General features: G+C 35.3%; 1 pseudogene; it reads right to left on the bottom strand.

Annotated features, from left to right (window-relative positions):
* Window positions 1–10,719: 10,719 nt before the first annotated feature.
* Window positions 10,720–20,470, bottom strand: LOC143614517 (putative LRR receptor-like serine/threonine-protein kinase IRK; annotated as a pseudogene).
* Between the last annotated feature and the right edge of the window lie 51,619 nt (window positions 20,471–72,089).

A 72,089-nucleotide genomic window follows, 5' to 3' on the forward strand; every position in this document is an offset into this window, starting at 1 on the left:
ACTACTTAAATCAACTAATGGCATCATTGATCAGATCCCTGTTGCTCTGATACCACTTGATGGAGCTTAATACGATCTAGATCTGTAGATAACAACGATGCATTTTCTGATTATGATACGATTAGAGTTGTATACGTTAATATGTACGATGTATGTATTGAGAGGACAATTCAGCAGAGTAACGAGAGAGAAATCGTAAATATCAGAACTGCTTCTGATAAAATAGATTACAGGGGTATATATAGGAAGATGACCCTATTCGTTAAACTTAACTTAACGAATAGGTCATTTGTTACAAAAACTTTAACGAATAAACAAGCTTACTCGTTAATACATTAAGTGATAGCGAATGGCCAACATTCGTTATGTTCCATTCGTTAATCTAGGTTAACGAATGGGACGTACATTAGACGAATGTGACAAATTCGTTACAGGGTAGTGAATGTGCCATACATTTAGGCATATTTACATTAATAACCCCTATACGTTAATCTATTACATTAATAACCCTGATAAAGATCGAGACCTACAAAACATGTATTAACAAAGGCCTACCAATGCACCAATATAATTAAGCACACAGCTTTTTATACCTACTTTTTACTGGATTTTGAACCAAATTATCAATGTACTATCATCTTCCCTTTTTGCTTCGAAAACTCATTTTCAGAGGAACAACATTTTTAATGTTTTTGGTTTTCTGAAAATTTTTTTTAATTATTATTTTTTTTTTCTGAAATTTTCTCCCCCTAAAATCAAAAACTGTATGAGAAATTATGTACAAAAAAAAATTGACTCTGATGTTCAGGATCACTTGGTATCCAACACACCTGTAATCTCAGTAACCCACTTATCACCACCGCCAAAACTTTAAACCATTAAGTTTTAATAAGTATTGAAATCTTGACTTATCAAAAGTTTTGGTGAAAAGATCTGCTTTTTGTTCATCGGTGTGAATTTTGTCTACAGTAACAACTTCTTTTCATAGCAATCTCGAATGAAGGGATACCGTATCTCAATATGCTTAGTTTTAGAGTGGTTTATCGGATTCTTAGTAATGGAAATAGTTGCATTATTATCTACGAAGATAGGGGTAGTAAGAAAATTCAAACCGTAGTCCCGAATATGTTGTTGTATCCATAGAACCTGAGAACAGCAACTAGAAGCAGCTACATACTCAGCTTCACAAGTGGACAACGAAACTGTGGTTTGTTTCTTGCATTGCCAGGTGACAAGACGCTTGTCGAAGAACTGACACCCTGCTGTTGTAGATTTGGCATTCAACTTACAGCTTCCATAGTCTGAATCAGAATAAGCTTTCAACACAAACTCATCGTCTTTAGGATACCAGAGACTGACCCCTAGACATCCCTTGAGATAATGTATAATTCTTTTGATGATAATGAGATGTGAGATCTTTGGATTTTACTGATATCGGGCGCACAAACACGTAGCATACATTATGTCCAGCCGAGAAGCAGTGAGATACATTAATGAGCCAATCATGGATCGGTATAAAGTTTGGTCAACCTTCTCCCCGTTGGGATCAGGACCAATACCATGATTTAATGGTAGAGGAGAACTGATAGCCGATGCATCAGTCATATCATTGACATACTTGGTCTGATGTATGAAGATACCATCTGACAACTGTTCTACTTGAAGTCCAATAAAGAATTTCATCTCCCCCATTGCACTCATTTCGAATTTCTTCTTCATTACTTCTTCAAACTGCTTGCACAAAACATCGTTTGTCGACCCAAAGATGATATCAGTAGATGTTCATCAACACATTTGGTGAAGAGTATACAGTCGACGGTTCCTCTGATAAACCCGTTGTCCAAAAGATGTTGAGACAACGTCTCATACCAGGCTCTCGGGGCCTAATGGAGACCGTAAAGGGATTTATCAAGTAGATACACTTTGTCTTTGTGAATCGGATCAACAAACACCGATGGCTGTCCCACATAGACTTCTTCACTGATTTTTCCGTTAAGAAATGCAAACTTAACATCTAACTGATAAACCTTAAATCCTTTCCAAGAAGCAAATTCTAGAAAGATCCGAATAGCCTCTAGCCTTGCAACTGGTGCATAAACTTCATTATAATTGATACCTTCTCTTTGATTGAATCCCAAAACAACTAATCTTGCCTTGTTTCTTACAATAATTCCATGTTCATCCCTTTTGCACTTAAACACCCACTTGGTGTTTATCTGCCTTTTATCTTCAGGCAAATCTACCAATTTCCAGACTCCGAGCTTCTCAAACTACATAAGTTCTTCTTGCATTGCATTCACCCAACTTTCTTCTGTTATGGCCTCTTTGTACGTCTTTGGTTCTACCATAGAAATTAAACAATTTAATGAGAATTGATTTTGTAACGCATAAATATGGGTATAAAAACATTGAAGATTCTGATCAAGTTGTCGTCTTGTTCGTACTACAGCATTTAGATCTCCTATAATATTCTCCTCGGGATGATAAGAAACAGTTCTCAAGACCACCTCTAAAGGTACTGACGCTTCGGATTAAAGATTTGTAACATTTTCTTCAGTATGAGAAATGGATGGAGAGATTGCTTCAATTATCTCCTCATCTGTGTCATCATTGTCATCAAAAACTGGAAGAGTTTCTAGAACATCCTCGGACTGAACATTTTCAGGTACATTGTGAGAAACAGACACAGGTTCTTCAGGCACAAGTTCTTGATTTTCCGACTATTGTTGATTGTAGATCATCATCAAAGTTTCTTCGGATGAATCTACCTCCGGGAGTTGAAAAATTTCCCATAGACTCTCATAATCGAACAACCTTGAATCTCCTGGTCTTTGTATAGTAGGAGAGTATCGTTGACAGTTAACGTTTTGAACTTGTACGATCTTGTGGAGGCTAGGAATGTAAACACGTCTGAGTGGACTAGCATACCCCACAAAGAATCCTTCAATGGATTTAGGACCAAATTTCCCAGTTGGTTCAAGAACAGTACATTTCAAATTGGGTTTTCGATGATTCAGAAGCTCGCAACACGTCTTGCCAAATTTCTTGACTGTAAGCACCCGGTTAAGTGTATAACAAGCTGCAGCTACTACTTCAGACCAAAAGTTAACTGGTAATTTTGAATCAAAAAGCATAGTACGAGCCGTTTCAATCAAAGTCCGATTCTTTCGTTCAGCTACCCCATTTTGTTGTGGAGTGTACGGTGCGCTGAATTCATGAAGAATTCCCCGGTCAATACAGTATTCTAACATTTTGTTGTTCTTAAATTCCGTCCCATTATCACTTCTAATACGACAGATTGGCAGATTGTACGATGTCTCTAGTTTCTTGAACAAAACCATAAGGGAATCATATGTCTCATCTTTAGATTCCAAAAACATCACCCATGAAAATCTTGAGTAGTCGTCAATGACCACAAGACAATACAATTCGCCTGTGACACTTTTGACATTTACTGGACCAAATAGATCCATGTGAAGATGTTTAAAATGTAAGTTGATGGAGTTGACAAGTTTATTTGGATGAGGTTTCTTCGTTTGCTTTCCCTTCTTACAATCTAAACACTCTTCATTCAATTGAAAGTTTCTCAAGTTAAATCCTTCTACCAGATTCCTGTGAACCAGATGGTTCATTTTTCTCAAGCTTATATGACCCATCCTCCGATGCCATAATACAGATTCCCGTTCAGATGCTCTTGAGATAAAACACTGAGCAGACCCTGATGAAGTAGATGTTGTACTCATGTTCATGACATAAAGATCATTTACCAAAGGAGCACGCATAATGATCCATTCCTCAGGTATGCTGAACCCCGGTTTCAAAATCAAACATTCTCGATCAGTAGAGTGTGTAGAGAATTGTTTATCACAAATCTGTGATATACTTAGTAGATAATTCTCCAACTCAGAAATGTAGTTGACATTCTCGAATGTAACCTTTCCATTTGTTAAAGTTCCTTCACCCACAATCTGTCCACCTTGATTACCAGCAAACCCAACATACCCTCCTCTTATTGATTTAACATCATTTAGCAAGTAGAGAGTACCCATCATGTGCCTAGAGGCTCCACTATCCATTATCCAACGAGAATCATGGGATCTTGGAAGCCCCTGCACATACAGTTAATGGATTAGTGAAACAAGGAAACCCAAGCCTTCTTGGTCTTGGGCTGTTTAGTATGTTTAAACAATAACCTATCATCCTCAACTTCTGAATCACATGATAATGATTTTTCACATAATGTTGGTGACTCAGAAGTAGAATTCACTTTTTCATCACACTCAGGTATTTTAACAATAGATTTTGGTACCCAATTTTGACCAACAGATTGTTTCTTTTTATAAAATGATGTTTGAACTGTTTTTGAAATTGTTGATTTTAACACATCATTTTGAACAATCCTCTTAGCATTCACTGACTCATTTCTTTTTAAAATTTTCACATTGTCAATGACACAGCCTAGTTTCTTATCACACAAATTACCTAATCCAGGTCTTTTGTTCACAATCTTTTGAGATTTTTGACTAGACATGTGATCTTGTTTGTATCGATTAGGACAAGTGTAAAACACATGTCTAACCTCATTGCAACCAAAACAACGTCTCTTATCAGTAAACTTATTGATCTGAGATGTTGATTCAACATGATCATGTTCAGCTTTCAAACGATAAAATTCATCATTTGACTGTTTTCTAGAATTCAATTTCCTTTTCAGACTTTGAAGTTTTGCCAATTACAAACTTTATCTTTTTCTCTTGAAATTGATTAACACGTGAAGATTGCTTGTTATAGAAACTTGTTTTTGCAAATCTTGACTAGTTTTCATCTATTTTCTTTTGTTTATCCAAATCACTCTTATGATTACCCAACCCATGAGGTTTAACACCTTTCTCATTCAACACTTCTTCTGCCATTTTTATTCCAGTTGCAGAATCACAACCAGAACTCTCATGTTCAACAGATTTAGAACTATCATGCTGTGGCGTATTGATTTCCACATTGAGTGCCTTTTTCAAACCTTTTGGTTTCATTGGAACATAGTCATTCCACAAAGGTGGAGGCACAGCATGATAATTTTCTCTTAAGTTATCGGTCTCATTATCCTCACTATTTGATGATGCTTTGGGGATAATGTGATCAAGTACATGTGACGACGCAGCATAGCTTACCAGTTCCAGGTTAACTCGTTTAGTCTCAATCTTGAGTGTTTGAAGCTCAAGTTTGAGTGCTGCGTTTTCTTCAATGTGTCTGTTAATGGCAATTTGTTTGTCTTCAACCGTGTGTTTAAGCATTGAAATTGTCTTTTGGTTTTGTAAAATCTTTTCCCAAAGACCCTTTTCACACGATTGAAGCTTCATGTAGGCCTCATAAACAACATTTAAATCAAACAAAGATTTATCATAGTGTTTCTTTAATTTGATTTCTAGATTTTTAAAATCACATTCAAAGCAAGGTAATTCACATTTTTCACATAGATTTTGTAACACCCCGGATACAGCGGAAACGCCTGAGTGTGACGTACAGATTGCTCAAACACACGTGACACTATTAGGTGACCATAATAAAATTATTTCATTTAAATCTTCATGTAACACAAGTTTATCAAATAATACAAGTTGTAACAAATAAATAAACAAATGATAAGTTGTTCTTTGAATATCCTATAGGCATGCTATGTGTCTTCTAACTTTCATCCTCGTATCTTTACACCTGTAACATATGTATAAAATAAAGTCAACTATGAACATAGCTGGTGAGATTCTCACAGTTTGATAGAATATGTAAAAATCATAAAATTCATGGACAAGTGATAAACGAGCAAGTAAATTCCTTTCCAGTTGGTATCAACCAACGTACTCAGGTAATCGCGCAAGTAAGGTCCTCTCCAGTTGGTAACAACCAACGTACTCGGATAATGAGGCCCTTTTCCACTCGATACAATGGACCTGAGTGCAAAGGGGAGCGTATGAGCCTACCACGTGTAAGTAAATTCGAGCAAGTAATCAAGTAACACACAAATCCATATAGTGAATTGTAGTTTGTAAACGGATCGAAATTGAATTCAAAGGTTTTATTGCAATACTCTAATTAATTAAACTTTACAGTTTATGTTAAAAAACGAATTAAAGTTAGTGGGTTACGAAAATGAAAGTTTGATTTTTAAACGGAAAAATGATGAATTATAATTTATATTTATTTTATAAAAATTTTATTTGGTAATCATATCTCGAATAATATTTATGTTATCGAATTAAAGTTAAATAAATTGAAAGCTAACGAATCATAACGCTATCTTTATCGTCTTGATGAATTATAAACTAACGAATTACAGTTTAACGAATTACAGTTTAACGAATTAAAGTTTTAATATTACCGGATTAAAGTTTATCGAAATAAAAAAAAAGGACGAGTTAAAGTTTAACGAATGAGTTAACAAATTAAAGTTAACGAACTAATATTAACGAACTAAAGTTTATTGAAACTAATATTAATGAATTTAAAGTTTATTGAAACTAATATTAACGGTTTAAAAGCTTAATTAATTACTGTAAGGAAATGGAATTTGTAAAATAATTTCAACGGTGTGACGAATTATAAAGTTAGTAGAGTAATGGAATAATATAAATTAATTTTAATGTTTTAACAAGTTTAATGAAACTCGATGGGTTTTGAAAGATTGGTTTTTGGGTAAAAATGATAAATATAATTCTATATTTGATTTATATGATTTAAAATGATATTTATTTGTTAAAAAAATGAGTTGTAAAAGTATATATAGTTTATAATAATTACTTTAAAAGTATATATAGTTTATAATAATTACTTTAAAAGATTTAAATAAAGTAAAAATAAATATTGCATTGGCCCGGGTTTGAACCCAGGTCTATAGCATCACATCAAGGGAGACTAACCAGACAAGATAAGCATGATTGTTTATTTAATACTGAAACATAATTTATATATATTGTTTCCATATTCATCTTCTTCACATATAACCCTAGCTTTTCAATATGTCCAATCCATTAAATGTTTGTTTAAATTGTGTTAGGGGTTTTGATTCTTGGCTAAATGTGATTAATAACCATATATAGATTACCTTGTATTGTTTCCGTTTGATGGTTAACAAGGTCACGGGAAAAAAGAACTTTGACGGATTGATTATAAGCTTTAGAGAATATTTCAATGCGTTTAGATGTTAAGGACAAGTTTAGAAGAAGGTTTGCGACCTATTTATAGGATTTAATTGAGCGTATGACGATTAATTGCTGTTAATGGTGTTTAAACGGATTCCGGCGGTTGTTACAGGGTTTACGGGAATCAAACGCGCAATTAAGGTGATTGTTATACGTTATAGATGTTGGTTAACAATTACCATTAAGGTTTACGATTGTTACGCGATTTTAATCGGTTTTGGATTATTTACGCGTTTTAAGCGAGTTATCGATATGCCTCGTGATTTCATAAGAAATGGAATGTAGTAATAAATGAACAAACGTTTAAACATAAATGTCGGGAATTCTTTATTAATAATCATGACAAAATAATCAAATGACACAACGGATCGGGTTTACAAATACAAATACGGATCGAAAATTGACGAATGCCACAATGAGCTTCAAGTTTCTCAATAAAACTTACAAGGTTCAAACGAGAATATGCAATGGATTAGATTGTTGAATCACTATGAAAGTACCCCACTCTTCAGGTAAAGCATCTGCAAGTTTATCTATGTACTCATAATCAGGCTTGTCAATCTTTAGTCTCTTCATCTCATTCACTAGATAGCAGTATCTTTCAATCAATTAAGCTAATGATTCACCCTTAACTTGAGTGAATATATCAAATTCTTTTTTCAGCAAAGCAATTTTGCTCTTTCTCATGTCGGGATTTCCACGATCTTTATTCAACAATGCTTGCCAAATTGAGTAGCAAGAACCATTGTGTAGCAAAAGTTGAATGATCTCAGCTTTGATGGACTATTGAAATAGATTCAACATCTTCTTCTCTTTAAGGAATGAATCTTTATCTACATCAGCAATCTGAGATAATCTATAATTTTCTCCATTCTCATTCTTAGGGATAATGTATTCTTCTTCAATGGCAGTCCATGTTTCGTAGTTCAATGCCTGAACGTACGTCTCAAATTTGTCAGCACACGAAGGATAATCTTCCATCCTAAGAAGCTTAGGAGGCTTATTGGTTGTACTCATTTCATTTTCCAAATTAATGTTCTGAAGTAAAATAGACGGCTGTGATACGAAAGCACTTAGGTTTTCCATTTTGATCACAGTCAACGTATATCTTCTTTGGTCAATGGATATGTTTGAACTCCAAGAAAAATCAACGTATAAGTCTTGGTCAAATGTGGTCAACGTATATGTTTTGAAGAAAGGTCAACATGTATGTATGAGGTCAAACGTATAAGTGGTCACCTTATAACATATGCGGTGTATATGTTATACGCCGTATATGTTATACGTGAAGAACATATACCCAATCATGACATATACGGTGAAAATTTCCATGTTAATGATTTTGGAATTTGAGGATGCAAATGATGTAGGAATTGAATGATTTTGGTAGGGTTTGTCACGGATGTGTATAGAACGTACTGTGAGAGTTTGAAGAACTTTTGACGGTTGAAATTGTAGATAGAGACAAAAACCTTGAAAACTTGTGATGTTCAAGCTAGTAACGAGCCATTATGCTCTGATACCACTTGATATTGGGTTGACATGCTGATGTATTCAACAATTAAGATCTCTAGATATTACAGCTTATATCTCAAAGTGCGGAATTCATTGAGATTAAATAACACAAGTAAACATTAAGCATTCTCTTCATTGATAACTTCAAAGATTACAAGATATGACTTTGTAGCAACTTTCTCTCTCTACTCTCTCACTCTAACCTTTCACCAAAAGTCTACATAATAACGCATAAGTCTCCTATTTATAGGAAACATGAACAAGCTCATCAAGTCTGTATATGATATACGGCGTATATCATATACGCCGCATATGATATGCGTTGACTTGAAGACTTATGCGTTGACCTTTAAACTCAAACTATAAATTTGACATTTTAGCTCTACACAACCATATCTAATACATCTGAGGCCCTAGCAATAGACATTATGCTCTAACAATAATAATAATAATAATAATAATAATAATAATAATAATAATAACTTTATATCAACTATGTTGGCCATGCTTAACTACAAACCACTATTTAATACATCATGTTTGGCCACCATTTAACCATTACTAGTATGAATGACCCCAATTGACCATCATCACTTTTAGACAACCATTAATATCTCTAGTTGGCCCTCAAGCTATTCGCTATGGTGGGTGCTTCGAAAGCCCCTCAACAATGTCATGTCAACTCCACGTCATCGCCTTGTAGAAAACGGGGTATCGAACCCCGCCCCGCTATGGTTTAATGCCCCTTGGGCGCCCAATATATATATATATATATATATATATATATATATATATATATATATATATATATATATATATATATATATATGTGTGTGTGTGTGTGTGTGTGTGTGTGTGTGCCCACGCGATGCAATGAGAATGTGGTTGGTATGCGGTGCAAGTGTGATGCAATAAGGATTTAGTCGGTAATACCACAACTTGACTTTATTTAGTCAACTAAACCAATTGAGGTTTTATAATGAGTTCAGTCCATCAGTCAAAACGGTTTATGCAGGTCTAAGCTTAGGGTCGCTATAGGCTTAGGTTGACCAGCCTCCCAAATTGCTAACAAGAAACAATGTGTTTAATATGATTAACATAAAGTCTTATCTTTTTAGCTTATATTATCTGCAGGTTGTGGTGGATTCTATCGCTCATCACTTGAGCAGGTGGCTGTTTAATCGAAAGTTAAAATTTGGCTTCAATTGCGAATGAGCATGGATTCCATTGGTGATGCCACCAGTGACAGTGAATAATGGTTCAAAAATATAAACAAGTAGAAGTTCGTTGACCGCATAAGGGTGATCCATCTTAAAGATGAATTCCACAGTAACAAGAAATAGAAATTAATCGTTCGATGTCAGCTCATTCTCCTCTCTTCTATTCCCAATGAACAGCATAATCTTGACTATCATTTGTTCAATTTAGCCAATATAACACTTAGTTAATTCTTTTACCTTTATGTTCCCACTGTTTATTGATTTATAGACACCACTTTACTATCATTATTTATAAATTACTATCATCTAAAATAGTTAACAAAAATAAAATATGGATAGTAAGGTTTTATATTTTCCCTTTTTTATTTATTACTTATCTTATTTAAAGATTATGCATGACACTTTGCATAAACTTTTTCATTACAAAATTTAGCCTAAATGTTGCGCATAACACTTTCGAAAACCAATGTTTGTATGCATACTAATCTTAAATTTTAAGAAATTATCACTAACATTGTTTAAAATCTGCCTAAGAAGTAAAGTTGCAAAGCTGCACTTTAGCACACTCAATCTCTTGATTTTTTAAACACGGATCAACTGCAGAATAATAAACCTTTTATTTAGTGGACTTTGGTAGAAAATAAAATATTAAGAACTTTTATGGGCAGCAACATCAGTTAGAGGGCTTACGTCTACCATTATTTTTGATAAAAATTAGATCGCATTTACTTCTTATTTTAAGGTGAAGAACTCAAGATATATATATATGTATCAACTCACATAAATATTATTCACACTTGTAAGGCTGTATACACATCACATTTTTTGGTTATCTTAACCGTTTTGCAAGCGAACTCTAGCACCATGTAACCAAGAGCACTTTGTATTTCGTTGCCGAGAACATACCAATCCAGCATTGGTAAAAGCCTAGCTAGCCCGAAATCTGCTACCTTCGGCTCACCCAAACCGTCTATTAATATGTTGCTAGACTTTAGATTGTAATGTATGATACCAAGATTATGCAAATGAGCTAAACTTTTAGCTATGCCAATAATAATATTAAACCTTTCATTCGAAGCGAATGAGCCTTCAGTTTCATGCAAATGCTTGTAAAGATTGCCACCAGATACATACTCAGATATTAATAGTTGCAAAGATGGAGTCCAATAATACTCTTCAAGAGGTACCCAATTCGGGTGATGAATCTTGTCCAGTTTCTTAACCTCGTGTTCGAAGTCTTCTTGAGACTTCACCAAACTCGTAACAGTAAGCTTCTTAATCACTATAGACTGACAGTCACCAAGTACTGTCCTGTACACCACCCCGAACCCCCCACGACTGAGCTCACAATCCTTGTTCATGTGCACCAGTACTAAAATCGGGCTCGCCCGAAAACATAACGAGCTTTTCCAAAATTTGTGTCGGTGGTATGCGAGCTGCTGAAGTCACCTCCAGATAATATTACCCCAGCTGCTGACCTGGACATGGTGGACCAGACCCGAATGTTCAAAACCGTGATGAATGTTATGCCGATAACGATTACTACAGCCGCACCGATAGCAATAAAAGCTGAAATGCGGAGAAGTATCTTTTTATTGTAAGACCCCGAATCCCAGGAATCCTACAGTTGGTAATCACATCCACAAATTCACAAAAATTTAAAACCAAACGATTCTTTATATTTAAAACAAGTTCAGAGTAAATAACAGCGGAAAAGTTTAAGTATTAAAAATCCCAAACACGGGTGCAAGTGTGCAAAAATCAAATTTAAATAAAATATTCGTTTTATTTGAAATCTTCATCTCATTAAAATCGTTTCAGAGTAGTAAACAGCGGAATAGATAACATCAAAATTCCCAAAACCAGGAAAGTGACCAAAATTAAAATTTAAATACTTATGGTAATAATTTAAAAGAAACAGTTTGTGTTATTAATTCTTCGACTAGATGTGCCTTCAACCGTCCGAGTAGTCTCTAGCACGTCCAAGCGGAAATCTCTAACCCTCAACCTGAAAGTCAATCTAACATACACACAAAGTCAGCTTGAGCTGAGTGAGTTCAAGTTTTCATAAACAATAATTCATACTTTATTTCAAAGCTATAGTTATAAACAATAGAGAATGTATAAATAAAATAAATTATATATAATTCACCAATTAATACAATCATCGTCGAACACACGTACACGGGCCTCTCCACCACGAGTCAAGACTCGAGTAATATATTTGACCCGGACGCGGTAAGACCTAAGCATGTGACACGAGCCTCTCCACCACGAGTCAAACCCGAGTAATATATTTGACTCGGTCACAGCTTATACATCCGAGCACGAGATACGGGCCTCTCCACCACGGGTACAACCCGAGTAATATATTTGACCCGATCTCGGCTCATACATCCAAGCACGGGATACGGGCCTCTTCACCACGGGTGCAACCCGAGTAATATATTTGACCCGATCCCGGCTCATACATCCAAGCACGTAATACGGGCCTCTTCACCATTGGTACAACCCGAGTAATATATTTGACCCGATCACGGCTCAACATCCAACGGGCCTCTTCACCACGGGATTTTAAAACCCTAGTAATATATTTGACCCGCCAAAATGATGATCACGTCACACGGGCCTCTTCACCACGGGTACAACCCGAGTAATATATTTGACCCGGCCATGAATCACCATGCACACACACAACAATAAGCCTACATACATCATTCTTAGTCACGAGAAACTAAATATCATTACACAATCGTAGGCTATAAGGTACACATCCTCATACGTACATACATACCTCCATATATACATACATATATATATTCCTACATAAATATATATATATATATCATCCCATACGGGAACTAAGTAGATAGGTCTACTCATATTCAATTACTACCAAGTCTGCTAACGTCCTCGAGTCTAGACCATCAATAGTGTATGTAAAATAAGGACACAAGACCATGAACGAGTCTAAAATATCCTAAGCCATATAAAATAATTCAAATATAGCTTTCAAAATGCACCATCACGAGTGAGACCATGTAAAACTATTCAAATCATTGTAACGAGTAAAATCGTTTAAAATTGTATTTCGGTGTGTATGCTAGCCCAAAACGTAAAAGAGTAAAAAGGGCATCATGAACTCACCTGAATCAACCGAACACCTGCAATGAGCTAGGAAATCCCTAAGAGCACAATCACAAGCAAGGGCCTGTAAATTATACACAACGCGTTACTAAACTAGACTGTAACAACACTCTAGCCTAATGGGCCATTCAGGCCCAAGACCCAACAACTGGGCCCAAGGCCCAACACTTGGCTCCAGGCCCACCACTTGGCCCGAGGCCCAACCACTTGGCCCGAGGCCCAACCACTTGGCCCGAGGCCCAATCACTTGGCCCGAGGCCCAACCACTTGGCCCGAGGCCCAACACTTGGCCCAAGGCCCCTAAAACCTTTCAACTAACTAAAACCACTGGTTAAGCCTAAAACGAACTTGTTGATTAATAACGAGTAAAACGTGCAGATTTTAGCATGCGAAGATGCATTTAATTACATAGGATAACCTTTGAATTAAATTATTAAATTTTTACCAGACTTTAATAAATGTCTTAGGTTTATAAAAATATTTTTATTATATTTTTCTATTTGACACAAAAATCATAAAAATTCTTCCAACACAGAAAGGTATGTGCAGCTATTTCAGCGCGCAACAAATGGTTTTATTTTTATAAAATTCATTACCGAACCAAATTAAACAATTCCAATTGGGTTTGGTTCCTAACTCAAAACACTAACTTCCAGAAGTGGAACCAATTTGGACTTGTCGAAAAAAGGTTATGACGTCGGGAAGACAGACCAGAATCCGTCATCCCGCATCAGCTTTGACACTCGATTTTATAAATTCATAAAAACTATTCAAATCTCGTCCAAAAATTACGTATTATACCTTTCTGGAAACTAGACTCAAAGTAGAAAATCATGGAATCAAGAATCGATCAAAAACAGTGTATTAACATCGCGTTACAGACCCTACAATAAACGTATACGAATCTGTCAGCAAGCTGTTATCATCAAAACTCAATCTCAACGACCAATAAGCACGTTAATATGATCAATTAAGGTGTAAAAGACATGGGGAATCAAAAAACCGACCTTGAATTGAAGTTTTCACGGCTGAAACTTGGCTGGGCAGAAGAAAAACGAGCAGGGGGGGTCCAGGTCCGACGGCTGCAAATAGGTTTAGGGTTTGAATTTTCTTTTGTTTTATGATATAAAATAGTTACATCCAGGTCCTTCCAAATTGAAGTATGTAGCAACTTGGGTGGAAAGTTAAGTGAGAACGTTTACGAGGTTTGCAAGGAGCTCCCGGGAGAATGCCAGGTCAAGCCCGAAAGGTGTACATAACACTACAAGATTAAACCTTTTGTCGGAAATTAACGGGCGTTACATTTATGAGTTATGGTTTGAGGGACCGAGTCCGGGGTCTGATCCGGTTGAGTTTGGGTATAGGACAATCGGTTTGGGTAGGATGTCGCATAGCTTTTGTTAACAGCTGCACCGCAAAGACTTAGGTTGTTGGATACAGAATATGGTGATATGGTGTTAAAGAATGCACCTGCAGGCAGTTCAACCTTAAGTTGATTATGTGACACATTGAATGCTTTAAGATGTGCAAGGTTTGCTAAGGGTCTAGGTAAGGTTCCAATGAGTATATTAAAAGGCAAATCTACATAATCAAGAGCTGCAAGTTTTGACATTGCTGCAAGAACTTGACCCGATAGATAAACGATAATATTCTGCCAAAAGAGTAAATTAGAACAAGAAACAACAAGAAAATAAATAAAGAATGAAACTTGAAACATTGTTAAGAAATAAGAATCTTGCATAGACATTAAAGACTCCGATTGAGCTTGGAATGCTTCCATTAACTAGTTTTCACTCAAATCAAGACTCGTTAAAGCGTTTAACTTTCCAACAGTTTCTGGGATTTCACCAATTAGCAAGTTCCCAGACATCCAAAGCTATGTAACAAATTGTTCCTTTTTTTATATGTATAAATGTTTAATTATAAAAACATGAGCATAACCGGTCACTAACCATTAGCAAATGGATCAAAATGATCACACTTGACGGTGATCATGATGGCTTTCGGTTTACTCTAAACGGTTTCGGCTCAGCTTCTAATGGAACCCGAGAACACATTTAGCTTAACGAATCATGCTCATGGCAACCCAGCAGATTCGCAGGTTGACCCATATAACCAATTTGACCTTTGGATCACCACATTGATTCCTCTGTTTTATATAAAAAAATTACTAAATATATGAAAATAATATAGGAAAAATTAAAACCAAGAAATCCATCAAAAATAGTATTAAGTTAAAAACGCGTAAGTTTATACTCAATATCAAGGTAAAACATAATCCTAATTCTTAAATTTTATTTGAGGTCAGAATAATAAAATGTAAGCAATAATCACATAAAAGCATAAAATCTCATTTATAAAAATAACGTATGTACTTCGTGTGGTGCTTCAGTGTTTTTGTCCAAACCAAGGGTCTTGCAAAGGATGTGGCTATCAGGTCATGTACAAACTACCTTCAGTTTTGGAGAGTTTGTAGAACTTTTAAATGCCTGCAACATAATCAACTTCAGCCAACTCATTGTTGATGTTAGATTCGTCTATGTTAACCACTGGATCTTTAGGTTTTGATGTGATCCCACAAGTACATAAAACAAAGATTCTTCTAAACCAAACAAGGTAAAAGTAACAAAGACTTATCTAAACCAAGACAAGTGTAACCATAAACAGAAATACAACAAGACAAGGTTGTAATTCATATACACAAACACTATCAGGAAGACATAAGAAAAGAGAACCATCAAACAAAAACCAAGATTTCATTCAGACACATCATCAAACACTTAACGCGCACAAACCAGAACATTATATAACTGGATGTAATAAAAATTGAACAATCACTATGAAACTAAATTAAGAATTGTAAACACATAACGAAATCCATCTACCATACGTTTTGGAAAACAATGTAATCATTGATCGGCTGAAAGAATAGCGATGACCAGGGCAAAATCAGTGAACTGCAAAATTGAAGGGATAATGGATGTTAGCGACACAATACCTTCATATATTAAAGGGAATCATATAATAAAATTGAAGGAATAACGATATGATACCTTTTTGAAATCCATTGCCAATTCGCAAGTAATATAGAAGAACATTGAATGGATAAAAAACTAAAGGAATGTCGAAGATTTTTGAAATAATCCTGATACTGTAAGTTAAACGATGGAGATTGCAGGCGAAGAATCGCAGAGATGATTTTGAGAGCAAGAGAGAATGGACGTTTCAGTTGTGATGATATAAAAGATACTCAAAGATGGTTGACACGATGATTGGGACTTCAATTGAAACTGTTCATTGATTGAATAGCGTGATAATTCAAAATCGCAACCGTTAATTTCAAATCTATTAATGAGGGTGGTGAAGCTGTGAGTATGAATCAAAGGATGTAATGATAATAGTTGAAGGTGCAATCAATCTATTAATGAGGGTGGCGAAGCTGTGAGTATGAATCAAAGGATGTAACGGTGACAATTGAAGGACAATCAAACCTTGCCGAAGGAAGATCTGTAACGGTAGATGCTAAATTGTAAGTAGTCGGACTGGTGAGTGGTCATAAATACTAGGGTGTCTTATAGAGAGAGAAACATGAAGGTGCAAGTTTGTTCCAATTGAACCAATCTGTAAGAACTCACTTGAGTTGTGAAAACCCGTGAAAACCCTATTTAACATCAGTTTTTTTTTTGTTACATGTAATATATGTTGTAACATTTAATACAAAACATCGAAACATCAAAAAAAAATGTTTTGCTATTTTTTAACATTTTTTTACTAATTTTTATATATGTTTTCAGGAGAGAGAAAAATTACTAAAAAAATGTAAAAAAATAGCAAAACATTTTTTTTATGTTTTCGATGTTTTGTATTAAATGTAACAACATATATTACATGTAACAAAAAAAAACGATGTTATATAGGGTTTTCACGGGTTTTCTTAACTCAAGAGGGTTTTCAAACTATACTTCTCCTATATAAATATGTATATGTATATGTGTATATGGGTGGGTTCTAGTGAAAACTCTTTTTAAAGATAAAACTTAAAAACTCCTAAAAACTTCTAAAAAACTATTTTTAACTTTTTTTTAAATTTTTTTTTAAGTTTCTTTTTTTTCCATTATTCTTATATGTTGTTATTGGTTCAAAAAAAAAAACTTGTCGGTAACCTCGTCGGTATAGTGTGCATTGCATATATGCAAAAGTGTTTGTATTGCATAGAATACAACACTATTGCACATATTTGATACACACCAATGTATATATGCAATATAAGACTAATACACACATCAAATACACATTAGTACGTATGTGTAATACAACATTAACACACATGTGCACCACATCGACTTTTATTTTATTATTATTTTTTTTCCATATAATACAACACTACTACACATATACAATAAACAAATATTGAATATATGTAATAAAAAACTATTAAACTCAAAAATACATAGTAATACACATGTGTAATACAACGGTATCGCACAGTAATACATATGTGCATTATAGCAGTTTTTTTTTTAATTTTTTTATTTTTTTTATATTTTTCGAATTAAATATAAGAATAATGGCTAAAACAGAATTTTGAAAATATTTTTTTATTTTTAATTAAAAATAATTCTTTAGGAGTTTTTAAGTTTTCTCTCTAAAGATGAGTTTTCTCTTGATCCTCTCCTTATGTGTGTGTGTGTATAGGATATTGATCAAATACAAATAAGAAAACTGTACTAAACATGCGAACCAAGTGAAATCACGACGGCAAATTCGTAATTAACATACAAAACCTAAGAAGTGATGGAAACACAAAAATTAAGCGATGGAGAAACCTAGTTTGTAATCAATTGTTATTCTTCTGACGAAATCGATTAAATCACATTTGTTTAGGTAACTTAATCGATTAAATCGAATGAACTGACGTGCTTAATTAATGAATTGAAGCTTGCAAATTATATTCATTATTCAACTAAACCTTATAAATATGATTTAACAATCATTTTGTAGTTACAATGATTTTGAAGAAGACTAGTGCAAACCTAATTGATTAATTGGACTAACTAAAGCTTGTGAATTTGACTAATCGAACAATTAAAGCTTGTGAATCAAACTAATTGATCCATGGAAGCTTTGCGAATCGAATTACTTGATAACTAAAGCTTATAAATCGAAAAACCAAAAAAAAAATGGAATTACAGAGTGTTTGCGACTGTTTTATATGATAACCTGTGTTTTAGTAATTACTCTACTTATATACGATAATTACTCTATTTACAAAACAACCATAGAGTAAATGTTTTTCAATAATTACTCTATTTACAAAACATAATTACTCTACATATAAAACAACTATTATTACTAAGTGTAATTACTTGTATAAGCAAGTAATTACTTTATGGTGTGTAATCGGTTGCTTATTTTTTTTGTAGCGTAATAAATTTTATAACAGAGTAGTTATTCTTATATTCGATTAGTCAACAATAGTTACATAATTATTCTACTTGTATATATAATCACTCTATTTTATAACTAGACTATTTATTTTGTTTAATAACCGTATTTGTTGATAGAAGTTGATTTTTATAACTAGAGTAATTTTTCTAATAACTAGAGTAATTATATTGTTTAACAAGAATAATTCCAAGTATCCTTCCAAATGTTAAATATGCAATCTATTCAACTTAAATTTGTTTATCTAGGTTCACAAATGAATAGACTTCAACAATATGATAATGATCTAACAAGCAACACCAATATTAAATTTGGCTTTAAACCTACTACAGGTTGTTTTTAGTCAAAAGAATTTATAAACATCAATTTACAGTTTTGGGTTTTAATTGGATTCTTTTGTAAACTACTATAAGTGAACAATGATCTACAATTTATAATTTATAAGTACACAATATTCAAATACAATTTTGATTTTGGTTCAAACAATTTATAAGTGAGTAAAAATCTGCAATCTCAAATCCAATCATTAATTGCAAATTCAATCCACTTCTTTGGCTTCAAGTAATACTTTTATTGTCTCAATGATGTCGCACGAGTCACAACACAATTTCAGCGTATTGCGTTTGAATTCTCTAATTGGCTTCTTAGGGATTGACTCGGCAAATGTATATAATTATCTCTTTGCAGGTCAGGTGAGTCTGCCAATTGTTTCCATTTCCAATCCTTTTCATTACATCGATCTCTATTTTTAAGCTTGATTTTGTATCGATGGTTCTCTTTTAGTCCTTTTCACTTTGTCAACAGCTTCTTATCCATCGTCACCTAACACAATACGTAATGATTCATCATTTGAGTATCTCAAGCCCTTATAATTGCTATCCTTTCACTTTTCCTCCTTCTCACCATTAAATTGGCATTACAAACAACCAGCTTGAAACAAAATAATAATTACTCTATTTATACATATTAATTACAATACATACAAAATAACTATTATAGCTATGATAATTACTTTAGTTATTTAATGTAATTACACTATAACCATATAACATAGTTACAAAAGCTACATACAAATTAATTACATAACATATAAAGCAGCTTCTTCCCCACATCCTTCTTCACCATATTTGATCTTTGCTTCTTTTCTTTATCACCACATCCTTTTTATCATCCTTTTCTTTATCAACAACCTTTTTTTGGTTTTCTAGAATAAACACTTTTCTTAGCCTACTTTTCTTCATCACCACATCTTTCTTCACCATCAAACAACTAATTATAAACATATTAATAATTACTCTACTTATACTGACTAATTACACTATGTACGAAACAACTACTATACCTTGGATAATACTCTAGTTGTGAAAAATAATTACACTACAACCTTAGAACAAATTACAAAAGCTATAAACAAAAAAAATAACATTACAAACAACTAGTTATAAACATATTATTAATTACTCTACTTATACAGTCTAATTATACTATGCATGAAACAAAAACTATAACTTTGATAATTACTCTAATTGTCAAAATAATTACACTACAACCTTATAACAGATTACAAAAGTAATAAATAGATAGATTACACACATACAAAGTTAGTTACTCTATTTAATTACACTATAACCAGTAAACAAAGTAACCAAGAAAATAAGCAGACTCGTTGCATACAACTATGATAATTACACTACTTGGCAAAGTAATAAAAACAATAAACAAACTAGTTACCTGTTTGGTTCGAAGTGAGGGTCTTTCATGGTTATTTTTGCTTCTTTGTTCACTATAAACTGGTGTTTCATCATCTGCAATTGTATATATGTGTAGAAATTACATTAAACATGAGAGATTTGAAATCATTTTTTCTCAATCCAAACCCTAGTTATACGAGTATAACAAACAACACGCACACAAATGATTAGAATAATGAAATTTACCTTTAATCGCCATTCTTAGCATATGATTTAGCTTATAAATAGTGAAATTGATCGATGATTATAGGTTTTGAGAGAATCATTTGGGGTTTTGATGAAATGAAGTTGGGTTTAGATGATCAATTTGGGATTTATGTGAAAAAAAGAGATTTCAACTTATTTACAGAATTGCCATCGCCAAATTCTTTTATTCACATGTTTAGTATGTATTTTTTATTTTTATATTAACTCACCCCTATATATATACACACACACACACACACATAGGGAGAGGATAAAGAGAAAACTGACCTTTAGAGAGAAAACTTAAAAACTCATAAAGAATTATTTTTAATTAAAAATAAAAAAATATTTTCAAAATTCTGTTTTAGCCATTATTCTTATATCTTCTTATATTTCACTCGATAAATATAAAAAAATAAAAAAAAACCGTTGTAATGCACATATGTATTACTGTGCGATACCGTTGTATTACACATGTGTATTACTATGTATTTTTGAGTTTAATAGTGTTTTATTGCATATATTCAATATTTGTGTATTGTATATGTGTAGTAGTGTTGTATTATATGGAAAAAAAATAATAAAATAAAAGTCGATGTGGTGCACATGTGCGTTAATGTTGTATTACACATACGTACTAATGTGTATTCGATGTGTGTATTAGTCTTATATTGCATATATAGAATGGTGTGTATCAAATATGTGCAATAGTGTTGTATTCTATGCAATACAAACACTTTTGCATATATGCAATGCACACTATTACACATGCGCACTATACCGACGAGGTTACCGACAAGGTTTTTTTTTTTTTTTGGAACCAATAAAAACATATAAGAATATTGGAAAAAAAAGAAACTCCAAAAAAAATTAAAAAAAAAGTTAAAAATAGTTTTTTAAAAGTTTTTAGTAGTTTTTAAGTTTTCTCTTTAAGAAGAGTTTTCACTAGAACCCACCCCTATACACATATACATATACATATTTATATAGGAGAAGTATAGTTTGAAAACCCTTTTGAGTTGAGAAAACCTGTGAAAACCCTATGTACCATCATTTTTTTTTGTTACATGTAATATATGTTGTTACATTTAATACAAAACATCGAAAACATAAAAAAAATGTTTTGCTATTTTTTTACATTTTTTTAGTAATTTTTATATATGTTTTTAGGAGAGAGAAAATGTAAATAAACTTTTACATTTGTTATTAATTTTAATTGTGGAGCACAAGATTTAATCTTTAAGTAAAAACATATAGTTGAGAATGGGTTTCTAGAGTTTTTACAACTCAAGTGGGTTTTTATTCTAACCTAACCCTATATATATATATGTGTGTGTGTGTGTATGTGTGCGTGTGTGTGTGTGTTTTTGAGAGAGAGAGAGAGAGAGAGAGAGAGAGAGAGTTCTTCCAACGCGCCGGTCATCACAACGGCCGTCCCTCTTTCCGCGCCCCTCCGCAGTGTTCCGCGCCCTCCGCGCCCCATCCATCGCGCCTATAGCGGACAGTCTCAATGATTCTAACCAGCTAACATTGACCCTAATCGGTCATTAATGACCTATTATTGACAGATTTTTAAAATAAAATGAACATAGTAAACTTCAAACGGGCTATATGTTAAAATATAACAAATAAAAAAAACAAATATGAAAATTTGTGGGTGTGATGATTTTCATATCTATATAATTAGAGGTGCACAAAAAACCGCTCGGCGGTTCCTACCCAGAACCGAACTCGATCCTACCCTATCCGCGAGTACGGACCTGGGTTTCTCACCCTAACTGTACCCGGGACCGGAACCGACTGAGGCCTGGTGGAACCGCTTCCACCAATACCCGGTCAAAACCTGACACATTCCTATCCTAAATCTGGAAAAAAAAACGGAAAAACCGGTCAAATACCCGACTATACCCATGACCACTTCTTACCCGTACCAAGTTTTGATTTTTGTTGACCATACCTGAAACTGGTTTTGGTTCCTGAAAATATTCGGTTTGTGCACTTCTATATACAATTATTTCTTATTTAAGAAATATATATTTTTAACAATTATTTCTTTTAACTGATTATTTTATTATTATTTTTTTATGTTTAATTCTTTTTTATTCAAAATTTTAGTTAACTGTCAATGCTATAAATGTTTACCAAACTATTTGGCTTCTTTGTCTATATTAACTGATCAATCATATCAACCAATCATACCTTGTGGAAAATCTAACCGATAGCAAAGCTATAAGTTGGATCTGGAAAGAGTAGGATGTAGGCACACCGTACATTTATCTAATAGAATAGAAATGTCTGTGATCCCTTAACTCTAAAATCATATACATGAGATTGATGGGTATTGAGATAGTTTAGTGGAGCACCTCTCTACTCTTAATATATATATATATATATATATATATATATAATATATATATATATATATATATATATATATATAGGGTTTGGATCAAATACAAATAAAATTAACGTGCTAAACGTGAGAATCAAATAGAGTAATTATGTAATTACATCATAGAGTAATTACGTAATTAATCAAATAGAGTAATTATGTAATTACATCATGTTTAGCACGTTAATTTCATTTGTACGTTAACCCTCCTCTATATATATACATATATATATATACATATATATATATACATATATATATATATATATATATTATGAGTAGAGAGGTGCTCCACTAAACTATTTCAATACCCATCAATCTCATAATGTCACCTCATTTATTGTTTATCTCATATAAATAAAGAATAAAGAAAAGGGCATCACGAGTAGGGGCATTAATCGGGTCAACCCGACCAGGCTTCAGGTTAATCAAGTCGGGCTAGTAATTTTTTCGAAAAAAATCTAACCCGCAACCCAACCCTATTAAGGTTTAGTTAGATAGGTTTGGGTTATTCGGGTTTTGGTTAGTCGAGTCGGGTTAATAGATTTAACCATGTTACTCGATATTTTAAGTTGGAAATTTGTGTTTGTAACTTGTAAGTTTAATATATCTAGTTCCGCTCAATTTTTAATTTCTTTTTTTAAGTAATTAATACGTACAATTACTATACATATTGTTTTAATATATAATAAGTTCCCTCTTCGGTAGATCAATTTAAAAAAATTAAAATCGTTCCCTCTCTTCTTGCTTCCCCTACTAATTCATATTCCCGCTCACAGCCTTAAACCTAAATTCGTTTGCAGTGATTGGCTGAATGGAAACTTCGACTCGATCCTCGCATCGTCCCATGAATTTCTTCGGCTGTAGACATCTCCAATCGGTATCACATATTGATCCGAATCTTCTGTAAGCAATTATACGAGATAATTAAGTTTCTATTGGGTACTTACATGGTCCAAATTGCATAAACTTTGTTTTTGTGGTTCGTGTATAAGTTTGCATTCAGCCATAGTTTTTGCTGTTATGTTATATTTGATAATAAATTTTTCGTCTTTCAAAGTTGAATGTATGGAGAATAATATTGTGTGTTTCTCAAATCAGAGTGAGCACTTAATCTTGTTACTTTTATATCTGTACATTCACAAGTTCCATACTCCTAACCAACAACCTATGCTATTATACTTAACATATACTGTTGTATGTGTATTCTTAGGACCAATCATAAGTATATAATGGATGTTGTATGCACATGTATTAGGTTTTCGTTTATGTTATGTTGTTTAAAAGTTAAAATGTTTGAAGATGCACCTAAACTGCTCGATGAAATGCTTCAATCAAACGAACTTATATTTCACATGTTTTTTACAAGATAAGTGTTAAAATTTTCGAATACTTCTAATTTTCATAGTCATTGATACTGTCATCCGCTATTATGCTCATATTGTAATCTTCGATTTTCCGGTTTAGGAGATGCAACTTGAGCCTAGGTGAATGTGATTCACTATGGAACAGCAAAGGCAAGTTCATGTCTTGAGAGGCACCTAAGTATTTGTTTTTTCAACTAAGGCTACTCGTATATCGAAGCGACTTTATAGGCCAACAACTATATATCCGTTTTTGTTTATCTTAATTTCGGCGAGATGTATCCTAGAAAACTATAATCATGTGAGATACCAGTTATACCCTTCGAGGTTTGTTTTTAATAATCAAAAGATCTGTTAAACTGACGGGTATAACTGATATTTTAATTTATTGTACTATTTAAATTATTCTGTTTGCTTGATGTTTGAGGGTACTTTAGTCATTTTACAATTTTCGAGCATACATTTAGCTGGAATTTGTTTAAATCAAAACGAACACATATTTGGTGACCCATAAAGTAATCTTTTAAACTTTCCTTTGTAGTATATTCATATGTTAGTTGACTTTTTATAATGGTGTGCATGCATTTTTGTTTCAATTGCAGCAGGTGTGTTCAATTTAATAGATGCAGTATACGTTTCTTGCTCAGATAGATGGGTAGTGTGTTTTGTTTCTTCATAGTTTTGTTGCATCACAGTGTTGTTTTGTATAATATTTGCATAACATACTTAGCATACCCTATAATGTTTTTTGTTGATCACATTTTCAAATTTCACTTATTTATAAGTTATACACTCATTTATGTTGTATAATAAGGTTTCATTTTTGAACCGATCAGTTATACAGTTAGAATTCTGAGCAGCTCAATCAAGATAATGCTAATCAACACTTTAAAAAAAAATTCAATATTTTTTGTCATGAACCATAATGCAACTAATAACACATTAACGTTCACTGACTTTTCTTTTAGTGACACAGTTTTTCCCTGATTTTTAAGTCCACTATTAAATTCATTGCATTTTCATTTCCATAATCTCATAAGTTCTTTGTATTTCATTGCCATTCATATGTAAGAATACACTCATTTATTCTGATATGTATATTTCTTTTTATTTATTTTATTGTGTATTTTTCTTAATGTGAGTGGGTAGTCTTTTTTAATAACATGTTGGTTCTTATTGAAAATAAAGATTTATAATTTTGGCTCGTGTTGAATCCAGTAGTTACTTTATTTTTCAACTTTAACTCATATTTCTTGTTCTTCTACTTACCGTTATGTACTTACCACAAAACTATGTCAATTACAATCATGAGCTTTTGCTTGGAGAAGGCCCAAAAATGTTGTCTCCCTTTAGGCCTGTAAAGAGGTTGAGCCGGCCCTGTAACCTGCTATGAATTCTGGTATAGTTTTCATATAAGATTTCACATCAGACAACTATAAACCTGTGTGACCCGTTTACTTTTTTATTTCTAACATTTAATCTATTAGAGATAAAAAAAATTAACCCAAATCAGCTGCTTTTTCTATAGTTTCCTGTTCTGACAAAGTTTATAATACATAAGAACAACGCTTTCTTCAATTAACGGGTATGACTATTTTCGCCCTCGTTAGTAGATTGTGGTTTTATTTATGATCTGCATGGTGTAGATAGGTAATTTAACTTTTTTCCAACTTTGTATTTTTAAGCATATATGGTGACGAAGTCCTCATCACGTAATCGTAATGAGCTAAATCAACTCGTGTATGGACAAATATGGGTATGTGAAAGTCATTTCTATTTTCTCATTGAATTTTTTTTTTCCGGATCATGTTTAGTTTCTTTTGTTTTGTTTGATGTACAGGAGTACAGGACTACTTAAAATTTATATATTCACTCAAGGCAAGTTTTATTTAGTTATTAAATCAAGGGCATTATAGTCATTTTTACATAGTTTGCATACAACTTGCACACTACGTATAGCCTAATATGATTTTAGAATTATAAAATGTGCTTTTGGTATTCAGAAAGATTTTTAACTTTTCGCTTTTGCCATTTGGAGTTTTTTATTTACTGTTTATAGATACAATTCGTTTATAGATACAATTCGTACACAATGATGGATGTAGCGCAAAGTTCCTATAACCTACAGTACACGGTCATATTTACACCCGCCGCGAAGCGCGGGATCTCTGATAGTGTATATATATCTATGAATTGAAAGTTGGTTAACGGACGTAAGACTTGTCATCTTTATATAATGAAGTTTGAAGTATTTTTTAGAATGCAATTTTTACTAAATGTGTTAAGAATATGCACTTATGTGCTATTAGTTTCAATAGATGTACACACAATTTGGATTGCTATGGAGTATGGAATATGCACTTCGAGTATGGGAACTTATTTGATTTTTGTTCTTCAATGGAGCTTATCTTCAAAATGCTAAAAAAGAGTTACCACGAGGATCATTTTACTTGTTTGAAGATTGGAAAATAGGTTTACCCAAAAGACCATTTAGGTGTAAAACTTGGAATATGTTATTACACAATGTTTTGCTAACTATATTTAACTTATTATTGAAGTTATAATATTATAATTTCTACATTTATATTTTTATCCAATTTTTATTTTATATTGTAAATCATGCTTATTTTTTTTAAAAAAATATGTACCATTAAAAATAGTCTATATGTATAAATAGAATTAGTTTTTACTGGCATAAATTGGTGTCACAAAATGTATATTTACATTGTGGCAAAAAATGAAGTGTCACCGAAGATAGTATGGGTAAGTGACTAAGATTTCTTTTTAAAGGCACAAAAATGTGTCACTAAAAGCCTTAAAACTTTGTGTGGCACATAAAAAAGGTGTCACTAAAAGGCTTTAGCGTCACCGCTTCTAGTGACACTTTTTGTGTGCCACACATTCTTAAAGGGGCCTTTATTGGCGTTTTTTGGCATTTTAGTGTCACTTTTTGTATGTCACTAAATGGCTTTTTTTTGTAGTGTGGGTTCCTAATGCTTGTTGGAAACTATTCCAGAAATGAGACGTGAATCTACTATCTAGATCGGATATGATAGATAATGGCACACCATGTAATGATATGATTTTGGTCACGTATATTCGTGCCAATCTATCCATATAATAAGATTCATTGATAGGTAAGAAATGAGCAGATTTAGTAACCTATCAATGATGGCCCAAATAACATTATGCTGTCGGGTAGTCTTAGGGAGTTTCGTAATGAAATCCATTGTTATTATCTTCCATTTCCACACAAGAAGTTTAGGTTGTTGAAGAAAACCTGAAGGTTTTTGTTGCTCTACCTTGATTTGTAAACAATTTAAACATTTAGCTACATTTAGAGCAATATCTCTTTTCATTCCATTCCACCAGTAGTTTGATTTAAGATTTTGATACATCTTATTACTACTGGGATGAATTATATACTTTGATTTATGAGCTTCACTCATGATCTTTTCACGTAAATCACCAACAAACGGTACTCAGATTCTATTTTCAAGTCTAAGTATATCATCATCTCCTTTGATTAAAGAGTCAATTGTACCATATTGCTTTTCTTCGGAGATTTGGTTTTCTTCGATTGCTTGCTTCTGAGCCTTCTTGATTTGATCTATTAGATCTATTTGTAGCTCTAATCTTAAGGTTCGAACTCTCTTGGGTTTTTCATGTTCCTTTCGACTCAATGCATCAGCTACTACATTTGCTTTATCTTCATGATAAATGATTTCGCAATCAAAATCATTCAAGGTTTCCATCCATCTTATTAGACGCATGTTAAGTTCTTTTTGATCAAATATGTGCTATTATAGTTGGAATTACTGCCTGCAACTGCCGAGCTATCATCTCGGCTACATCCGCCTCAGTAAGTGTGTTTGCTTCCTATAGGGCCATTCTATAATGATAATCAATTATATCTCAAATTATATTAATTTTATCTCATAACACATTGTAATGGTAATTAGAGTAATCATTGTACAAGTAAACTGTTACATTCGTGACAAAACTGGATACACCTTAGTACTTACAAACTCGATTAAGTGTTTAACCGCTTATTACGTAACGAACAAACGAATAACCGAACGGGTCAGGTTATGACCCGGATATCCTGAGGGGGCCATCTATAAGTGATATATGTCTATTATAAGCCAACATATTGATATTAAGGCCTTAGTATGATTGCAAACTAGTTAAACGAAAACATACTCGTTTAACTACCCGCTATGGATTTAAACGCGAAAGATAGTTCCGAAACAAGTATGGTATCATCCGTTAATCCGAAAAAGATTTACCAAACACTTGTTGGGGATGTTTTAAACGATCCGTGAAAATATTTTTGATTTTTACAAAAAATAGTATGTTTTTCAAAATTTACAATAAATTAGCCGAAAAACACTTGTTTTCGCACTGTTTGTCGTACCGATAAAATTTTCGTGCCAAAAACCGAACCTGAAAAAAATTTGGAACAAATATTTCGCTTAAGGCAACGAAAACGAGGTAGTATGGTCCAAAAAGGTGGGCCCAAGAAAGCCCTTTAAGGGCGGCCGCAAGTGAGGGGACCCCCCCTTGATATTTATGCATAAAAATCTTTAATCTCATCCAAATTCAAAAGATCCAACTCCTTAGCAGCTGCTTGTATCTTTGTTCTTCATTTTCCAGCAAGTTTTCAAGGTAAACACCCAAAACTTTGATGATTTAATCTTGATTAAAGGTTTAACCATAAAAATGATGGTTTGATTAGTAAAAATCCTAGTTAACCATGTAAAACCTTTTAAAATCATCCAAAAATATACATTGATGCTAATCGTGGTTGGAAATCATAATCATGATTTTTTGGCCTTAAACACGGATTGAGGGTTTAAATGACGTTTTTACGATTCAAAAGTTCGGTTTAGAACCCTAACCGAAACCCTAACTTTCATGGATGGTCTCTTGATGATACATGCTTTGTTTGTGATATAGGACATATACCTAGCTTATATAGATGCACGAGAACCCATAAATTGGATTAGGAAAGCAAAAACGAGCGAAAACCGCAAAGGTAATGCCGAAATGTTCGATTACGAACTGTTTAGGTTAAGTTTGTGATGTGCATATTGGTAGGTTATGAAATTTTTCAGGGACATCAGGGACCATATCATTGAGTCCCTGTCCAAATTTGGTAATTTTTCGACCATCCAAGAATATTTGGCGAATTTATTATCGATTTTGGGCGTTTTTTTGGGAAAAATAGTTAAAATGCTTGAAACATTAGGAAATTTTCTGACCTATATGCAATGCACACTATTACACATCACAATCTAAGCCTATTGACACTTTCTGGGCGTGACAACTATACCCAGACTAGATTTACAGCCTAGTCTAGATGAAGATTATAATAATATTAAAATATTAATATTATTATAATATTGACTATAGGGACTAAGAGATAGCAAAGGAAACGAATCCCGAGCTGACCTCGCACTAAGTGCCTACAGAACCGTAAGTTTCATGACCCCTCTTTTCAACTGTTCACGAAAGTTTGGAGTGAAAAGCATATTTATAAACGTTATCTATCTGGAAACGGTTCAGTATATATACTATCTGAACGTTTACATACAAAAAGTCCCTACAAACATAACGAATGAATACGTGCGAATGAATGGTGAATAGTATTCTTGAATAACAAATTAAGTGGATATTGTACGAATACCAAAACATAACGAAATTACACGTAACGACACGTTTATATAAACACACTATGTACTGTTAAACATGACAAGTTGGGTGAATAACGTGGTTTGTAATGGCCATGGGTGAATAACGTGGTTTGTAACGGCCACGAGGAACAAAGTGGTCTGTAACGGCCATGGGGTGAACAATTTGGTCTGTAACGGCCATGGGTGAATAACGTGGTCTGTAACGGCTATGGGTGATGAACATGGTCTGTAACCGCCATGGGGATGACGTAGTCTATAACGGCCACGGGGATAATGTGGGCAGTGGAGGCCATGAGGATATTGTGGGCGAAAGGGGGGCCACGTTGTTTGGTGATACATGATAAATACTATGTATGTGCACATATATATATATATATATATATATATATATATATATATATATATATATATAAATATATATGGGTGTCTATATACATGCTATGTGAATAGGGGTAGAAAATACTAATTATTTGTGTAAGTGGAACTGTTGTGGGCAAAAAGGGAGCCATAGTGGTTGCTTTTACGTGGGACTATTGTGGGCGGAAGAGGGTCATAGTGGTTGATTAAACATTAAAAATGGAAGCACGCGATATGAACAAATAGTCACGATTTTATCGTAATTTCGAACTTATATTATAAACTTACCTGCGTGCATCTGTACACACAAAGATACGACTGTACATATATACAAATATAAATACATTTTTTATATACGCGTGTACATGCAAACTATGACAATGTGGTATGCAAAACTGATTTCGTTAAAACTTATGAAACTCACCAACTATTCGTAGTTGACCTGTTTTTAACATGCTTTTCAGGTAATCAGAAAGGTGGAGTAGATTGCTTATGTGTTACATGTTTGGATTGTGATCGATGCTATGAGCATTTGAGTTAGAATTAAAGTAGTTGAAGAGCTAGTTTTGATAGTATCACCTAGTTTGTAAAAGATGTTAGAACAATGTAATATATTGTAAATTAGTTATGTTTCTTTATGAACAATGTATATGAACCAGTTGTATCTATTACATTTCCGTTTTACGCTTCCACAATTCGCTTAACGGGGTGTGACATAAACCAAACAACATTTTGTATTTCACATGCTGTACTATATATCGCTATCAAATATGGCAGATAGACTTAGCCTGATAAAGGCCAGCGCTTGCATGTGCGTGTCAAAATCTGTCACCATGTGAATGGTAGACTTAACCCTGTAAGGGCCAGTGCTTGTAATAATATATCAAAATCACACTCCATATCAGCATAACATACTACTATATGCATGCATAGATTATCAAAAGACTACGTACAACAGTCCCATACTATACTGCATCATCTATCTATACAAACAATGCACTAACCACAAACACAAAAAGAACAACGATGTGATCGTCCAGATACAACCCTGTAGTTGGGATGTCACCATATCCAAACATCAGCAGTGGTAGGAGTTTGACTGCTGTAGGTTCAATATTATCTGCTGTAGCATCAGTATACACTCAGTCGCGTCCCTCATCCGCTGATTAACGTTAGCTATGGCTATCGAATGTTCTATCACACGATCGCTCAGAACGGCTAACCAAGAGTTGTTCTCTATGTCTGGAATTTTGGGGTCGGATGTAGGTATGCTTGGTGAATGAGGTTTAACACCGGTTCTAGGGCGTGATGGTTCTCCTCGATGATAGGTTGACCTAGGTGGGGACAAAGTAGGGTCAATCGGGGATACCCTAATACGAACAGTCTAACGCGATCGTCGGTTGGATGAGGTGACGGGTGAATAGGTGGTGTGGGTGATCTAGCTGCTCTAGTAGATGAACGGTACTCGCTAGTGACCTCGGCCTGATCTCAAGGTGGTGACCTAGACGGGTAGGTGTCACATCTATAGCCGGATAGGTCAAGCTCTTCGCTAGGTAACTCCCGATGAACTCTCACATCCTCTTAGTCCTCCTCAATCTCCTCCTCTTCCTCTTTCGGATCCTCCTCCTGGTCATCTTCCTCCATTTACGGATCCTCCTTCGGATCTTCCTTTTCGACTAATATCGTTGGTTCTTCCTGAGGCACATTCTCGCTAATTCTTGCCATCTCTCTGCACAATGGTTAGTCATAAGTATAATATTTATTACAATAAGATATAATATTATCAAAAGTACAGTACGTACACATTATTCCAGATAAGCAGGTGTGCATGTTATATATATATAAATAGGGGTGGGATCTAGTGAAAACTCCTCTTAAGAAAACTTAAAAACTGCTAAAAACTCCTAAAAACTATTTTTAACTTTAATTTTTTTTGGAAGTTACTTTTTTTCCATTATTCTTATATGTTGTTATTGGTTTAAAAAAAATATATGTTGTTATTGGTTTCAAAAAAAAAAAAAAAACCTTGTCGGTAACCTCGTCGGTATAGTGCGCATGTGTAATAGTGTGCATTGCATATATGCAAAAGTGTTTGTATTGCATAGAATACAACACTATTGCACATATTTGATACACACCATTCTATATATGCAATATAAGACTAATACACACATCGAATACACATTAGTACGTATGTGTAATACAACATTAACGCACAAGTGCACCACATCGACTTTTATTTTATTATTATTTTTTTCCATATAATACAACACTACTACACATATACAATACACAAATATTGGATATATGCAACAAAACACTATTAAACTCAAAAATACATAGTAATACACATGTGTAATACAACGGTATCGCACAGTAATACGTATGTGCATTACAGCGTTTTTTTTATTTTTTTTTATTTTTTTCGAGTGAAATATAAGAAAATATAAGAATAATGGCTAAAACATATTTTTGAAAATATTTTTTTAGTTTTAATTAAAAATAATTCTTTAGGAGTTTTTAAGTTTTCTCTCTAAAGGTGAGTTTTCTCTTGATCCTCCCCCTATATGTGTGTGTGTGTGTATATATATAATTAACATTACATTTTATACACACATGTTACCATTTTTACCTATCAGTATGTTCCATGACTTTTCCCCGAATTCCCTCGTACAAGCAAGTCTATTATTATGTTCCAGACCCTAATAACTCATTTGCCCTTCAAGTTCATCACGGTATCTATCAATATTGAGAGAGCACTAAGGATCTAGATCGATGATGACATCATGATACTCATAGTGAGATCGATACAGTTAGGATGACTATGATTAGTGTATGTATTTGATTGTGGCCAGAGGATATTTCGGCAGAGTAACGTGGCAGGAATTCAATAATAATAGATCTGATCATTACTGATAATGTTTACAGATATATATAGATGATGACACATTCGTTAACTTAGCCCTTAACGAATGTGTCATTCGTTACATTAGATCTAACGAATGAACAGACTCATTCGTATCACATTATACTTTAACGAATGCCATTCATTCGTTGTCACATTTTTTAAGCTGGATTAATGAATGTGACTTACATTTATAACGAATGTAGCTTATTCGTTATAGGGTAACGAATAGCTTTACATTAGAGCGAATGGGGATATTTACCAAAATACCCCTTACATTATCAAGTAATATAATAATACTATAATAAAGACCGAGACGCCCAAGTCGTGTATCAACAAGTATATATCATTATTTATTATTTATTTTCCCAGAGATAATCGAGCCTATGCTTAGATGTTAGGTATCCTAAGGGATAACCTAATCCTTTATAACCAATGGCTCTGATACCAACTTCTGTTACACCCCGACTAGTAAATGTGGAAGCGTAAAATGAGAATATAACAGACACCTCTGGTATCAACCATATTGTTTATAAATAAATATTACAAACTAATTTACAATATATTAGATTGTTCTAACATTGTTTACAAACTAGGTGATACAATCAAAATTAATCTGCTAAACTATTTACTTCTAACCAATACCCTTACATCTATTTACTCAGCGTCAACCATAGTCCAAAACAGGTAGTACATCATCAATCAAATTCCAATTTTGGTACACCTGAAAAGTATGTTAAAAAAGGTCAACTACAAATAGCTGGTGAGTTTCACGAGTTTTAGCAAATCAATTTGAGTACAACAATCATAGTTTGTATATACATATGTATATATGTATGTAAGTGTTGGAATACCGTATGCCCGAGACACATAATTAGGTTAATGTGGCTAGCTGTGTTTGATCCAAGTCGGGTCATACCCAATAACGAGTTAGACACACACCAATTATGTATTTGTTAAGATAAGATCTATAAGACAAATACAGAACACGACGGATTCAGAAAATCGGGTTTCTGAATACTTACTTGAAAGTGTTAAATAAATTAATTGGTTAATTTATTTATTCAAATAATTATTATTGGAATGATTATTTAAATATGTGTTCTTTTATAAAATGGTTTATAAAAGATGGGGTGTTTATCTATATTTTATAAAGTATAAAATAAATAAAAAAAATATAAATAAATAATAATTATTGGGGCCGGTTTTAGGGTGGGCCCCACACCCCAATGTCTTGGTCAAATTTTGTCATGTATTTGGTGGAAGTTGAGTAAACATTACTTGACTAAAAACTAACATCATGGATGAAATGATTTGAAAAAGGTTGAGTGTGAATATATAGATATTCTTTCAAGTAACAACATATACTTTCAAGTAACAAAAGTACAATAACTCTTTCCCTTTCTTGGTTCTTGTTTTTCGGCCAAGATCAAAAGAAGAGGCTCGGGTCTCGGTTATTCGTGTTCAAGCTCCCTAACATAGCTCGGTGTGTGTTGGAGGCTCGGGGTATATTCTGTTTGAGGATTTTCCCTTTGAAAGTCTAGCATTAACATCATCATCTTCTTCAACATCAACTACACTCTTAAAAGGTTAAGAATGTAATTGTTTATGGCTTTGATAGTTTAATTTTCCCGTATCATTTGATCCTTGCTTCGGGTTTCTAATATATAGATTATTGGTAATCTTATAACATGAATAAATTAGGTTGTTCATGTACACATTTCCTATAAACTTGTAATATATATACATATATATACACATGGATACATATGTTTAGTTTGTTTATATCACGCTTCCGCCTTAATTGTGACTAGTTAAATGGTTAACTAAGTTTAAAATATCCATAGAAACCCAACAGTAAGAACGTTTATGAACTCATGTATGTATGTATATATGTATGTAATTACGCTAAGATATAGTGAAGCCTTGACTGTTCATTTATGCTACGTGCCTCCATTTCCCACGTAATATCTACCACTATGGCCCCCTTCTACCCACAACATGCCCCGTGTAGCTATGTCTAACACTGCATAGCGTGTTCGTTTGATTATGGTCATGTGCAAACGGTGTTATATTTGTCACGGTATCCATGCCGATTCCATTTGGGTTTGTCAAACCAATAGTACCATTCACAAGCCACCGGCTCGAAGTTAATCACTTTGATTGTGGGGACTTTTGTGTGTGTTAGCACTTAAACAATTCACATCAACAAACATAAGGCATTTTCTAGAAATACAGGTACAAACATGCTTTTCACCCCAAAAATTCGTAAAACAGTTTAGAAAAAGGGGTCATGAAACTCACTGTATAGTATGTACTTAACACGGTATCAGTTTGTGGTTCGTTTCATTTGTTATCCCTCAGTTCCTATAATAACTATTATAATCATATTAATATTTTAATATTATTATAATCTCCATACTAAACTGGGCTGTATATCTAGTCCGTGTCTAGCTGTCACGCCCAGAACATGTCAGTTGTCTTAGATTGTGACGGTGTTCAATGTCTAATGTTTAAAATCGAACTTGGCTCAGTTTCAAAGTTTCACGTGCTGGGAAAGTTTACGCGTTTAGAAAGCAGGTATGACCACATAAACTCGGGTAAACATGTCGGTTGATAAAATGATCAAATTTATAAAGAATATTCATAGTTTAGATAACTGGATTCGTCACAGGGCTCATTTCCGTTTACTCAGTCTGGTTTGAAGAAAAATGCGCACAATTTATCCGAATTGTCCGGATTTCTCACAAAATGTTCGTTTTTATTCAATTAACCCAAAAGTATGTTATTTGACCACTCTTGATGTTCTGACATTCCAGCAGGTTCATTAATCTCAAACCTGTTGTTTTTTTATCAGAATTGAATTTGTTTAACTTTGAAATTATCGCAACAAATTATCTGTTTAGCGTTAAATTACAAATATTTAATAACTTATTAATTAATATATTTAGATTTTTATAAAACTATTTATGGAAATATTTACCTATTTATTAATTTATAAACGTTCATTTTATATGCTATTTTTAACCGGTAAATTGTCCGTTTATACCAAACGATTTCCAAAAAATCCGATAAATTTTTTGAGTGATTTAAAGAACTTCCAAATTACCCTGTAAAATTTACAACACCTAACAGTTTTTCAAATTTACCTTTTTTGAGACAAAAACGACTGTTAAAACTCGAATAAACGCGAATCCAGAAACCATAGCTAGGTTCTCCAATTGACCCTAAATTTTATATGTGATCATTTGGTGCATTACCTGAGTTCTCCATAAAATTTAATAATTTTTCAAGCAATTTAAGTGTTTTTTCCAAAATGAACGCTAACAAACGATAATAAATTCTCAAAATATTATCGGATTATCAAAAAATTAACAAAATTTGGACAGGGACTCATTCATATGGTCCCTGACATCCATGAAAATTTCACAAGCTAACAACAAGCACGTCACAATCTAATCCTAAACAGCTCCTAGACAAGGGTTTCAATAATACCTTTGTGGTTTTCGACTGTTTCGATCCTTTACTCACTTGTTCGAGTTCTTGGTGTTTTAGCTAGGGTAACTACATGTCCTATATCACCAAACTAAGAATGTATCATCAATAATTCAGCCTTGAAACAAAGGGTTTCGGTTAGGGTTTCAAACCGAGTTTTGAACCGTAAAAACGCGATTTAAACCTCCTAATCCGTGTTTATGACCAAAAAGTGTTTGATTTTGATTTCTAACCATGTTTAAGATCAAAACATGTTTTTGGATCATTTGGAAGGTTTACATGGTTAGATGTAATTTTCGATAATCAAACTTTAATTTCCATGTTATAATCATGTTATAACCAAGCTTAAATGATAAAGAAAATGTGTATTTACCTTTAGGTTTAGGTGTGTAAGAAAGGGAAGAGGTTACTTCTACATATTTTGCACGAAAATAATGCGGAAATATCTAATAGCTTTCTTGAAAGTGAAGAAAGATTAAAGAGGAGGGGGGTTTCCCCATGCCTTGCGGCCGCCCGCTATGTGGGGTCCCTTGGGCCCCACTTTGTTCCAATTGCCTCGTTTTTCATGCCTGAACGTGAAATCCCGAGTCTAAGTTTATTTCGGGTTCAGTTTTTGGCATGAAAAATATATCAGGTACGACAAACAGCGCAAAAGCGAGTGTTTTTGGCCTAATTTTTGTAAATTTAGAAAAACATGTCATTTGGTTGTAAAAATATAAAATATTTTCATGGATTGCTTAAAGCATCTCAAATAAATGTTTTTTTAAGTCTTTTTCGGCTTAACGGATGATTCAATGCTTGTTTGGAACTAACCTTCGCGCTTAAAGTGATAGCGGGTAGTTAAACGAGTATCTTTTCATTTAACTGATATGCTATTGTACTAAGGCCATAATATCAATATGTTAGCTTCTAATACATGCATATCACTTATAGATGCCCCCGGGATATCCGGGTCATAACTAGACTCGTTTGGTTATTTGTTTGATCGTTATGTAATAAACGGTTAATCGTTTATTCGATATGTAAATACTAAGGTGTACCTGATTTTGTCATAAATGTCACTGAAGTGATTCATGGAGCTAATGAACCCGTTGAACTTTCCCAGGACAGAATTTGTGGATAGAGACCAAGCCTTTCAAGCTCTGCATTAGGAGTTAACCAAGACACTCCTGACACTCCCGAGGTACATGCACATCTTTGCTCTCAAGCATGCATTGATAAAGTAGAAAGTTATAAAACTCATAATGCCGCTCTAATTGAAGAAAAACTAGGCATTAAACATCAAATTGGTGGATACAAGAAAGCTGACAAGATGTATACTAGTAGAATTAAAACTCATGATGACGACATGGCAAAATTGAATCTAAAAATTGTTTCAGTCTAATTTGTTAGTTGAGTTTCATTAAAATCGAATAGTTGAATAAAATGCTAAAATTGAGACTCTAGAATTAGATCTTTCACAAAGAAAAATAACTGTTGACAAGTTTGAGATGGCGTCTGATAATTTAAACGGTTTAATTGGAGCACAGATGGGTGTAAAACAAAAGACAGGTTTGGGATATGAACATGTAGTGATTCCACCTCCTTTCAACGATATTTATGCTTTTGTACCCCACTTTAGTTATAACAGCCCACCTGAAGACTAAATGGTCTATGGTATTGGTCATGTTCCAAAACCCAAGATCTTCGTTCTTGAGGATCCAAAAATAGTTGATCCAATTTATTTGCATGTTAGTTCTAATAGTGATTCGTCTTGTCCGACAGGTCGTGTAGAAGAAACTGGGTTTATGGAAATTGAGATGGGTGTGACAAAAATTCACCTTTTGTTTCTAATGTGAATTTGAAATCATCATTTGACAATTCTGTCTGTAATAGTAACAATTTTATTTCCTGAATGAGCATGTGAATGTTCATGATAATGATACGGTTAGATCTAGTTCTTAGATATGAGATACTGATTCGGTGATGGATATGGTTATGGAAGAATACGTTTAGATCTGGAGTGAATTGGACAAAGTAACAGTACGGATTCTATAATAATACTTCGTTTATTTGGAAATGAAACATACAAGGGTATTTATAGGAGATGAGATTCATTCGTTAGACAGGCCTAACAAATTGACACTCATTCATTACATTATACTTTATCATCTAACGAAAGGACCCATTCTTCTTCTCATTTGTTATAAGTGACTAACGAATGAGGCAATACATTAGCGAATGGTCACATTCTTTATAGGCATATAACGAATGTGCCCAACAAGCTAACGAATGAGTCACATTCGTGACTTATAATTACCAAAATGCCCCTATACATGATTTCTAATAAAATAATACATTACACAAAGACCGAGATGTAAAACCGTGTACTAAAATTTCCGAACAAAATATATTCTTCATCTTTGGATAATGATGTAGGTTGTGAGAGTGTTGATGCTGGCAGTTCTGATATTATTTTGAATGAAATGTTGATGTTATTTCAGATAGCGATTGTAAAACTGTTTATGATGAAACACTTGCTGAAAATTGTATGAATTTAAAAATGTCTTTAGATGTGAACAAAGCTAGTTGTTCCTCATCAGGTTGTAAGACTGAGGTTAATTCAAGTGAAAGTAGAGTTTTTGAAAATGAAAAACCTATTACTTCACGTTAAAATATTCCACAAAGCAAAAGATCTGTTTCACAAACATCCAAACATGTAAAGCATCCTCAGTCATACAATTTTTGTGATAACAACTACTATGATCATCATCAACAGAATCGTTTTAACTCACTTCATACCAATGTTTTTGATAATCAAGGTCACAAGACAAATTGTGTTCATAGTCATGTTCCTTTCCAAGGATCACCTTTCCCACCAAAACAACCATATTATAGTTCTAATGATTATTATAATGTTTATCATAGAAAATGCTGCTATGTGTATGGTAACCCGTCTCATCTTGCAAGACATTGCAAGAACTGGTATAGACGACAAAAAGATATGAAGACAGTTTAATCAGTCCCGATCTCATGTTGCCAGCAGCTTGGGATCAAGGACTGATCAACCTGTCAGTGATGCCAGCAAAATGAATGTGAGATCTTGCAATACTCAGATAACAAAGAAACCTTTTTGGATAACCAAAAAGGAAAGAGATAAAAAATGGATTAAAGACTAAAAGTCCAAAAACCCACCAAAAACAAGTGAGAAAAGGGATCCCAAGGTCGAAATACACGAGGATTTTATTTTGAAACCAAAGAGAAGACGGTCCAGAAGATCTTCTAAATCCCAGAAACATGCTTTTGCATGGATTCCTAAGGACTATTCTTCTGACTCAGATTCAACACATTACTTCATATTTGCAGAAAATAAAATTAAATTTGGTGAATTTCTTGTTAACCTTCCCGAGATAACTAAGTCTCAGGAAACCATATCTAATTAGTTGTTCGTTTGTGTAGGGTAAGTCAAGAAGGCCTGTCAATAGTATTTGGTACTTAGATAGTGGCTGCACCCAACTGATAACAGGAGACGAGTCGTTACAATTTAACATTCAACCGCTCGATGGTGGACATGTTTCCTTTGCTGGAGATATGGGAGGAAATAAAACCAAAAGAGGGAAGATTTCAAATGGCACCATAACCTTCGATGATGTCAATATAGTGGAGCAACTCAATCGAAACTTGCTCAGTGTGTCTCAAATCTGTGCTAAGAAGTTCTCCACTATGTTCACGGAAAATGAATGCTTGATCTTGAAACTAGGTTTCAAAGTCCCTGAAGAATGGACATTTATGCATAATCCGAGGCATAATGACAGATACATATTAGATATGAGAAGCTCATACTCACTAAGAACTGCTTCATGTCTAATATCAAAAGCCTCGGAGAAATATTCATCACTTTGGCATCGACGTCTGGGTCATGTCAACTTCAAGAATTTGAACAAATTGGTAAAAGGTGAGAATGTGAGGAGCTTTTTTGTTAAAAGTTTCTCTTGCATAGAAAAATTTTATGCTGAAAATGTAAGAAGCATAAGCTCCCTCACAGGCCCAAAACTGTCAATTATGTTGATTCTATTTTTCAGCCGCTACATATGGATTTGTTTGGTCTAATTCAATCTCAAGCAATAGGCCGAAAAGGCTGTCCTGTTGTTACTGATGACTTTTGGAGTTTCAGCTAGACTTTCCTTTCAGAGCACAAGGATGAAACCGAGCAGTTCCTGATCAGATTCATGACACTTATTGAGAAATAAACTGATAAATAAGTTAAGTGTATTAGAAGTAACAACGGAACCGAATTCTGCAACAAAGCTGTAGATGAATTCTGTCATTCAAAGGAGATTGATCGTCAATTCAGTGCTCCAGACACTCCACAACAGAATGGATTTGCTAAATGAAGCAACCAAACAATGTTCGAGGCTACCAGAACAATGCTTTTATACTCGAAGCTTCCATTGTTTTTCAGGGGTGAAGCAATTAGCGCTGCTTATGTCACACCCCAACCTATGGCACTAACTATTGGTTCGCAGCTCACAAGGCACTAACATACAATAATATAGACAATATCTAATTATTTTATTAAAATTCAACCAAGCTAAGACTTATGTATTCTCACCAACATTCTTGTTAACAAACTCTATTTTTATACATGTTACAGGTTCAAGTATTTGATAGATTCAAGATCGAAGATAGTTAGTTGACCTTAGGATATTTATTCAAATTACAAGTTATGATGTATTTACTTATTGAATTTGTGTACTTGTTTAATGTTAATGAAGTTAAATAGTTATTATCGCTTTAATTAGTGTTTTTTGAGCTACTGTCCAATCAATACATTACGCCTCGGCATGTTCCGCCTTTGCTCGAGGTGTGACATCAGGGACGTCCACTCCATTCACGGTTGGTAGCGCAACTATGTAAATGTGAATGCTTATTTTCATTTTGTGTTTGTGTACTAACGTTCTGCGATAAAACGTTAGAGCTAACAGGCCCTAAAAGGCGTTAGCGGGGGCAGAGATGTAACACCCGGTATAAGCGAAATGCCCTAGTGTGAAATACAGATTGTTCAAAACACATGTGACACTATTAAGTGACAATATTATCATTAATTAATTTACAATAAAAAGTACACAAGTTTGCAATAAGGAATACAAGGAAAATATAAATACAATAATCACTTTGTCCGATTGTTTAAGTAACCTAAGTCGAGTGTCTTCTCCGTGTGTCATCTTCTAATAATGATACCTGTAGCATATATATAAAATACAGTAAACTAATTGAATAGTTGGTGATTTCACACAAGTTTTGTATAAGTACGTAAAAACCATGCAATTCCACGAAACTTGTGAAAATTATAACTACTTCGCATGCAATGTCCTTTTCAGTTGGTTACAACCAACGTACTCGGATCGGGGGTCCCTTTTCCACGCATAACAAAATGGTCATGAGTCTAAAGGGGAGCGTATGATCATACTTATTGAGGCAACCATGAGCTGAGCAAATAATCAAGTAAGCACGTAAACACACAAGTCCATGATATGAATTGCAGTTTTGTAATAGAATATAATAAACAGTTGGGTTGGGATATATATGCTACCCCCAAAATGTAAAACCGTTTAAAAACGGGGTGTGAGAAACTCACCTCGAAATCGACGATAACTTGAAATATAAACCGAAAGCACGTTAAATAACTTGAAACGATGGGACTTCATAAACTATAATCGAAACAAAAACAAAATCTAACTAACGGGATTTGTAAAAGTTAAATAATTTAGTTAAAGGGATTTTCATAAGTTAACGAAAAATATCGTTTAACAAAAGAAAATTTAATGAAACAAAAGTTTAATGATTTTAAGGTTAATTAATTAAATTTTGTGCAACGGAAATTATAAACTCCCTTTTATCAATTTAACGAATTTTAAAGTTAATAAAGTAACAAAAATAAATGAGTTGCAATGGTTTAACGAACATGAAGGTTGGGTTTTAGTTGAAAAAGATAAATTATTTTTTATAAAAGTTTTTATTTGATTTATAGATAATTTTATTTGAGTTAAAATAATTTTAATTGATTTATAATAATTTTTAAATAACTTATAATATGTTCAAATGGGTTAATATAGTTAAAGAAAATAGTTTTAAAAAAACCAAAACAAAATAAAACCTTAAAATGGCATGACCCGGATTTGAACCCGGGTCTCACATACATACACCAAAGGCTCGACCACTGGACTAGTGGCTCACTTTGGTTATAATACAGAAAACATATATGTATTTCTTTATGTTCATCCTTTTACTCAAGAACCCTAGGTTTCAATTCATTGTTTCTTCTCCAGATTTGATTAAATTAGGTTAGGGTTTTTATTTAGTGAAGAAAAATGATCATAATGGATATAGGTGTTACCTGTAATTATTTTAGGTTGACGGCGAACGGCGGGTGGCCGGAGAACGGCCTGTGAAAAATCAATTGTGAATTATAAAGTGTTTGTTAGATAAATTGGAGGTTGTGAATGAGTTTAGTCAAAGGTTTAGATGTTATTTATAGGCTCAATTGGAGCGTTAATCGATTAATGATCATTATTAGTTTCAAGTTAATGGCCGGCGGATTTGTGAGATTAATAGGCCATTAAGAGTTGTTATAACTTAATAAAAACGATGATTAAGCATTTTTGTTATGGACTAAAGTTGTTACGGACTGTTGATTGGTTCAAAGAGGCAATTTTGAGGAGATTTGGGGGCGGCCGGAATAGCGCGGCTTCGCCGGCGGCAATCTCGCCAGAAAACCGAGGAGGACCGGGGGGGGGGGGGGGGGGCTGGGTTATATTTAATTAATATTAATATAATTTAAATGAATTTTTAGTTTTCACCCTTGAAGTTTCCATTGTTAATAAACTGATATTGAACTTTATTTACTATTTAACCCTTGAACTTTGTTATTGTTTTAAGGCTAGAAATTTAGAAGGTAATTTAAGAATTTAAATATGAACTTTGAAATATATCGTATAAGAATATTTATAACTTGGGTATTTAACGTATTATTGCGGCTCGTTTTAATAGAAACTTTAAATCCCGTAAATTCGCCGATTGTTTAAAACAAATAGAAAATGACATAAATTCTCAAGAATATTATATTAAAGATTAGCGTTTAAATAAAATAAAACGACGAAACGGTTCGTTTAACAAATGCGAATAAAAATGACGAATAAATAAATAAAGTACATGAAATGAAACTTCAATATATAATAATATAACAAAACTGAAAATATAAAATGGGTCGGGTTTCTGGGTTTGAAAAGTAACAATTGTTACAGGATTCACAACTTTTAGAAATTTCGTCCTGAAATTAAGTTAAAAAAAACATTTTAAAAAGAAAACAACTAATACAAGGAGTCGTTAAAGTTTTAACAATTTTATATATACATAGTTAAATAAAAACAATAACGCCGATCTTTGAATGGCCCGAAAGACGCCACAAATGATAATATGGCAAGGAAACTTACATATAGGATGTACCAGTGGCGTATCCACCATGCCCTTATCTTACTGCATTTGTCCCGTCTTTTAAAACCATTCCAGGTTTCGAGTTATTGCACACAACCAGACTTATTATGTCTTCCATACGAGGACTTGGATAATTACGTGTTGACCCATAATTACATTTATCGTCGGATGGTACACATAATCCGTCCCATTGTGTGGGTTTAAAAACATATACAATAAATACAATAAATAAAAATTTGGAAACCAAGGACGATGAATTATAAAACTCAAAATTAACAAAATGTATAAACAAATCCTTGACATCAAGGATTAGTGAAAATATTATGTCCAAATAATGAAATCATTGAAGTTTTAAAGGATATAAACAATGTTATCAAACTTACAAGGAATGAGTGGAACTCTTGAGTAACACCAAATAATTAGAATAACAAATGAAAGCAATTGAAGTCATGAACATCTCAATAAATGAAATAATGAGGTTGAGAATAACATGGTAAATAAACGTAGCATTGAACTAACAAAATATAAACACGTAAGTCGATAAAGCATTGGGTCCGAGAATAAGATGAACGAAACTTTAATAACAGCATAGAGTAAATTCTTGGAGTCAATAATGACTCGTTAAACAATTCAAAATTTCAATAAAATCTCAATGTGAATGAAGGTCACATTGAGTTTAAGAATCACAAAAATAAACAATTGAAACTTCGAGATCAAAGTGAAACATCGTCTCAAATTGATAAAACATTGAAATTAAGATTAAATAATTGAAACTTCAAGATCAAAATAAAGCATTGATCAACTTGATGAAATATTGAAAAGCAAGAATAACAAAATAACTCGAATAAAACATTGAGCGGAAATATAACTAATCAAACAATCAAAATGATTCGTGTAACAATAATAAACTCAACATCTATGTGGTCCCAATTTCCACTAAACGATTGTGCTTATGGGAAATCGGTTATAGACCATGAGATTAAAATAACAAAGTAAACCGATTCAAAATGCACTATGCATGAAAATAGTTCACTAATTAATGAATAACCAAACTCGTTATTAACTTCGTAAACAACCTTCGAAAGAAATCGATACGTAAAATTATTTCGATAATATCCAAACAGAATAATATATGTAACAATATATCTGTATGAAGAAGAAAGAAAGGAAAACTAAAGACGGCTTGCGATGCTTGTCTTCTCGGAGACGGTTTTTGCGGTATGAAGGTTATTATGGGGGCGGTAGTACGATTTCTTAACCTGAAACTCGTTGGCGTTGGCAAAGAAAGGAGAAGAAATGATCGTTTGAGATTCGTTTAAGTTTGTGAAGATCGGTTGTAAAAACGTGATGCTTTTGTAAATTAAAGAAAATAAAATAATAATTTGCATGATAAAAAATATATATCCTTAGCAAGTGTTTAAGCTTAGAACTTTGTAATTTTTTTTGTGTAAAAGATTTTCTGTTGGGCGATGTTTTAGAAAAATAGAGGTCACTAGATAAAATAACTCGTTGATGATAATATAATAACCACTCGGCTTAGGAATTATTTAAAGCAATATATTTATTTTATTTTGTTTATAGGGTTTTATTGGAATAATAATAATAATAATAATAATAATAATAATAATAATAAAGGTATAGATAGTAATAATAATAATAATAATATGGGTAATAACTCCTTTCGTTAAAATAAAATTTCTTTAGAAAACTATCTTGATTATACTTCGTGTAACGAAATAATTTTTGTGAATATATATGAATATATATATATATATATACATATTTGTTAATTGACTATTTAAAATAATCGAAATATGAAATACTTCGTAAAAGGTGTTTATAAACATGGAAAAGTATGCATGGGAAATGCATGATTAATGAGTTTGAAAAGGTCCAGCATTGATGCCAGAATACGAATAAAATTTTAAGTGGACAAAGAAAAGGCGGGATAACGTATTGTGTGGCGGAAACGAGTTAGGCCTGCCTAAGTATTGTAGGGTGCTTGGGTTGTTTTAATGGTTACAGGTTTGAATTGCGAGCAATATGGCAAGGTAAATGGTTAGGAAACATGTTGTGGGAATAGATGGGTGGTGTTGAATATGTATAGGTTCTCGTGTATGCATCTTTGTTAGGTTGAGTTTGAGTGTCCAAGAGTTGTGTTGGGTCTGGATTGGTTCGGGCATAGCATTGTATTGTTGCGGTTAGTGATGAATCTTGGTTTGTCATGGTCGGGATTACGATGGTCATTTGCTTGATGATTTAGGTTGTCGTTTTATAGGTTGAGTTTCGAAGGAAACGCCAAGGAAATCGAGAAGACATGTCGCGAAGCGTGAAGAATTCACGTGATACGGAACATAAATATGAAATTCGTATATCAAAAGAAACTATATATGAAAGATTCTTATAATCGGAATCCATCTACATAATTCATAAAATAAGTAAAGAAATAAAATCGTATGAAACAAAATTTGAAATTGAAATGCTTATGAGTCAATATGAGTTTTCGCGTTTCAATAATAATCTTGTAAATCTTTGAATAAACAGATGGAAAATACATTGATGTGCCTAAAAGTGGTATATAAAAATATTGCAATTAATCAACCTAGCACAACGAATAATAAAAACCTAGAATACCCTAAACCAAACCACTAGCAACAGGCAAGTGAACCTATCGAGTGTAGAATAGCTATGGGAAGTCCGGGAATATCGAACCCTAGAGACACTCATTAAATTAACGAAAGTAGATTCTAAAAGCTATAGCCCTGCTTGCGGTGCGCACATATGATGTATATATGTGTGAACCCTCGGGTGGGCAAAAGTGAAATTGCACTAATTTTGACGTTATTTTACTAATCTCGTGAAAATAACGTTAAAAGTGACGGACGGTTAATCAGGCATCATGTAGTGGCGTTGATAGCCGAAAGACAAGGGTACATGCACCGATCAGCCGGTGTCCCGATGATTGAGTGCTATGTGCCTTATGTCCAAGGCTTGATGCAAAACTACTATCGAGCCGGGGGTCTCACCGGAAGCAGCCTCTCTATCCTTATTGGGTAGAGGTAAGGCTGTCTACATCTTACCCTCCTCAGACCCTACTATAGGTTTGCTATTGGTGGGATATACTGAATACGATGATGATGATGATGAGATTCTAAAAGCTAATTAAATTATTAATTAAGAAAAGATTATTTTTTTGGGATCTTATTTATTTTAATTTTAAAACTAATAATTAATTACTGTTTACTTGATTAAGCTAAATTAAACTAGAAAATTAAATTAATTACAGTAATTACTTGATTAAGCTAAATTAAACTAGAAAATTAAATTACCGAATAAGACTTTAGCAAATTCAAATGAGATCAAAGGTTACCTAAGCAAGGAATCCGAATTATGATGACTCGGGCTTTTATCGGTTACGGGAAAATGCTACTGGAACCGGGAATCTAAAAATATGAACCCTAGGAAACCTAATGGATCCCTAATCACTCTCAAGGTGTCACCTAAGAGGAAATCATAAGGATCATGTCAAAGCACCGGCTTATTGGCTCACCTGTCAGTTCACTAGTTATGATTAATTACCCAAGAAAATAGCTAACCCGTCGGTTTCACTATTTCAATGCACCTAAGTACACCAGGTGGTATAGAAGAGATCTAAAGGACACGAGTAAGCAGTAAAACTAAGGAAAACTAGGCAAACTTCTTGTCAGACAGTTTTCCTGTCAAACAGTTTAACCTAAAACCCTAATAATAAAGACAAACCCGATAGCTTATCACCCGTCGGATATCTAAGCAAGTACGAATATAAATCAGTTTCTATGGTGAATGAGCTCAATAAACCATAAACAAGTTGCAAACACACAGTAAACAACCCTAATATGCACCTATAATCGAAAGACTTTCAATCAAGCGACATGTGAAACATTCATTCAAGCACAAATCAGAAGTAAATATGCATAAATAACATCCAATAAATCTGATCAAAACTTTTAATTAACCAAAAATCCAATAAACAATTCCCGAAAACCATTTAAACCCTTAATCAATCAACAAAACATCAATCCAAGCCTAGATAACATAAGGTTTAGCCAAGAATCAAGTCTAATAGTAAAAATACAATGAAATCAGTAGCAAACATTCAACCAAATCACACGAATATGCAAAAGAAAACGTTAAACCAAACCCGGGACTCGCTTAAACTTCAAACTCAAGCTCCGGTCTTCAATCTTTCAACCTAGAAGCTCCTCCTTCTTCAAAATCACCCTAGACAGAAGGTATGACGACTGGAAGACTTGTTATCTCATCTAGGGTTGTGTAATGATGTTTAAATACTTGAAAATACCCTAAAATCGCCGACACACGTCCCCCGAGCTGCGCGTAGGACCTTTTCCAACTCTCCGAGGGGTCTAATAAGACAAAATAGTCGATTTCCTTTTCTGGGTGCCTCGAGACGCGCGTAGCATTAAGCCCAATCCTCCGCGCCGCACGGAGGATAAATCTGATATTCTTTTTTTATTATTTTTTTTGTTTTGTCCGTAGAATCTTCGTTATAGCTCCGTTTTCTTCCCCGTTTTTTCCTACGTCTTTGTATGATAACCCTATATCATATTCTCTTCTAATATCTCCACTTCCAATCCATTTGTATTTTCTAGTTTTATTCTTTCACTCTCGTGCATCCTCCCGTGTGCTTGTTTCTTAATGATTTTGCTTCGTTTTTGTTCCTTCCATGCACGGGTACCTATAAACACGAGAAACCGTAAATACATGCCATTTATATATAAAACCAATGTAATTAAGCATGATTTATTCATAAAATGAGTATTAAATCAGATGTGTTTTGCAACACATCAAACATCCCCACACTTAATCTTTTTTCGTCCTCGAAAAATATTTAATGCAATGGAATCATAATTCAAAATCAATCTGTAAAACATGTAGGTTAACTTTTTTAAGCACAGATAAACGCAAAAACCGCGATTCCCAATATTGTTGTCCACTTAAACCCAGCGACCAGCCTATCAAGCCCCCCCATCATATTTAACGATTAAGTTCAAGTGATATCAATAAACCTATGGGTCTCACACCTAAAGAGCTAGAGATCTGCTTACCCCCATCTCAAGCATAATCAGACAATTTAAAACCGGGTTGAAGCAGATTGGTTTAACCTATCACCGTAAGCTAAAAATCCTTTAATGGTAAGAGGAAAATGCACTTAGGTGGAATTTAGATGGATGAAAGGTCAAATGAGGTCGTACGAGCAATTCCTAAACCTAAAACTATATTAGCGGATTTCGGCCCAACATTGTTTCATCCGAGCTGCAACCTAGTATATGACGGTCTCAGGCCTCCACCCTTAGAATTTCCTAAAAATATTTATTGACTAAGAACCTTGAGCCCCAATAGTGTATCCTCAGAGTCACCATCCCCTTTGGTAACACGTAAGCTCTCAGCCCCGTGTAGTATGTTCCTTTTGGCCTCGTTTTCTATTACTTTGGATTTTTTTAATGCTTCTTTGGCATTTGCATAACTTTCTCGTTCACTTTAATTTCAAAATACTTGCACATCTTTGATGTTCGTGCAACAAACTTTTGTGCTTTTAGGCATCTTTTACCTAAATATATAACTATTTTTCTAATTCTCGTAAAAATTTGGACATGGCGGGGCACCACCACTAATTATTTACTTTCATAAAACAAAGTAGCGTGCTAAATTTTAAGTGCATGTAATTCTCACCACATCAAAGTAGTTAGATTATGGTAATACTCGCTATGCCTTATTGAATTTTCAGCTTCACTACCCCCTCTCAAGATGAGAACCCACAAGGTTTATAACTATTAGGTTTATTAATAATAATCAAGGGAAACCTTTCAAAGCTAGTTGGGCCTACCGACACATCCCAAGCTAAATGCGCTATCTGTTTTTATAATCTCATATATAATAGTAGTTTTAAAAGATCAACCTTAAATAATAATATCATCTTTCATTATTCGCAAAAGAAATTTTCAGGACATTTTTTTAAAAATTTTTCAATTTTTTTTCTTTTTTTTATGTATTTTTTTTATACACCTAAAAACGTCAGTTTCCCATCCCCACGCTTAAAATTCATATTGTCCTCAATGTGAGGAAAAAAAGACAACAATAAAGAGAAATAAAGAAGAATGAAAAATGGAACAGACTCCCCTAGTAAATGTATCTGTGAAGATGGTCGGTGAATCATTTTCCGCGCCCTCCAATTCAAACGAAATACTAACACTCAACTGCTCTTTCCAAGCTGTTACTCACGAACAAACGCGACTCTCACTAATAAACCACTCAAGCAGCAACATTAGATAAAAGCATGCATATATAATAAACCAACCTAACCAGTTACCCCCCTCAAATTCAGTTTAAACATATACATCCATGATCATAAAAACAAAAATAGGGAAAAAGTAAACAAAATAACCCAAATAAACCGACTGAATGGCACTGTGACATATCACTTGTCACCATCTCCAACACCTTCTCCACTGCTACCTGCGACATCACCAGCTAATGTCAGCACCTGAAAGAAATCTGGGATCGGGATGCCCAAATGTGTCAAAAGAATACGAAGTACCGCGTCCAGCCGATCCATACACTCACAAAGCTCCTCAATAGTTAACGGCCCGGGTGGCCGTTCACGTATCGGATATGAAGGATGAATACGCTCGTGTCGAGGCACAACACGCTGTCGAATAGTGGGCAAAACAGACTGCATAACCTGGCCTGCTGGAGTATCAGTGGGTGGGAGAACCTGTGGACCCTGCTGAATAGCCTCCCAACGAGGAGGATCGTCCAATGGACAGAGATGGGCATTCCTCATATCAATTAAACTATATAACTCGGTCTTTGGCCCCAAAGTAAGTGATTGCCTCGGATAACGAGTAAAAACACGCAAAGAATCAGCAATACGGGAAATGTACGGCCCCAAATCCAACACAGCGTCCGCCCCACTTCGTCGACCCCTCAATAGTGATGAAAGCAGTACAGTGGCCAGGTTGGCCTCACGCTTCGTAACGATATTGTACAAACAAAAGAGATCCAACAGACTGCACTTATCACCACTGCGGCAATTGTTAATAGTGCAAGTGATGATGTGGTGAATATTACGGATAATCGGGTCCCGAATAGATGATGCAACCAATGCAGTAGAATATGCCTCATGAGCAATAGTTCCCCAAAATTCTGCCAACGTATCCTCCAAAACCCAATGCTCTCTCTCCTTCCTCGACCAACCCCTCAAACTCGTCAGAAAACCCGGCTCCCCAATCTCTGCCTCAGTATATAGCCCAGTGGCAACAGCAAAGACTGGAACTGTCATCTCATAAACCTGTCTGCCGATAGAGAACGAAACTGCATCCCTCTGTGCAAAGTGCCCCACAGTATGCCTAAAAGTCGAATGAAACTCAATAGCAAGCTCGGCATACTGAGATGCATCACACGCAAACAAACGAATCGAACGATCACCCAACATCTACTCAATAAACTGTCTCGATCCCAAAGAACCAATCAACTTCCAATCAAAGGACCGGTGCAAATATAACGGCATAGCTACAAATCTAGCGCACCGGGTCGCCTCATATGTGCGCTCCATGAACTATAATAATGTATGACCTGCTAAAGTCCGATGGAGGTCCAAGGCATCCCCCTCGCGAGGTTGCACCTCCGCACTAGAATAACTGATAAGTCTGACTGGTCGAGCAGGTAATGGTGGTGCCTGATCCCCGGAAGACTGAGTATCGGCACGCTGGTGCTTGGCCTGACGGCCCGTGCCAGAAGATCCCTTTCTCTGGTGAGACATACCTGCAATAATCAATTGAAACATTTTAGCTTGGTTACAGGTATTGGTTATGACCGTATAGCATTTCGGTCGCGGTCATAACCAAAAAAAAGAAAAAAAAAAAATAATAAAATACAGAAATAAAAATAATAAAATAATACTAATATTAATAATATAAATATATATATATATATATATACAAAAAAAACTAAAAAGAAAGAAAATAAAGACAACATGTCGGGATATTCGTTTAAGGTTTAAAAATGATAAACCAAATCCTCTCGCCCGAACGGAGATTGAGTACGGGCAGGCCGATTGGAGAAATTAAAGTAATGAAAAAGGAATAATTATCTCGACGACTCGATAAGCCTACAAACAAATCTAGACGCATATTACAAACTCTACACCGGGATACTTCAAAACTTATGACACGACGGCTCGTTTTATAAAAGTGTAGTGTAAAAGTTTGTAAAAGCCGACTATCAACTAATATTAAACTTAAAACCCGGAATCAAAACTTATACTTGCTACTAAAAACCCACAATCCGTCATAGTTCTAAGCTATATATAAATATCTTAAACTAAAAATCACCATTGACGATATAAAACTCCACATAACTAGTAAGTACCAACCCGAAATCGACTAATCCACTCATACTTTTAACAATCCAAATCCGGTAACTAACATAACAACTGACATCAAGAACCGATACTACCCGAGAAAAATTATTATCCAACTTAAACAACCAACACCCCCAAACTTTAACTTAGCTCAATTTTGACTTAATAATAACACCACTCAAAAATCCTAACGAACTTCACGTTTTCAAAACTAACCAACCAACCCGGCAACATATAACTCATACGACTAATAACCGACCAAACCGAAGCAATCTTTTAGACGAATTAATATTTTAAACGCCATAGTCCGAAAATTTTCAACACTAAACTTTTCGTACACCTATCATTCCAACCCAACAAAAATATCAACCCGACTGATCCTACAGAAACGAACCGACAGTACGACTCGTTTAAACCCGAACCTAAAAAAAACGACTCGATTACAACATAATATCTAAACTAAAACAGACTTAAAACGTAAAAAAAATCAGGGAATACGTACCTTTTTGACGATTACAGTTACAAAATCAGAACACGAGGTGAGATTTACATCTGAACCGAACCCGAATCAACCCAATTAAACCCTTTGAGGTATGACAGTGGTGTAAGGGAATGGCTACGGGCAGTGATGGTGACGGGGATTTGTGGCGGTGGCGGGCAGTGGTGACGGAAGCGGTAGGTGGTGGAGAATGTAGAGGAGACGGACGGTAGTGCAATGGCCGATTGTGGTAGGGGAGACGGTGACGGTGGAGGTTTGTGATAGTGGTGGCCGGAAGTGGTGACAGGTGGTGGCGACGGTGGTTTGGTAGAAGAGAAGTTTAGAGAGAGAGAGGGTTTAGTGTTATTATGGATGAATGAATGAAGGTGCACGAGGTCAAGGTTTAGATTTTTCTTTTTTTTTTTACCGGAAGTAGTTCATATTATTATTATTATTATTATTATTATTATTATTTTAAAAAAAAAATTGTTTTGTGTTACTAAATTTTCTTTTATTATATAGAAACATTATTATTAATAAAAATATACTAACATTTTGTTTAATTTAACCATTCGTCTACTTAACGAAAACCCGTCCCGAGACCATGTTTATGATTGCGTACCTGAAACGTGGTTTCATGCTCGACTATATCATGCCTCAAAGACATGAACCCCTGCACAAAACAAAACAAAACAAAACAGAACAAAACAAAACAAAACAAAACACACAAAACGAAAAATAGTACAAGTAATTAAATAAAATCTACACTCGGGAGTATCCCGAGGCCTATCCCTATCAAGCACTCACACTAGGGCCGTCGAGGAGAAATACCTCTTCCTCGACCGAATCAACTGGCCCTCCGATATAGTGTTTTAGTCTATGGCCATTTACTTTCCATGCTCTTCCCTCCTGATCAACTAACTCAACTGCACCGTGCGGGAATACCGCTTTCACCGTATAGGGACATACTCATCTCGATCTAAGCTTACCTGGAAATAACTTCAGATGGGAGTTATAAAGCAACACATGATCCCCACACTTGAACTCTTTTCCTTTTTTCAACTTTCGATAGTGCAACGCCTTTATACGCTCTTTATAACTCCACGATCTCGCATACGCCTCATCTCTCAGCTCTTCTACCTCATGAATTTGGAGATACCAGTTTTTCGCTGCTTGGGTTAGGTCAAGATTAATGGATCTCAACGCCCAATATGCTCGATGCTCTAACTCAACCGACAGATGACACACTTTCTCGTAAACCATCCTAAAGGGTGTGGTCCCAATAGGCGTTTTAAAAGCTGTGTGGAAAGCCCAACGCGCATCATCTAACTTGCCGGACCAGTCCTTGCGATTCTTGCCGACAGTTTCTCCAAAATACGTTTAACGCCTCGTGTAAGGCCCTATTCCCGGTAGCCTTACTTTGTTGTTGGATTTACTCATAAACATAGTTCAAAAACTAGAGTTAATTAAAACTTTCGCGGAATAATTTAAAACTTCAAACATCACATTACAAAACATTCGTTCTTGTCTCAAACATACAAATTGTCTTTTCAAAACATTAATATAAGACAGTCATAACAATTCTTCGTAGATGCCAGTGTTCTTAGCTCATGCCATGTACCTCTCCTCAAGCCAACTGCTTCAACCTATTTGTCTGCGTGCATACTAAAAGTCAGCTACGCTGAATAAGTTCAAGATAGATAATCAATTAACATACATTAAATTCGTATCCTTACTCATATGTGTCCGAAGATACGCATTCATACCTTACTTAATATTATATCTTTCATACATACTTTATATACATGCATAAATACTTACCTACTTTCTTTCATAAAACCCTATGGTATACCATAAGCTATTCTATCTTAAACATCACAGATATTGTAAGGGTCTGGTCCCTAACATCATAGATATTATAAGGGCCTGGTCCCTAACATCACAGATATTATAAGGGTCTGGTCCCTAACATCACAGATATTATAAGGGTCTGGTCCCTAACACCACAGATATTATAAGGGTTTGGTCCCTTCTGCCTCGAATAACCATATAACCACACCTGTCTCGTCACTCATCTACATTTTATCATGCGTGCATACCTTACCTGTCTTATGCATATAATATATATATATATATGTATATATATATATACATGCTCATTCGTGCTATCATCATATAGTTATAACATTCATTACATAGTCATACACATATCATGCACTTATCAATTAAGTAAATGTATTAACTATCATATAAAAGTATGCACATAGCCCCTGGCTGGGGTTGAGCTGCCAGGTCAGCTCGGAAAAATTTTATTTTCGTTAATAGGTCCTTTATCAAAACGCATCAGAAAATGAATCACGTGGAATTTCGCATGGAATTTCGCGTGGAATTTCTCATGGAATTTCGCATGGAAATTTCGCATGGAAATTTCACGTGGAATTTCGCATGGAAATTTCGCTTCGCATGGCCATTTCGCTTCGCATGCTTATTTCACTTCGCATGGTGTGCGATTCGAAATTCTTGGATTTCGCATGGCCTGCGATGCGAAGCCCTTTTTCATGCAATTAGGACCCGATTACCTTATTTTGTCATTTTAGAGCAATCTCACCCCGAGACCCTTCCTTAGAACCCGTCTGAACCCTTTTTATGGGTTTCGGGTCGTACCAACCCTGTGTTTTATGAGGTCTGAACTTCAACTTTTTGTTCTACAACACACCCGTGAGGTTATAACTCACCAAGTTTATGTTTTTCTTACATCTTACAACCCGATCTATCGTTCTATCAGTTTGCATGTCTAACTCAACCACAAAACTTAACCTTTTAAACCAAAACTCACTTTTTCGCTCTCGGTCGGGTTTGGATCTGGACAACTCGTAGATCTAGACGTGTTTTTGTTGTTTAAACGGTGTTTACACACGCGATTCTTCCTTCCTCTTAGCTCGGATTTGGACCCGGGTGTTAGAGAGAGTATGTGTGTGTGTGTGTGTGTGTGTGTGTGTGTGTGTGTGTGTTTGTATGATTAGAAAGAAAAGAGAAAGAGTGGGGAAGTGGTTGATATTTAAAGGGGGCTTTGGGCCCCACCATCCACTCTCAATTCTCAATCCAATATTATCCAAACACTATCACACAATTAAATAAACGACACACGGTTAATACAAATCCTTCTGTTATTTAATATTCTCAAAATACGGATGTTACACATCGGTTTGCGTTCTCCACTTGCCCGCTCGTCTGTGGGTGATAGGCGGTGGACAATCGATGGGTGACCCCATACCGTGCCAACACCTTCTCCATCTGGGCATTGCAAAAGTGCGTGCCCCTATCACTGATCAAGGCCTTGGGAGTACCAAACCGACAGAACAATCTCTTCAAGAATCCCACTACAACTCGGGCGTCATTAGTGGGCAAGGCTTGAGCCTCAACCCACTTATAAACGTAGCCGATAGCTACAAGAATGTATCGGTTCCCTCGAGACGAAGGGAACGGACCCATGAAATCAATGCCCCAAACATCGAAAACCTCACAAACCTGAATAGGGTTTTGGGGAATCTCATTACGGGATGAGATGTTACCAGTGCGCGGGCATGCATCACACTGCCTGACAAACACATGTGAGGCTTTAAAAATCGATGGCCAATAAAAGCCGGAATCTAGAACTTTCCTAGCGGTGGAAGAAGGACCATGGGGGCCTCCAGTCAAACCCTCATGAGAATGTCTAAGAATCTCACGGCCCTCTTCCCTACTCACACACCTCCTCAACACTCGATCGGCGCCTACACGAATCAAATACGGTGCATCCCATATGTAATGGCTGGCATCTGCGAAAAACTTTCCTCCTCTGCTGATAACTCATGCCCTTGACCACCACTCCTTCGGCCAGATAATTCGCAATATCGAAGAACCGCGGTAGACCCTCCTCTTCAACACTCACGTATAACACTGGCTCTCTCTCAAATCCAACTCACACCATCATCAACGACTCATGGGGAAACCTATCCCCGATGGCATCCTCTCTAATCTCCTCTCTCTTCGGATCCTCCAGACGTGATAAGTGATCCGCTGCTACATTCTCTGCTCCCTTTTTATCTCTGATCTCTATATCGAACTCGGAAAGCAAGAGAATCCATCGTATCAGACGAGGCTTGGCATCTTTCATGGAGAAAAGGTATCGCAATTGCGCATGATCAGTATAAATGATGGTTTTGGACAGAACGAGATAAGGACGGAATTTGTCGAACGCAAAGACCACTGCTAGAAGCTCCTTCTCGGTAGTCGTGTAATTCTCATAAGCATCATTAAGGGTCTTACTTGCGTAGTAAATATGGTGGAAGTGTGTGTTCATTCGCTGACCTAAAACAGCACCGACTGCAAAATCACTAGCGTCGCACATGAGCTCGAAGGGTAAGCTCCAGTCCGGTGCTACTAAGATAGGGGCATTAACCAACTGTCCCTTGAGAAACTTAAACGCCTTCAGACAATCAGCATCAAAGTCGAATGTGATGTCCTTCTCTAGAAGGCGAGTCATGGGTCGGGTGATCTTAGAAAAATATCTGATGAACCTACGATAAAAGCCCGCATGCCCGAGAAAGCTACGAACGGATTTCACACTAGTTGGCGGAGGAAGTCTACTGATGGTGTCGATCTTAGCTTTATCTACCTCAATACCGTCTCGTGAAATCTTGTGCCCAAGCACAATGCCTTCAGTCACCATGAAGTGGCACTTCTCCCAGTTCAGCATCAACTTCGTCTCTATGCACCGCTTCATCATCCTCTCAAGATTAGAAAGACATTGATCAAAAGAGTCCTCGTATACCGAAAAATCATCCATGAAGACCTCCATGGAACTCTCGATCATGTCCTAGAATATCGCTACCATGCAACGCTGGAAAGTAGCCAGAGCATTACATAACCTAAAAGGCATACGTTTGTACGTGAAGGAACCGTATGGGCATGTAAACGTGGTCTTTTCCTGATCCTCTTGCGCGACCTGGAATCTGGAAATAACATGAAAATCCATCAAGGAAACAGTAGAACTTTCGTCCCGATAGACGCTCCAACATCTAATCAATGAACAGAAGAGGAAAGTGATCTTTCCTGGTAGTGTCGTTAAGTTTCCTATAGTCAATGCAAACCTGCCAACCTGTGACTGTCCTAGTCGGAATAAGCTCGTTACGTTCGTTAGTGACAACTGTCATCCCTCCCTTCTTAGGGATGACCTGAACGGGACTCACCCATGAAAAATCGTTGATGGGATAGATCAGGCCAGCGTCAAGGAGTTTGATAACCTCCTTCTTGACCACCTCCGACATGTTAGGGTTGAGCCTCTTCTGAGGTTGGATTACAGGCTTGTAGTCATCCTCCATGAGTATCTTGTGAGTGAAAAAGTTCAGGCTGATGCCATGAATGTCCATGAGTGTCCACGTAATAACCTGTTTGTGTGCCTTGAGCACATCAACCAACCTCGACTTCTCATCATCCGTCAACTGAGAAGAAATGATGACGGGCAAATCGGCCTCACCGTCCAAGAATGTATACTCCAAATGAGGAGGTAGCTCTTTAAGCTCGAGGGACGGCGACGCCTCAATCTATGGTCTCTATTTCGGTCCCTCAGTGCTATCGGAAACCGTGAACACCTTGGGGTATTCAGTAGGTGAGCTAGCAAGAATGCTCAGGTCGTGCTCCGGGGGAACATCAACCTCATCCTCCTGATTGAGCAAATCCACTCCAGATATGTAGTCAAGACAGCGCTCGAACTGAGATATGAACATGTCAAGAAAGTAAAAGGAATCGTCCTGACTACTAGAGTTCCTCATCGATTTGACGACATCGAAGGTGACGTTCTCCTCCCCCAACACGAAGTGTAATTTTGCCATCAAAGACGTCAATAAGCGCTTTAGCAGTACGCAGGAAGGGTCGCCCCAAAATGAGCGGGACCTGATCGTCAGCCTCCATGTCAAGAACAACAAAATCCACAGGGAAAACAAATTTATCGACTTTAACGAGTACGTTTTCCACTATTCCCAGCGGATATTTGACCGAAAGGTCGGCCAAGGATAAACTCATGCGCGTTGGGACCCGGCTCGCCAAGGTCTAGCTTTTTATAAAGAGAATACGACATAAGATTTATGCTAGCACCTAAATCGACCAATGCGTAGCTCTCAGTCAAGCAGCCAAACAAACATGGGATCGTGAAGTGTCTCGGGTCTACAAATTTCTCCGAAAGCTTGTTCTAGACTACCGTAGAGCATCCTTCATTTAGACATACTGTTGAAAGCCCCTCCAGCTTTTTCTTGTTCGAAAGAAGATCTTTTAAGAATTTAGCATATTTGGGCATATGTTGGAGTGCTTCGACAAACGGAAGATTGATTTTTAACTGTTTAAACATGTCCAAGAAATGTCCATATTCCTCCACATACTTATGCCGCAGAAGACGGGTAGGATACGGAACTCGAGTAAGATCGACTTCGAGACTCTTCTTTTCTTCAATCTTCTTCTTAGCAACCTTCTCCACAGGAGACTCACCATTTGACGCGGTACTTCCTAGGGCTCGCCTCTCATGCGTCCTCACAGGAGCCTCCATCTCTATATCCTCGTCCATCGGCTCCTCATCATCTGCCGGCGGCTGCTCTCTATCACCTCCTCTGCCACTGCGGGTGGGCACCACCTTCAACTGTGCATTCGGGTTTAGCTCGGTGCTACCCTGAAACACTCCAACATGCTTATTAGGTAGCATATGCTTCATCATCTCATCAACCTTTCGAGACATCTCCAATAATGACGACTGCTGGTTCTTCAATAAGGTGTCGTGCTTAGCCATTCTATGCTGTGTGTTATTATCTCTGTCAATAAGGTGGGAAAGCATGGTAGATTGCTTAGTTAGAAGCTCCTTAAGAACCGAATCCATACTGCTGCTCTTCCCCGCACTCGAACTCCCTGCCACCTCTGTATCTCTAACCTGACTCTGCTCTTACCTCGACAGAAAGGCCTGAGCATTACCTCCCGACCTCCAACCATAGTTTGAGCTATTCCTCCATCCGGGGTTCCCGTAGGCATTCGGCCCTCTATTCTGATTTCCCAAGTAGTCCACCTGCTCCTGCTGATCGACCGGACAATCAACTGTGTCATGCCCTCCTCGGCAGATCTCGCACCTATTAACAACCTTCTTCAAGTCCTTAATTTCCCTCTGAATTGCCTCTAAGGCAGCCTTGATGCTAGTATCATTCAAAAATTGATGGACACCTCGAATGGAAGAAGTGGTGGTTTTGGAAGTACCTTGGGAGAAGGGTCCCTGCTGCTTGGCTAGGGCGAAACTCTCAAACATCGACTCACACTCATCTATATCCAGCTTCTCTAACATGTTCCCACCAGCTGACGTGTTGAATCTCTGCTGCATCTCAAAGGTTAGCCCGTTATAGAATTTCTCAACTATGGCCCATTCGGACAAACCATGCTGGGGGCATCTACTAAGCAGATTATGGAACCTTTCCTAAGCCAATGGGTATCACTTGTCAAGGTCCATGCGGAAGGAATAGATCTGATCACGAAGTCACGAGGCTTTAGATGGCGGAAAATACTTCTTCAGGAATTTATCTAGGAGTTCGTCCCAGGTAGTGGTGGACCCAGGGGGAAGGTTTTCCAACCATGATGAAGCTCAACCCTCTAGAAAAAATGGAAAAATATGAAGGTAGATAGAAGCATGAGCGGCGTTGGCGGTATGAAAAGTGTCGCAGATGCGAGTGAATTTGTTTAGATGGCCAGGCGCGTCCTCGTCTTCAAGTCCGTGAAAAGAGGAAGAATTAGTGATATAATTAATGACGTTGGGTGGAATATGCCAGTTACTAGCATCGGGCATCGCCGGACGTGTGATAGCAGACTGTCTCCCCATAACTCCCTCATTCTCTCTCGAATGAACTGTACGCCTAGGGGGAAGCATCAGCCACATCTAACGTGGAAGCTGAAAAGTGTACCTTGCTTTCGCGCAGATCACATGTAATCTCTCGAAGCTCCCTACGGCGCTCACGAAAATCTCTCTCGGGTTCGTCCGAAACAGTGAACTCTGGTGGTCCTAGTGAACGAGTACGTCGCATACGCTGAAAAACAAATAAAATCGTGAGGGCTCAAGCTTATCCCTGAAGCACACAAATCACAGATAGCAATTAAAAGCAATTAAGTAATAAAATAAAATAAAATATAATTATTTAAACTAAAACTAAAAACAAAGAAAAAGCAAATAAAATCTAATTCGCCAATTACCAAGTGTCCCCGGCAACTGCGCCAAAAAGTTTATGTGCCTAAAAGTGGTATATAAAAATATTGCAATTAATCAACCTAGCACAACGAGTAATAGAAACCTAGAATACTCTAAACCAAACCACTAGCAACAGGCAGGTGAACCTATCGGGTGTAGAATAGCTATGGGAAGTCCGGGAATATCGAACCCTAGAGACACTTATTGAATTAACGAAACTAAATTCTAAAAGCTAATTAAATTATTAATTAAGAAAAGATTATTTTTTTGGGATTTTATTTATTTTAATTTTAAAACTAATAATTAATTACACTAATTACTTGATTAAACTAAATTAAACTAGAAAATTAAATTGCCGAATAAGTCTTTAGCAAACTCAAATGAGATCAAAGGTTACCTGGGCAAGGAATCCGAATTGTGATGACTCGGGCTTTTATCGGTTGCGGGAAAATGCTACTGGAACTGGGAATCTAAAAATATGAACCCTAGGAAACCTAATGGATCCCTAATCACTCTCAAGGTGTCACCTAAGAGGAAATCCTAAGGATCATGTAAAAGCACCGGCTTATTGTCTCACCTGTCAGTTCACCAGTTATGATTAATTACCCTAGAAAATAGCTAACCCGTTGGTTTCACTATCTCAATGAACCTAAGTACATGGGGTGGTCTAGAAGAGATCTAAAGGACACGGGTAAGCAGTGAAACTAAGGAAAACTAAGCAAACTTCCTGTCAGACAGTTTAACCTAAAGCCCTAATAACAAAGACAAACCCGATAGCTTATAACCCGTCAGATATCTAAGCAAGTAAGAATATAAACTTCTAATAATATGCTAAAAATCAGTTTCTATGGTGAATGAGCTCAATAAACCATAAACAAGTTGCAAACACACAGCAAACAACCCTAATATGCACCTATAATCGAAAGACTTTCAATCAAGCGACATGCGAAACATTCATTCAAGCACAAATCAGAAGTAAATATGCATAAATAACATCCAATAAATCTGATCAAAACTTTTAATTAACCAAAAATCCAATAAACAATTCCCGAAAACCATTTAAATCCTTAATCAATCAACAAAACATCAATCCAAGCCTAGATAACATAAGGTTTAGCCAAGAATCAAGTCTAACAGTAAAAATACAATGAAATCAGTAGCAAACATTCAACCAAATCACACGAATATGCAAAAGAAAACGTTAAACCAAACCCGGGACTCGCTTAAACTTCAAACTCAAGCTCCAGTCTTCAATCTTTCAACCTAGAAGCTCCTCCTTCTTCAAAATCACCCTAGACAGAAGGTAAGACGGCTGGAAGACTTGTTATCTCATCCAGGGTTGTGTAATGATGTTTAAATACTTGAAAATACCCTAAAATTGTCGACACACGTCCCCGAGCCGCGCGTAGGACCTTTTCCAGCTCTTCGAGGGGTCTAATAAGATAAAATAGTCGATTTTCTTTTCTAGGCGCCTCGAGACGCTCGTAGCATTAAGCCCGATGCTCCGCGCCGCGCGGAGGATAAAGCTGATATATTTTTTTATTATTTTCTTTGTATTGTCCGTAGAATCTTCGTTATAGCTCCGTTTTCTTCCCAGTTTTTTCCTACTTCTTCGTATGATAACCCTCTATCATATTCTCTTCTAATATCTCCACTTCCTATCCATTTGTATTTTCTACTTTTATTCTTTCACTCTCGTGCATCCTCCCGCGTGCTCGTTTCTTTATGATTTTGCTTTGTTTTAGTTCTTTCCATGGACGGGTACCTATAAACACAAGAAACTGTAAATACATGCCATTTATATATAAAAACAATGTAATTAAGCATGATTTATTCATAAAATGAGTATTAAAACTAGTTGGATTTTGCAACACATCATATATCAAAATATGAATTTAATGCAAACTTACTATAAACTATGAAATCGAATTGAAAATCGAGTGTTTATGTACCACCTAACTTTTTGAATTTTCAATTAAACCATAATAATAAATGAATTATATAAAGAAACGAGTTGAAATCCGACTATTCATGCATCACTTTGACTTTTCGTATTTCCAATTCAATACATAAGAAATAAGAAGTAATGAATATATACCAATAACGAAAACCAAATTGAAATTCACATAACCTAATGACTTTTCAAAGCCGTAATATGAACAATTAAGTTTTCAAATCACAAGTTGTATGAATTACCATAACTTGTATGTTCCAATAAAAATAAAAATACGTAATCAAATCCAACCGAAAGTTGGGTATTAGTGTATCACCACGACTTGATAGACTTTCAGTTAAAACATACAAATCAAAATGCATAATCAAATCGAACCAAAATTTGGGTATTCATGTATCACCACGACTTGTCAGACTATTAGTTAAAACACATTGCAAAACATTGAGGGTCGGAGTCGCACGTCGCATGAACCACCATGACTTGTGTGACATCCTTAAGAGTGTAATTATATTCTTTTCACAAAGAGAATATCGTCACGTTTGAAAGCATAAAATTGTGATTCGTATGGCGTTTGGTGCGGTATGCTTTGGCTTAATAGGTTTCATGCCCTTTCCAAACTCTCCAGGTAAGCAACTGGGTCCGCGGCTGATTGGATTTGTACGCATTGCTTATCCTTAGGTTTTAATAACCTTGGTGTCAAGAGTTTGGAAAACAAGCACTTCCCCCTTACAGTTTACTACATACCCGCCATATAGAACCGTCTTTATGAAGAAAAATATCGGAAACCGAAATAATATCGATTGAAAATGATTGAAAATCTTCATTTTAGGCATAAGCCTTGGACTTATGTGTGTGCTTGTGTACATGAGGTGTAAACGAATCAACAACAATAGAGTAATAAACATGTGTATTTGAAAAATCACATAGGGCCCGCATAATTTCTAATCATGCAATCCTAAACAAATAAACAAATAAGCTATAACTAAGTAGGGCACTACGTCTAGTGTCCTATCTTATAATCACAGCTCTGATACCAATCTGTAACACTCTGGCTTAAGCGGAAACGCCCGAGTATGACGTAGAGATTGTTCAAAACACATGTGACAGTATTAAGTGACAATATTATCTTTAATTAATTTACAATTCAAGTACACAAGTTTGCAATAAGGAATACAAGGAAAATATAAATACAATACTCACTTTGTCCATTTGTTTAAGTAACCTAAGTCTAGTGTCTTCTCCGTGTGTCATCTTCTACTAACGGTACCTGTAGCATATATAAAATACAGTCAACTAATTGAATAGTTGGTGAGTTCCCACAAGTTTTGTATAAGTGCGTAAAAACCATGTAATTCCATGAAACTTGTGAAAATCATAACTACTTCGCATGCAATGTCCTTTCCAGTCGGTAACAACCAATGTACTTAGATCAGGGGTCCCTTTTCCACTCATTACGAAATGGTCCTGGGTGCAAAGGGGGGCGTATGATCATACTTATTGAGGCAACCATGAGCTGAGCAAATAATCAAGTAAGCATATAAACACACAAGTCCATGATATGAATTGCAGTTTTGTAATCGAATATAAAAACCCTAACCTAATTTGATCAAACCTAGAGCAGAAACAACGAATTGAAACCTAGGTTTAATTCCTGAGTAAAAGGATGAACATAAAGAAATGCATATATGTTTTCTGTTTCTGTATCATAACCAAAGTGAGCAGCTAATTGTTTTAGGTTGACGGTGAACGGCGGGTGGTCGGAGAATGGCCCGTGAAGAATCAATTGTGAATTATAAAGTGTTTGTTAGATAAATTGGAGGTTGTGGATGAGTTAGTCAATGGTTTAGATGTTATTTATAGGCTCAATTGGAGCGTTAATCGATTAATGATCATTATTGGGTTTCAAGTTAATGGCCGGCGGATTCGCGAGATTAATAGGCCATTAAGAGTTGTTATAACGTAATAAAAACGATGATTAAGTATTTTCTGTAACATCCCGAAATTTCAAAGGTAATATTAATTATATTACTTATTAATAGATGGGAAGTTTACTCGGGTTATCAGGAAATAAATAAAAGAATAGGAGTTGGTATGGGTCGGGCTAGTGTCGGGTAATGGAAGTGGGTTATGGACTTGGGTTAATTGAGATAGGTTAAATGAGAATGGGATTTCAGGGATATAAATACCCCCAAAATCCCAAAATATCTCATTTCTCACCAAACTCCCTAACACACACTCCTTACACCCTCAAAACACACACATTCTAACCGATCTAGATTCGAAGCCGAGACCCGAGATTTGTTGATAGATCTGAGTTGGTAAGGTAAGAACTAATCTAACAAAGCTATTATTACTGAAAATGGTTAGGATTGGATGGGTTAACCGGACCCGAAACCCAACTGCCCAAATCGGACCCCTAAAACGTCGATTTTAGGCCGATTTGATGGTTGGGGTTTGTAGGCGCCGATCATACGGTTCCGTGGGTACCAAAATCGAGTTATTTGGCTAAGAAACGAAGGAGTTATGGGCAAACAGATCTGCAGCGCGACAACTTCGCCTGCAAGATTAAGTTCGCCTGATGAACTTCGCCTTTAAGCGTAACTTCGCCTTCAAGCGTAACTTCGCCTTCAAGCGTAACTTCGCCTAAGGATAACTTCGCCTACGGCCAAGTTCGCCTAAGGATAACTTCGCCTGAAGCCAAGTTCGCCTAAGGATAACTTCGCCTGAAGCCAAGTTCGCCTAAGGTTTAACTTCGCCTGAAGCCAAGTTCGCCTAAGGTTTAACTTCGCCTGAAGCCAAGTTCGCCTAAGGTTTAACTTCGCCTGAAGCCAAGTTCGCCTAAGGTTTAACTTCGCCTGAAGCCAAGTTCGCCCGAGGTTTAACTTCGCCTGAAGTGAGGTTCGTTTAGAAAATAAATTAAAAACCTAATGGAAAATGTGTTAAGGCAGTTATCGAAAATAAAATTTTTCCAAGCTGACCTGGCAGCTTAACCCCAGCCAGGGGCTCTGCCCCTTGGACCCCGCTAGGGGATGCCGCCCCTAGAACCCCGCTACCAGGGGCGCTGCCCCCGGACCCCCGTTCGTTGTGGGTCATATAAAGATAGAAACGCAACATAAGTAGTAGTAGCTAATTGATACGTGTAAATATTATACAGTTAGCCGTGCACAGCTCAAGAGGGGAATAACTATTAACGGAGAGCGTAACAGTATTCAGGTGAGTTTCTAGCCCCATTCCTTGTTATGTTTTCGGGGCTGTGTGCATACTCGATGTGTTTGTTAATACATTTATCCTAAGTGATAAGTGTATGCCATATGTGATATATGTGATGGATATGAATGATTGCTTGTCGGTACACGAACGATCTTCGGATATTGCGCGTACTGTCAGGTTAAAAATAAAGGTACGAATATTATATATCGAAGAAGTATGAATATTACAAATGAATACTTGTCGGGGCGTGAACGATCTTCGGATATTGCACGTATCGACAAGAGGTATGGTTGTTAAATGAATGATGTAAAGAACGCCTAGGGTGTTCTTAGGCTATAATGTAATTATTGTATATGTGAAGTATGTGTATACAGGTACACGAATGGTATGTGAGTTCTACGTTCGACATAGTAAGTTAGGATGACAAATCCATCTAGCTTTTGTCGGACATAGACTCGGCTGGTGATGGCGTAGTTAAGGACTGCGGGCCTTATACGTAAAGTAGATGATAGATGTAAACGTAGTTAAGGACTGCGGGCCTTATACGTAAAGTAGATGATAGATGTAAACGTAGATAGGGACGGTGGGCCTTATACGTGTTATAGATAATAGACGACAACGTAGTTAAGGACTGCGGACCTTATACGTATTATAGATAGGCATCAGCATAGGAAAGGACTGTGGACCTTATACGTGCTGTAGTTGTATTGTGGTAGCATAGGGGAGGACTGCGGACCTCGTACGTGCTATGGTTTAGGTTGCAACATAGGGGAGGACTGTGGACCTTGTACGTGTTGTGGATGTAGGATGGTATAGGGAAGGACTGCGGACCTTGCACGTACCATAAAGGGTGAACATAGGTAAGGACTGCGGACCTTTGTACGTGTTCACGACCTTGAGTACAGGTATAGACGGTGAACTATGAACGTACTCTCGGTAGGCTGAGGTTAGTGATTGTAGACATGTATGTATGTATGGTAGCATGTATGTAAGTAGAACAGAAGGGTAACTAGTGAAGTATGGATATGTATCTACGGATATGTATGTATGTGTATGTATTGTATGGCGTTCGATTAACTAGAACTCACTCAGCGTAGCTGACTTTTAGTATGCACGCAGGTGAGCTGATTATAGAGTTAGCATGAGGATGACACACGGCATGGATTGAACGGCTGGCATCTGAAGAAAGAAGTAAAGATGTTTTAAATATAAAGTTTTGTGTTATGGTATCAAAGAAAAGGTTTAACGTTTTGTAACAAATGATTGATGTTTTATATTCCGCGAAAAGTTTTAATAAACTCTGATTTGAAGAACTGTGTTTATGAGTAAATCCGACGCTAAAGTAGGGCTACCGGGTTCGGGGCCTTACATTTTCGTTATGGACTATATTTGTTACGGACTTTTGATTGGTTTAAAGATGCAGTTTTGACGAGATTTGGGGGTGGCCGGGATAGCGTGACTTCGCTGGCGGCAATCTCGCTGGAAAACCGGGGAGGAAGAAGGGGGTGGGGCTGGGTTATATTTAATTAATATAATTTAAATAATTTTCAGTTTTGGCCCTTGATGTTTCCATTCTTAATAAAACTGATATTGAACTTTATTTACAGTTTAAACCTCGAACTTTGTTATTGTTTTAAGGCTAGAAATTTAAAAGGTAATTTAGGACTTTAAATCTGAACTTTGAAATATGTCGTAAAAGAATATTTATAACTTAGGTATTTAACATATTATTGCGACTCGTTTAAATAGAAACTTAAAATCCTGTAAGTTCGCCAATTGTTTAAAACAAATAGAAAATGAACGTAAATTCTCGAGAATATTATATTAACGATTAACGTTTAAATAAAATAAAATGACGAAATGGTTCGTTTAATGAGTGCGAATAAAAATGACGAATAAATAAATAAAATACATGAAATGAAACTTCAAAATATAATAATATAACAAAACTAAAAATTCAAAATGGGTCGCGTTTCCGGGTTTGAAAAGTAACAAATGTTGCAAGAGACGAATCGACTAGGTTACGGGCTTATGTTAGATTTCGAAACAGGTGATTTATTGCATATTAACATGACAAATGATGAGCAGAGAATCCATACATAATACGAAATGATATTTTATTAGATTTTGAATAATGATTAAGTATTTGAAAGCCATGCTATTGGTATTTAAGTTGAAATCATGATTATAGACATGGGAATGTCAATATCAGGTATGTTTTGAAATGAAATCGTGAACGTAGACATGGGAATGTCAATTTCACGTACGTTATGAAATGAAAGTATGATTATAGACATGAGAATGTCAATATCAAGTATGTTTTGAATTGGATTTATAAACATGGACATGGGAATGTCAATTTCACGTTCATTATGGAATGAAAGTATAATTATAGATATGAGAATGTCAATATCAAGTATGTTTTGAATTGGATTTGTAAACATGGACATGGGAATGTCAATGTCGCGTATGTTTTTAAATGAAATTGTGAATATAGACATGGAAATGTCAATGTCATGTTTTGAAAAGAAATGGTGAACCTTGACATGGTAATGTCAATATCACTTATATTTATGAAATGAGTTTTTAGACCAAGAATGGTGAAATTGAAGTTATTCTTGGTATAATAACGTACACGTTTTGAGAAAAATTATGATTTCTAACGTACACGTTTTTTTTAAGAAATTATTTTTATGAAAGAATGAAATTGGTTAGTAAAAGCTACTTTACAAGGAAATGTAAATGCTTTTACTAAAGATATTTTTGTGATAACTTAAACCTACGAGCTCACCAACTATTTTTAGTTGACGTTTTCAAGCATGTTTTTCAGGATATGCAAATAGAGCACTGCTTGCTAGGATTATATGAGGAAGATTTAGAATTAGCACTCCTCTTGGTTGAGCATCTTGTAATAGTACTATACTTTGTACGAATTGTAAATTTAGAATGCACGTTTGGCATTCTCTTGTAAACAATGTGTTCTTGATGAATCAATATACTGTACATTCCGCGTTTCCGCCTTGACGGGGTGTTACATTTACATCATACCATCAACCATCAATCGCATGTTTCATACACAAATCATGTTTTTGGATGAAAACCCTAGGATTCAAAGTTAGGTGTTTTGGATTAATAACCGTATAGATGATTGTAGGAGACTTAGAACATCTTGATAAACTTGAAAACACCTCAGATAGCAATATGAAGATCAAAACAATGGATTAAGATGGCGTGTTTCGCCTTAGATTAATGAGAAAACAAAAATACTTGTGTGTTATTTGTGTGAATTGTGAGAGAAAACAAGAGAATAATTTGTGTGTTAATTGGTCCTGATTATGAGTAAAGGTGACAGAAAGGGATCGGTTTTGGGGATTACTAAATCCCCCTTGGAATTTCTTTATAAATAACTCCTAACTACACATAATAATTTGTCATACTTTAATAGTAGTGATTTATCCCATGTTTCTCTAATAATTTGTGCCATATGTCATCAAATAACAACTAACATGTACTTTACCAAGCTAGCACATAATTCACATAACAATATGTAGCACATAAGTTTCACACAAACCGAAGTGTACATCACATTATATTGTTTGAGCTTTTTATCTTGAGTTTATTATTCTGTTTAGTCATCAACGTTCGAGTATAAACTTGTTATTTTTATTAGACCTGTAAGAGCATGAAATGTCTAGTACTTAGGTCTTGTGTTGTTAGGTCATGATAGCATGTGAATTAGGAATGAATTGTATGTTAATGTCTAACACAAAAACAACTTATGTGGCGAATAAGATATGTGCCGCATAAATTATGCGCCGCATAACATATGCGCCACCAATGTTAGTGGATGGACTCATGTGTATGCTCACGTGACACTTCCATAACATGCATGTGGGTATCCTAACTGAGTTAAAGGAGATAATATAGTTTAGTTAACGAAGTTAACCTAAATGTCTGGTGTCATAAGTATTAAAGATGTTTTCGGAAAGATCTGTATAGTCCTGTTTGTAGATTTTATGTGTTTTCGTTGGTCCTGTTGGTTGGTTTTAATGAATCATTTTGTTAAAGAAAAATATCATGTTTCTCATATTGCATCCGCCTTCTCGTTTAGGTTACTTTTTCTTTTTTTCCTTTTCGACATAAGTATGTCAAATAAATTGGTTCTTTCCAAGTTACAGCCAGATTCTATTGCACCACCGCCACCTCCAGCTTCACCATTGTCGCCTCAAGCTTCACCACCACCTCCGGCTTCACCATAGTTTTCCGGTAGCTTCACCACCACCTCCGGCTTTACCGCCACCTCTTCCACCACCACCAGCTTTAGCACAACCTCAAGAGAGCGTTGAATGTGCAATTTTCTACGGAGCATTAACTAAGATGACGAGCACATCATGTGGTAATCTTTTTGCTGTTTTTGCATAAGAAATGCACTAGCTTATAATAAAGCGAAGTTTCCAACTTGCAAGTGTAAAATCAATCACAGAAATCTCCTACGTGTCGACCGCTAGACTAACTAATTTTATGTAGAAAAACCGTAAGAGGTTACATAGACACAAGTGTGTTGATTGTCATGTTTGTTTTGAATATGGTCTTAGATAGTTTTGATCTTTTGGTAGACAGATGCTTGACTATATTGGGATGCTTGACTATTATCTATTTTGAAGACTTTGACTATCTTGGATGTTTAATTATCTTGATCATCTAGTTTGATGTGCTTGAATATCTAACCTAACTTTACTATTAAAGCCATACTAATTATCCACATATTTAACTAGGCATTTCACATAGAATGTTAAGTAGATGTCATGTCACTATTTCTTATTATATTATGACGCATGACCCGTTTTCATATTATAACCAACGACCCGTAAGGCTTTATAAAATTTTGAAATATATATTATTGTGTCATATGGGTTTCGAACCGAAGACCTTATGTTTCAAACCAAATATGCTTACCAACTCCACTAAAATGGTAATTGTGTTTGATTTCTTGATTTAACATATATAAATATGATTTCTTATCAAGTATAAAATCAAAATTGTATTTAATTTTTAACTTTTTCATATTCACAATATGACATTGTCTTCTCATATCTCTTTAACACAATCATTTAAGATTGTTCATCGTTCTATATTTATTTTAAAATATAATATATATTTTAATTATTTTCTTTTACAACAAAACCTTAGTATTTGTAAATTTAGTTTTTAAATCTGTAACAAAATTTTGTTATAAATATCATTTTTATACATACAATATTTAATATAACAATATTGGTATGAATGTTTTAATTGAAATAAATCAAGCATGAAGACTTGGTTTCAACTTAAAATTATAGTGCATAATATATAAAAAAACTTAATAAAAAATCATAAATAAAAATTATTATATGAAACAATTGAATTTACGTATCACATATAATAATTTTTATTTTTATTATGTTTTTCATTTGTGTGGAAAACAGGTTCTAACCTAGTTGAGTAACATAGTAGTACTAATATATGTAATTAAATCAGCATCAATCAATCATACCCACTGGAAAATCTCACCAATAACAAAGATATAAGTAGGGTCCAGGGAGGGTGGGATGAAAGGCACACTGTACCTCTATCCAAAAGTATAGAGAGGTGGCTTCCAAAG

Source organism: Bidens hawaiensis, unplaced genomic scaffold (genome assembly GCF_021521415.1).
Source record: "Bidens hawaiensis isolate Kalapana, Puna unplaced genomic scaffold, B.hawaiensis_p1.1 tig00040120_1, whole genome shotgun sequence".
In the NCBI taxonomy this organism is placed as follows: Eukaryota; Viridiplantae; Streptophyta; class Magnoliopsida; order Asterales; family Asteraceae; genus Bidens; species Bidens hawaiensis.